This window comes from Rissa tridactyla, chromosome 10 (assembly GCF_028500815.1).
Source record: "Rissa tridactyla isolate bRisTri1 chromosome 10, bRisTri1.patW.cur.20221130, whole genome shotgun sequence".
NCBI lineage: Eukaryota > Metazoa > Chordata > Aves > Charadriiformes > Laridae > Rissa > Rissa tridactyla.
The window spans coordinates 17695131-17748044 of NC_071475.1; the positions used below are offsets into that span (position 1 = coordinate 17695131).

The 52914-nt window shown below is 42.3% G+C and overlaps 2 protein-coding genes across 6 annotated transcripts; one reads left to right on the forward strand and one right to left on the reverse strand.

Annotated features, from left to right (window-relative positions):
- Positions 1–3447: 3447 nt before the first annotated feature.
- On the reverse strand, positions 3448–9897 carry TNNC1 (troponin C1, slow skeletal and cardiac type). The gene is made up of 6 exons (XM_054216700.1): positions 9751–9897; positions 5857–5887; positions 5512–5658; positions 4492–4606; positions 4248–4384; positions 3448–3623 (listed from the first exon to the last, which is right to left on the reverse strand). Exons 1-6 carry the CDS (start codon positions 9772–9774, stop codon positions 3592–3594), a joined length of 486 nt encoding a protein of 161 aa, XP_054072675.1. The 5' UTR covers positions 9775–9897; the 3' UTR covers positions 3448–3591.
- A 4497-nt stretch (positions 9898–14394) lies between these two features.
- Positions 14395–47109, forward strand: NISCH (nischarin). 5 transcript variants are annotated; one of them, XM_054216169.1, is made up of 21 exons: positions 14395–14637; positions 20373–20456; positions 21200–21382; positions 25061–25109; positions 26732–26895; positions 28467–28562; positions 30037–30132; positions 30704–30856; positions 32125–32193; positions 32634–32819; positions 33024–33152; positions 33588–33701; positions 34530–34638; positions 38188–38309; positions 39198–39253; positions 39759–41072; positions 41487–41661; positions 42800–42953; positions 43537–43665; positions 44349–44510; positions 45704–47109. In XM_054216169.1, the coding sequence occupies exons 1-21, from the start codon at positions 14551–14553 to the stop codon at positions 46330–46332; spliced, it is 4260 nt and encodes a 1419-aa protein (XP_054072144.1). In that variant the 5' UTR covers positions 14395–14550; the 3' UTR covers positions 46333–47109. The 5 variants fall into 5 exon arrangements, with proteins under 5 accessions (XP_054072144.1, XP_054072145.1, XP_054072146.1 ...); XM_054216170.1 differs by lacking the exons at positions 42800–42953; positions 43537–43665; positions 44349–44510; positions 45704–47109 and adding an exon at positions 42247–42793; XM_054216171.1 differs by lacking the exons at positions 41487–41661; positions 43537–43665; positions 44349–44510; positions 45704–47109 and having other exon boundaries at positions 42800–42948.
- Positions 47110–52914: the final 5805 nt, after the last annotated feature.

Below are 52914 nucleotides of genomic sequence, written 5' to 3' on the forward strand. Positions count from 1 at the left end.
AAAAAAAAAAACCAACCAAACAAACAAAAACAACCAAAAAAAACCAACACAAACGATAGGGAGCAAAGGGCACGTAACCAAATACTGCATCAGCTCATTTGGCAAAGGTGAGCGACTGCACTGAAAGCCAAGAGCACAGAACTGGGAGGAGAAATCAAAGCAATGGGAAACGCTCAGGTGAGGCAGAGCTGAGGATGTTGATGTTCACAGTGAAAATGAAAAGCGGGGCTGGATGCTTGTTGCTCTGTCCCCCTTTACCGCCTTCCAGTAGTGTGGTAAAGCAAAAAGCAGTGAATAGAACATGAGTTCTGCTTTGCCCAAGTTTCAGGGCTGTTACAGGTGTTTCTATGCAACAGGGGCTTTGGCATGGTGAAATACTGTTTATCTGACATATCTTAGCTCACATTGTGCTGCTGCTGCTCTGGTGGCAGATGCATGACTGTCGGCGAGCTGCAGAAGCTTTCTTAGGGGGATGAGAACCAAACCTTCTCGGGTCTCCTGCAGCCAGTCAGTTCGCACAGCAGAGTTTTACCGAGGGCTAAAGAGAGGCCTCGAATACGCTGCAAAAGCTGCAAACCAGGGCAGGAGCTAAATCTACTGCCAGTGGAAGCAAGCAGAGCAAATGGCCAGAGAGCCGTGGCTGCGTCCAGTGGCACAGGCTGCTGTCACCTACCAGCACAGCTCCGTCTCAGCTGGGGGGTTAAGAGCACACAAACCTGGGGACTGGTTTAGAGAGTAGGAAGTGGCTTTTTGCCAGATTAAAAAAAATGGGTGGATGTTTCAATTACTCTATTTATTTATTTTTATTATTGTTATTTTTTCAAGTAGTGCTTGTGGACCTGTGTTACATTCCTTAAAGGCTTCTGGCACCAAAGCTTCACTACGCCTGCAGGGAAAACTAAATTTGTTTGGAGTTGCATAGATACATGGAGTCCTCTGGGTGATTTTCATTCATCGTTAGCACATCTCCAGGCACATCCCCTCTGTGGAGGCTTCAGCCAGGCTGCTCCTGTGCTGGTTACTGGTTTTTCAGCCATCTGACCCGCTCGCCAGCCTGTCATGTTGTGTTTCATTCCTAATGCAGTTGTTCCCCTGTTTGCCAACAGTGAAATCCACCTCACCCTGCGGCATTTGCTGTCTTACTCCTGGAGAACTGTCAGTGTGTTAAAACAAATTGGTCTTGCAGCAGTTTTTCTGACTTCACGCAGGGCGCACTGACCTGATGGCTCCTCTAAAAAAGCCCAAGTAGTCCCCAGTGTATCAGCTCTTCTAGGGACAAGTTTCAGCTGCTATGAGACCTCGGTCCTTCTTCTCCAGCCACCACCTTTCCTGTTTTGCTCTCAGAAAAGAGTGGGTAGACAGCGAGGCTGTGACTTGCTGCTGCCTGTGCCATTGAACCAAGGGGGGAGAGCTGAGACGCGTGGCTGGGTGGCTCTTTGCAGCCATCATTTTCCCTGGGTTCAGAGGGACTCTTCCAAGCCTGCCACCAAGTTGTCTGAAGGGAGGGGGTTAAGCTGGGAAAGTTATGTATTTTTTTCCTCTTGTTCACTCTTTAGGGAGCCAAAGCCTATCAGTAAGCAGTGGAGGTGTCCTTGTTCGGTGTTGGGATCTGCTTGGGACAGAGGGAGATAATGGGGCTGTTGGTGATGCCTGTGGAGATGTGATGTGAGAGTGCAGGCTGCCCGTGAGCTCGATGGCCATGGCTGTGGGGAGAGCTGGTGTCACCTTTGCTTGTGGCCGAAGCCCAGGTATTTGCACCTTGTGGAGGTGTCCAAGCCTGGGGTAAAACATTTCAGCTGTGTCCTCAGAAGCAGATCTCGCTGGGAAACAGCTTCTGCTGCTACACTGGGGAGGTAGAAAATTATTATCATTGGTCCCTAGGCTATGGATTCATTGGAAACAGAAGACAGTGACATTCAGGAGCGTTTTCTGTGATAGGGTTGTTGGACCAAACACATTTCTGTGTCTGTTGGCTTCAGGTGTACCTGCAGTTCTGCTGAATCAGCAGGAGCTATGGCATTAAGGGCGTAGGACCCTCGGGGACACCCCTTTGAGGGGGTCTTACAGATGTTTGCAGTACGGGTGTTCCCAAAATACCCTGGGTTTTAAGAAAAATCAGCTACTCTAGCTGACAGGGCTTCATGTCCTCGGTTTCTCTGATGTTACAAGCCCTGCTTGGACAAAACATTTGGTGCTCGTTGTCCAGAGGAAAGACACAGCCGTGTCCTTCCAAGCACCTGTCAGCCTCTCTCAGGCCTCTTTTCACCTCAAGCCTGTTCGGTCTGAATTACAATATTTCATTATTGCTACAAATGAGAGCATGTGTCACACCAAATACAGCTGCTCAGGGTGTTATTTCCATGGCGGGAGGGGCAAAAAAATAAGCTGGTTTGGGGAGGAAAGGCCGAAGGAGGGTGCAGTGGGCATGGGGACACTGGCATGGTGGCACCCTCCCCCAGGGTCGAGGGCAGCATCGCCCAGCTTTGCACTGACACAGTCTTGTGCCTTGCTCTGCCAATGTTTATTTTGCTTGGGTAAACGTTTGATTTTAGCAACACGACCACAATGTGTGAGCTGTGCTGGGGCTGTAATTCGATGGGAGGAGACAGCTATGTGCAGGGGAGCTGCTAATGCCGCAGGAATGCTGCGCTTCCTTGGGACAGGAGAAGATGGCACGCGGGGCCCTCAGGGACAGCACGGCTCATCCTCCTCGGCCCGGCTATCATCTCGCGCCTGGGGGCCAAGACCCAAAGCAAGGTTGTGCCTTGCTCAGGGCCCAAATGGACGTGATTTCTGAGGGAAAATTGGGTGTTTCAGTTCTTGCAGCAAGGCTCCCACCCGGGGCTGCTGGACAACCGTGAGGTGCTGCGGGGCCGCCATTGCCTGCCTCCTGCCAGGCTGGGCAAGATGGGAAGGAGGAACCCAGTCCATCTTAGCAATGGCTTTTATTCATATTTCCAAAGAAAATACAGGTCGTCTTTCTGCATGTGCCACAGGGTGGCCATCAGGATGGTGGGGAGGAGGAAGGGGTGTCCATTCAGGACAGCCATGGTGAGAGCGGGGAGGAGATGGACTGTCCCTCACCCAGGGATTTCAGCAGTGGCATAAGTGGTTGTTAATTCGCATTTCGTTGCTAAAATGCTGCTGATGCTCCAGTTAAACCAGCAGGCACCAGTGTTAGCTCCTGAGCCCGCTCACTGTGGCAGGGGTCAGGAGATGCAACATGGCGGCTCCCCACCGAGCACCCACGGCCGCATTGACTGGGCTTTGCCACTGAGCTGGCAGCAAAATATTTCCTTGGAGACTTATAGCTCCAACTGTGGTGTCACCTTCCCAGACGTGGCTTGCAGGCACTTGTTGTAGCCCTGAGGAGCAGACCCATTAGTCACAAATACGTGACCGGGGTGAAGCTCTTACTAAACCTCCAAGGAACAACCATCTGAGGCACCCAGTATTAACGCGTTTTATTTTCCCAGCGGCCACCCTTCTCAGTGCTCAGTCTTCATGCCGGTAGCCAGGGGACTTAGCCAAGGAGATGAGATGCGGAGCTGGAGGGGTTTAGGAGATTCGGGCTGTCATCTGGCCTCAGATTTATTCAACTCCCTTCATAAACTCCAGGAACTCTGCCAAAGGGAAGACATAGGAGATAAGGGGTGTGAGGTGGGACTGAAGTACCCGCGCAGCTGCCAAGTGCACTCTTGGCAGCTTTCCCCAGCCCTGTCTCCTTTTCCATCCCCGATGTGCAAGAGGCTGAGGGGGGATGGCTACCGCTCCTCTGGCTGTGGCGAGGCCTCCTCGTGACTCCCACTGGAAATGTCACCAGAGCCCAGCGTCACTCTCAGCTGCCACCAAAACACTGGTGGTGAGTGCCTGGGGAGGGACATGGCCATCAGCTCAGCTCGGAAATGGTCTGGGGGTCATTTCAGCAGCATTGCCTTCAAATATACAGCCCTTCAGAGGTGGTGCTTGTGTTAGGGGGCAGGAGGGACAGGCAGGTCTCTGATGAAAAGCAGGTTTGCTTCAGTGCAGGCTGGCTTTCTCGGGATGAGGAGAGTTAAGGCAGCCCCAGGCCCTTGCTACCATTTCACAAGCATAAGAAGCCCCTCATCCCTGTGTGAACACCAGCTGTGATCAGGCGTATTGCCCAGCACTGCCTGCGTGAGCTCACACCCATCCCTGAAGGCAACAGAGATCACAGGAGCTGCCCAGGGACTCACAACCAAACTGCACGCAAGAAAGGCTCCTACCGTCATAGTCAATCCTGCCATCATTGTTTTTATCTCCATCTTTCATCAGTTCTTCTATGTCATCCTCGGTGATGGTCTCTCCCGTTGCCTGCAGCATGATCTTCAGCTCCTCGAGGTCGATGTAGCCATCGGCATTTCTGTGCAAGGATGGAAGATCTCAGAAGCAGACCAACATGCTGGGGAGGGGGAACTGGGGTGGCTGCACCGCTCCCACCACCCCACCGTGCTGCATCGCTGCCCTTACTTATCAAACATCCTGAAAAGATCTGAGAGTTCCTCTTCAGTTTTTCCTTTGCTGTCGTCTTTCATACACCGGACCATCATAACAAGGAACTCATCAAAGTCTACAGTGCCGCTGCCTGCAGGCAGAGTAAACACCATCAGACAGCCCTGCGGTGGGTGGACAGGCAACACCGAGAGATCACACTTCCCTTCAGTAACCAAGGACCAAAACTCAGGAGGGCAGCCCTGCAGCAAGAGGCAGCTTTCAGGATGCTGGCATAAGTGACTGAGGCCATTGACCGACATCAACGCCAAAATTTTACATTTTTGCAGTCATTTTGCCAAGGCAAAATGAACCGAAAGTCCTATTGGAAGCACTGATGAATGGAAATTCCTGCTATGGAGCATGGATATGTGTCCATCTCATCTAGGTGTTAACAATAAGAGTTCCAGAAGGTGGGTATTTGTGCAGTGTAGTTTTGCATGAGCACTACAGTACAGTACTACAGCTATTTTTCCTTTTTTGCCTGATTATTTTCCAGTTACTTAGTATGGTATTTCTGCCCAACTTGCACACAGTGGATTTTGTTATGTGTGACCACTGGTACACTGATTTAATCAATATTGGCAGTTATTTGTGTGTGTGTATACTCGAGCAGTGAAAGACTTTCCTGATGACAGAATCCTGTAACTGTGGCATTTCTGAACCAGCGGTTGCTGCATTCAGCCTATATTTTGTTTTTTAAATGGATATGTACAATTTCAGAGTAGCCCCCAAAATCAGCTCAAGCAAGATCGTTATAGGAATAATAATTTTTATAGTTTCTCTTTGCCTGGAAATTTTCTAAAGGAGCCACGCTGAAGTTTGGTGGGTGTTTAGTGTCCTTAAAAATCACAGCACTGCAGGTCGCTCCTGGCAGGCTGTGGCTGTCCCCAGCATGGATCCTGCCAGTGGCTGCGCAGATGCTGAGCGCTCCCGACCTGCCCCGTTCCCCCCATGCCTGTGGTGCTTGGCAGAGTGGAAGAAACCCAAATCTCTCACCATCCTCATCCACCTCGTCTATCATCTCCTGCAGCTCCTCAGGGGTGGGGTTCTGCCCCAGCATCCGCATCACCTTCCCCAGCTCCTTGGTGCTGATGCAGCCATCCTCCGCCCCCAGCACAAAGATGTCGAAGGCAGCCTTGAACTCTGGGGAGAGAAGGGAGAGGAGATGTGGGGGTCTTGCCCCATACCTCAACCTTGCAGGCGGGCAGCCCTGGGAGAGGGGGCTCGTCCCGGACCAGTCTGGCCAAAGCATTTTCAGGGGTGTAATTGCTGAGGCAGGCTGGGCTGCCGGCTGGGGAGTTCCTCGTTAAGCTGCAGTGTCAAGTTAAAAGATGCACCTACCATTTTTTTGTTCTTCTGTCAGCTGCTCAACCTGTAAGGAAAAATACAGAGACCAAGTAATTTTTCTTCCTCAGCATCACTAATGGTTAAAAGGTAACGTTATTTGTTTAACAGCCTTTGTAAAGGTCAGCCAGGCCTTACAACAGTCACCCTCATGGACTACAGGATATATGACCAGTGGGGTTTTGACACCACAACTTTTTGTAGTCTAAGAGAGTCTCCCCCTTAGAGAAAAAAATATTCCCAACTCCTTTGAAGTGGGCAGTGTTTCTCTAGAGTGGCCACATCTATCAGAATTAGCCTCTGCACGAGCAGGGAAGACCCACTGGGAAAAGCATTTGTCTCTGTCAACCTTTTGGGGATAATTTGTTGCTGTCGGGAGGCTTCGCAGCAGGACGGCTGGGCTACTGAGGGCTGCTCGTGTGTGGGCTGAGGCCAGGTCAGAGGTGGGATGTGCTGGCGAGGTCCCTGGGGAGGGAGAGGCGGACAAGACCAACCCTGGTATTTGTTTTTCAGCCCTAGAGTCAGGAAACTCTCTGCGCTATCTGGATCATTAAGAGCTGGTCTGTTTCCACCCGAGTCAATGTTTATTACAAAGGTTCCTGCCTCAGAAGGGAGCTGCTATTCCCTTTAGCATGTTTTGGGTATCTCCCCGAAGAAATGTCCCATGGAGCCATTAGGTGTTAGGCAAAACGGGCTGGCAGATTGTTCCCAAACCCTACCCTAATTCATTCCCTGCAGACGATCAGTGGGAGCTTATTAGTTAGCATGAACTAATTAAAATAATCAATGAGGAGAGCAAGGAGGAATCCATCAGCTCTGTATCGTGCCTCTTTAAGTGCATTTCTCTCTTTGGCTTCATTCCTGCCTGCAGGTGCTGCTTATCTAAAATTGCTGACCCCGCCACCGTGTCCAACTGCCCCTTCAGTACCATCCATTAAAATGCTGACTTTTCCCTCCCAGGCTGGTTGACAGCCTCTCTGGAGTTGGCCAGACCCGACCCCTGCCAGGACTACCTCTGTCCCATGCAGAGGTTGCCTGACCCCACGAACATCTCCTTACCACCATCCCTGTGCCCCGTGTGAGCCATCCCCGATGCCCATCCCCACCGTGGTTTGGTCACTCTTCAATCCCGGGTTGTGGCACCCTGTGTTTGAGGGAAGCCTGATGCTTTTGCCCCGAAGAGGAGTGGTTTTGCAAAAGCCAGCTGGAAAGTGCTTTTTCTTAGCAGGGCAGAGCCTGCGGGAAGCGGGCAGAGAGCCTCATCCCGTTCCCCACACACCAGGAGGTAAAGACTTTTGAGTCAGAAAGCGGCAGGGACGGTGGCAGGATTGCCATTGCAGGAGGAAACCCGAGCCCACTGTGGCCCCGGCAGCTGCCAGCCCTTCGTGGCTATTGTCTGGGCAGAGGGAGGGCAGCCAGTGCTCCCTCGGCCGATGTCCACGGCCACTGGGTAACCTGACCCTCTTGGTGCATTCGCTATTTATAAGCCTGGGCAAGAGAAGTGCTGGAGATAAAGACGAGCTCCCCAATTGTTCCCAGGCTTTGGTATTTATGCTTGCAGCCCTTTATCTGGACACTTGTCCCTGGCACTGTTCTTAGTGCCGCTTAACAGAGCCTAAAAATGTTCCCGAAATAGCTTTGTGTTTGCACACCCTTATCTAGGCATGAGTGGGCAAGATGAAAATCCATTGGGTTCTCCGGCTGCACGTAGGTAATTTGGCATAAATATAATACTAATATATGCCATCAGCATGCAGCAAATAAAAAAATACTCACTTTTGAAGCTTCCTTGACTACTGAAATGATAGAGGTGGAACTATGCTGCATGTAAATTAAATGCATTATAACTATAGAGTGACACTTTTATTACAGAGATGTCTCTTGAGCTGTTTATGATGCCCTCTGGACATGGGGGCTGTTCGCGGCTTTATTCCCTTTTTCCCTCCGCATCATTTGAGGGACAGGTTTCCCCAGCTGCAGTGTGGGAAGACAAGCACGAAGCTCACAGCACTGCGGCGGCTGTGGTGACGCCGAATCTGCCTTATTTTGCTTTTATCAGCTCTCTTCTTCATCCCATGTTTCCATTTGAAGTCAGGCAGGGGAAGTTGAAGTTCTTGAATTTTTTTTCCGGGTAAATGTTTTCTTACAGTTAAAATCTTGGGGAATAGATCCACAAAAAAGCTGTTTGTCTCAGCTGTGCCTGGCTTAGGCTTATTGTGCCCCATAAAGGTGCTGGCAGCCAATGCCCGGATCTTGAGCCCCACATTTACCAGCGTGGCCACACCTTCAAACCAGCAGCAAAATCCTTATGGTGAACCCATCGGGTCTTTTGCGTGGCCCATTTCCCTGGTTGAGGGCTCTGTGTTTGGGGTAAGTTTTTGGTATCTGAGGTGGGAACTTCTGGGTTGTTCTCTATTGCTGCAGTTCCTTTTTTTCAGCTAAATTCCTCCATGGTCCAACTCTGCTGAAGTCCCCAGGCTTCAGCTAGGGATGACCTTTGCCTGTGGATTTTTGCCCATTTCTGGGGCAGAGATTTGGAGAGAGGCTGGAGCTTGTGGATGGGGAACCCTTTCTTTTGGGGCTCTCTGCCCATGCTGTGAGCGCGCTGCCCCAGCAGACGGACAGACCCTTTTGGCTGTGGGCATCACTGGCTTCCAAAGCACCTCAGCCTTTCTCCCTAATTACAGGCATGAGGTCCCTAAACAATAAGGAGAGAACCGTTGCCTGGAGTTGCAGAGAACATATTTAATTTAAAAGCTTAATTAGAGATGCCTGGGCTTTCTTTGATTTTATAGGTCATATTTTTCTCCCTTTCTGAGGTGTTGGTTGGGGCACTCGGTGCTTTCCTAAGCCGTTTCACTACTGTGATTGCTAGGGTGAGTCCATCTCATGAGGTTCGGGCTCACCAAAGGACAGGAGAGGTGTGAGCATTTGGAGTTTTTTCTTCAATTACATATCAAGCACTATCTTTCTTCCCTCTGAAAACCTTGGAATTAAAATAGGACTTGTATGATGTATTTTTTTGTGCCCTTGGTTAAAGTCAAACCTAATCAACTATATATTTAAAAAAAAAAAAAGCTCTTAATTTAAGCCCAGTTATGGAAGAGACACAGTAGCAATCCACACAATCCAGAATCTATTTTCATCCTTATTCCACCTGCATATCACTGTCTGTCTACGTTGTTACAAAATAATGCAGTGTTCTTATTACAGACCAAATAGTTTGGGTTTACGCGGTGAGCGCAGCGTGCAGCTGTGTAAGTTAAAATAGCCATTAGGGTGCTCTGCGTTCCCCGAGAGCATAGCTCACATTCTGCATTTCCGCAGGAGTGGCAAAGCAGAGGAGGATGTTTGGAAATAAATTACAAAAGACGAGGGTTTTTTTTTTTAAAATCTTCCAGAAAAAAATATTCAGCTGAGGAAGGGGGGGAAACGTAGCAATGGCAGAATTTCAAAGCACCAGAATGAGGAGGGTGAGGTTTAACCTGGAAAAATAATGTTCATTTCATGGGAAACGCTGCTCGGCTTTATCTGGTCTAAAACCAGCAGCCACCTCTTAGGCTTTCAAGATTTCGCTGAGATTTGTAACTTCACCTACGGGCCACCTCCCTGCCTTACAGTGGGGAACCAGGGGAGTAATTGTAAATAATTTAGCAGCACAGTTGAGAGTTTCACACTTACGAGGAGAGTGTGAAACCTTCAGAGCCATCAGTGGGAAAGGTCTGTGTCCTGGATGATGATGTTAACTAAAAGTTGCCACCCTAAAATTATTTCTTATTTGGCATTTCTCCATTGAATTAATTCTGTCACAGCTTTGGGGAATCCACTATAAAACCCAAAAAAACCCCTTTAACCCCCCCCAAAACCACAGGCCCAAAGGGAGACACTTACCGCTGCCTTATAAATGTCATCCATGGCTGGAGAGGGTGGGCGAGGGGCCGGGGGACGTTACGGTCACACTCTGCTGGCGCTGCCCCTGCAAGCCCGGCTGATATAGGGGGCTGCCCGCCCCCGGGGGATGTGACCAGCCCACCATCAGCCCCGCACGCCCATCCCCGTTCCCGCAGGAATGCCTCGCCTGCGTGCCTTGGGATGGGGACGCTGCTGAGCCCGAGGCTGGCACGTCTGGAGCCAGCCCCAGCCCTGCTTTGGGGCAGCTGGAGGTTTCCTCGTGACTTTTGATACGGGAAGGAGCAAGCCCTTTCAGCCAGGTTTTGGCAGGACCTTGTTGATATATTGCAGTATTTGGATGTCCTGGCTGGACACATGCCACTGTGTCACCTCCACCTCCCATGTTTCCCCCCCCGGAAGCCACATTAGAAAGATTATACAGTGCCTAATTAAATTGGGTAATACAGGAAAGGCATGCCTCCCAAAATATCCCCATCCAGCAGCAAATGTCCCCCGTGAGCCATGGGAACAGGAGGTTTTGGGACCTCCCTGTCCCCTCCGCTGGCTGTCCCCAAGCCCATGGCGGGGACAGGCTGCTGGGGGACACGCAGCCACGGCTGATGCCCTCGGAGGAGCCGATGCCATGTGCCTGCGGGTGCCGAGGCCTGAGAGAACGTGCGATCCTGATGCCGCGGTGTGGAGAAGCGTGGAGGCAGAGGGAGCTTTGCCTCCGTTTTCTGCATTTAGCTGGGGCTGCAAAATGGGGGGGGTAGCTGTCAGCTGTGCTTGATCTCAGGGATAATTCTCGGTCCTTCAGGAAACCGGGGCTCACTTCACCCAACTAGCGAGCTGACCTGGCAAATGGGGAAAATCCACGCTCCTGGATTTACCACGGATTTGGAGAGCAAAACATGCCGAAGGCCTTCAAGTGATGACCAGTGTTTTTTCAGTGCAGGGAAAAGCATTTTAATCCACAGCGATCAAAGCTAAAACCTCTTTTTTTCGTGATTCAGGACTCCCTCTTGCGTCCAAAGGAGATATGGATGGCTCCAGCGTCTCAGCGTGACAGCGCTGCCTCCAGCTAGCTCATATCAGTGTTAGAAAAACTGAAAATACCATGGATGCAGCTATTAGGTTTTACCTCCTCTAAAAATCCTTTCTCCCTTTAATATTAATCATGTTGCATGCAAGAAACCCGCTGTCCCTCGCCTTAGCGGCATTAACCAGTGATCCCGGAATGGTGTCAGGGTGAGCGCAGCGCCCTGTCCCACACCACATCCTCCCAGGTTCTGTGGTCCTGAAAGATTAACTTGCATTTAAGGAATTAAGTTTTGAAGCACGTTAATCTTCAGAATTGGAATATATTAATATTTTGGTTGCCTTGACCGTACAAATGGCAGAAAAAGCTGCAAAGGGCAGTAGTTATTTTGTTAAAGGGGATTGGCGCACAGGCTGGGATGGGGGACCTGCTCCCCATCACCGCCCAAAACTTCCCAGGCACCCCATGGAGAACCCCAATGAAGTGCTGGCCTAAGGTGACACCCACGCTGTTTCCGCCCACCTCGGGATTCCCTGTGGAGCCGGCGGGGCGGCTGGTGCTGGCCCCGGGCACTGCCAGGCACTGCAGCAGAGGGCGAGGAATCGCGCCTGGCCCTGTCCCTCCGTACCAGGAGGCGACAGCTCTGAGTCATCCCCCTGAAAACAGCCCCTGGGATGTGTCAGAATATATCTAGGGCCGATGCGCAGCGGGAGCTTTAACATTGCCTTCAAAGGGTCGCAGCCGCGCTCCCGGAGGAGCTGGGATGAAATCCAGGTTGGGATGTGGAAGAAGGGTCCCTGTCTGCTTAGAGAGGGGAAATATGGGCCACTGCACGCCATCACAGGAAAGCCACACTTCTGCAAACGCCTGATGTGAACAGAGACTTGCAAAACACAGTCATGCCTAGAAGGAAAGGATGAAATCCATCTGGCAGGAGAGGCAATGTTCCCTCCGGGGAGGGAGGCGAAGGCATCATGCCAGCCCCTGCCTCCCCGCCCGCTACTCGGAGCCAAAGCTGCCAGCATCCTCTGGCTCTCTGGAGCGGTTCACTTATGAAAGACTTGGGAATTGGGGGTTTTATAGAGAAACTCAGGGTGTCTGCTTTGCAAAGCGCGGGGGGAGGCTGCTGTGGCAGGTATGGGGGTGTCCCAGGAACACCCATCCTCTTCGGCTGCTTCTCCTGCCTCCCCACACGAGACCCACGGCAGAGACAAGTGCAGCTATCTATAGCCTGAGGAGGGCTGCCAACACAAGCGCCCTTAATCCGGGCAATGGCCGGCTCAGCAGCACCCCGGCTGTCGCTGCGGTTCGGTACGGCATGTTAGCTCGGGCTTCAGCTGCATCCCATGTGCGGTTGCACTTGTCAGTCAGTTCAAGGTACCAAGACAAGCAGAAAGGTTTACTGCATTTTTTTCCTCCAAAATCTCATTTCGGGTTTTCCTTTCCAGGCAGCCGCAACCTGCTGCAAAACAAGCAAAGGCATCCTTCAGGTCAAATACAAGGAAATAAAAAGCAGAAGCCCAACTAAGTTGCAACTTTATTTGAGGTCAGGGGTGTTTGGGCAGTCTGTCATGGCTCCAAACTGCAGCGAAACACTCCAGTTTCCCAATTTCCTGCACAGGGCAGCCAGCCCCAAGCGGGGCCAGACCCACCGACATCGAAGCTCTTTACTGCTACCCACATCCTCAGAGGGTTTTAGCTGAACGAGCCCCCATTTTCCCCCTTCCCCAGCTCCATCGCTCCTGATGATACACCTTCTCCGGGAGCCAGGACAGGGCTGTCACACCACATGCCACCTCGGCGCCCGCAGGCAGAGGCTGCTTCAGGGAGAGGAGAAGGGTGCCTTTCCAAACCCACGGACGTGCGAGCGCTGCAAATTGTTATTTAATTAAGGAGACGGGACATTCAGAGGAAGCTTAATTAAAGTTGCTCTCCAAAACCACTTATTATCTCATCAAGATGCTGAGCTCAGCAGCAGCTCCTGCCGGCGCTGGGTCAGCGCAAGAAAATCTCTCTTGGGCTCCTTTACTATATGTGTTCTCTCCTTGCACAGTGTGAAAGGTGCTCTGGCTAAATCCTGACCAAGGGAAAGCGTTTTGCAGTGAAAATAAAATCAAAATGGGTTTATCCAGCTGCATTTGCAGAGGTGTGTTTGTTTATTTGCCACCCTGGTCCTGGTTGCGTTTGCCCAACACCAGTGTTATCCCTGTAGCATTTCTGCCTTGGCCCCACAGCTCCCTTCTGCCAAGGAAATACTTTCCATCCAGATGACTTTGAAACCCGTACGTGTATCTAGTGCATTTGGCACTTCTGCTGTTATCAATGACTCTACACTGGAGCTAATTGCGTCCTCCCTTAGGTAGCATAAACAAGGACAGACAGAGGTCACCTTTGTTTTGCTGGAAGGTGTTTTTTTTCCCCAAACTTCCTGTGACTTCCCCTCAGTGTTCACAGGGAAAAGGCCGAGGAGGATTTGCTTGCCATCCTTTTAAGATTCTCTGCTTCTGTTACAAATTCCTGGCAAGATCCCATCAGCGTGCACTGATTTGAAACACTTCCCTGTGCTCAGTGGGACAGTGCATAGAGGTAAGGAAAGTTCGTAACGTCAGCAAAGTCACCTCAGGCTACACCATCCTCACCCCGGGCTTGTCCCTGAGGCCCGGGGCTGAGTCCATGCTGGTCTGACCCAGCAGCCCAGCTCCGGTTTTGAGGTGTGTCCCGGTTTGAGCGACACAGGGCTAATTTCTCTTCTAATGCTTAGGAAAGTGGCACTTTCAGAGGCCTCTAGTGTCTGAATTTTTGAAAGTATTTACTTTATAGCCAGCTATGGCGTGTGGGTTTCAATGTCTTGGTGTTTCCAAGCTCCCCAGGTGTGGGGACGAGGAGCGAGACACGGGTACTCGACCCAAGCTGGCCAACAGGATTACTTCATACCATGAATATTGCATTCAATACCAATTAGAAAGTTTGCTGAGGAGTTCTCTATTCTATGATGGCGACGGTCCAGAGAACTCCTTGCCCCTGTGCCGGAGCCCTGAGCCCTTCCCTTCCTCCCGAAGCCACAGCGGTGTCCCACATTTGCTGTCCCTGCTGGGAGCACACAGCTTCCTGCTGATGGAATGATGAGTATGAGCCTCATATAGTTTGTATTGGTATTGGGATCAATATTGATTCTTTAGCAGTATTAATGTTAATTATTTAGTCTTACTCTATTAAACCTGTTTACGTTTCAACCCTCGGGTTTCCTTGGTTTTTCCCCTTCCCGGGTGGGGAGGGGTGATTGGGAGGGAGAATAATTGCCTAAACGACAATAAAAGCGTAACAACTGCACCGCACAGCACGGTGTTGCATTGCAGACCACTGCAGAGCCCCACACAGCCCCGCACTCCGCCGTCACCCCGCACACCGCTGCGCCTCTCCCGGCGGGAGAGCCAGCGCGCATGCGCGCCCCCGCCCCAAACCCCGCCCCGACTGCCATTAGCCCCGCCCCTCCCTGTGTCAAGCCCCGCCCCTCCCAGCATAAACCCCGCCCACACCAGCAAGTCCCGCCCCTGCCGCCGCCGCCGGCTGCCAATAAAGAGGCGGCGGGCGGGGCGAGCCGCGCCCTGAGGGGGGTTAGAGCTAAGATGGCGGTGGTGGCAGAGCGGGCCGGGTCGGGGGCTGGTGCAGGCGGCGGTGGCGGCAGCAGCAGCAGCTACCAGCGGGGAGCGGTGACGGCGTGAGCGCGGCGGCGGCCGGTCCCCTGCACTTCCCGCGGCGTCATGGAAGCGGCGGCGGGGGGCGAAGACGGCGAGGAACCCCCGCGGGAGGCCCGCGTCGTGGGTTCCGAGCTGGTGGAGACCTACACGGTGCGGGGCCGGGGCTGAGAGAGCGCCGGGGCTGAGGAAGCGCCGGGGCCGGGACTCCCGCGGGGGCGAGCGGCGAGGCCGTGAGGGACGTGCCGGTGTCAGTGAGGCGGGGGGGAGCGGGCGCGCCTTAGGCAGCCTGAGGGGGAGCGGGCTGAAGCCGGGAGGGCGCAGCGCTGCTTTCTCTGAGGGAGCCCGGCAGCGGTTCTGGGCCCGGTTTTGCACCCACGGTAAAGCTAAGGCGAGAATAATTTGGCAGAGGTTTCCCAGCGGTTTCTGCCGCCGTGGGGGAATGTGTGTTGTGGGCAATCGGCCCCGGAGGAGCGGGGCTGCGGGTCTCTGGCCGGGGGGGCCCGGCCCCGGGGCTCCTTGTAGGGAGAGCCGGGGTTTTAGTGGAGGCTATTTTCAAATGTCACGTTCTCGCCCATATATACCTATACATATGCGTGTATATGTACATATGGTTATGAAAAAGTGTTATCGAGTCAACATAGCTTTTAAATTTGGGCTAAATATAGTAAGAAATATTTTCTTCAGGTGAACAATACCGTAAAAGTCCCTCTTGAAAAGCTAACCTTATTTTCAGAGTAAATCAGATGATTTAGGATAGACAGTTTTTTCTCTTACCCCACAAAAATAAAAAAAAAGGAAAGATTGTCAGCAGTGTTTTTATTTGGAGAAGGAATTAAATTTTTGATGTATAACTTGTTTTTTAACTGGTTGTATTCTACCAAGAGTTAATTGGTCTGTTTTTCAGGAAGAAGCTCATCATAAAACAAACGTCAGCATAATTACAGACAGAAAGCATCTTGAGCACACCACCCTTTGGTTATATAACTAAAAAATGTTTTCTGCTCTTACCTTCTTTTAGTGCAGTTTGAATGATCTTTTTTTTATATAGAATGTCTATAGTGACATCAGGTTTCTTCCTGTTGTAGGAACCTAAAAGAGAAAAGGGAGCAATGATCTAGAAAGGCAGTATTTGTAAAGTTGTGTAATAGTTACAAGTAATACTTCAGGTTACTGCCTCTGAAAAGGTACATGAAGAAAACAGAGCAACAGGAGAGTGATTTCTGAGTTTTTAATAGGACAGAGCATTTACACAGCTGTAGTACATGAAGGGCCTAACTCCTTTCTGATTGACAACCCTTGAAACATCATTGTGTGGGAATGACTGTCAGGTGGTGAGTAGCCATATTTACAGGCAAAAATGTCATGAGTGTTCAGTGAGGGAATTGGTTTGAAGCTTAAAATAAATTCTTGAAAATTGTTTCAGCTCTTTCTGTCTTGTTAGTTACGTAATGTGCAGTCACAGAAGTGATACTGCTGCTGTTGAGATGTTACTGCCTTGTGAGTTAGGATGTGGTTCATCCCCCAAGTAAGGTTGCTTTCGCAGTCCCCGATGAGCCCAAGAGGCATGGCGAGGCTTGCGGCATGGTGACTGGAAACTTCCATTTGAGGTGTGAACCAAGACTTAGCAGAGCTCATGTTGTTGTTGAGGATTTCCATTAGTATTTTGCAATACCAGTGAATCAGAAATTCAAGTGAATTTAGTTGAGATGATGTCAAAATGTTATCTGCCCCCTTATTCCAGTGGAGGTTATGGGCACAGGAGGTGAAATGTTAGCTACTTTGTGGCTTCAGCCTGCAAACTAGTATTGTGGTACAGCCAACCTTTGATAATGCCATTAATGTGCTAGATTGAGCTGTAGTTCAGGCATGTATCTTTGCAGGTAGTGTTCAGCAGATCAGCTGATAGTTAGGGATAACATTTTAAGCTGCTGCAGCTAAACCCAAGGAGGCTTATTTTTTCAGGGCCACATTTCTTTTTTAATTATTATGGCTCTGGAAATACAATGCCATTTTAATGCCATTTTTCTTGGGAGCTTTAAAAGTAGAGTGTTTTAAAGGCAAGATTTACTAGTATTTTGGTCCTACTTTGATTCTCTTGCTGCATTTTTGAAGGGGTTGTGGCATTAAGCTTACCTGTGTGTAAACCTCTTAAAACTGTTAGCAGGACTCCAAGCCTGCAGACAGTTTGTATGAGATAGACCCAAGCCTCTAGAAATACAGGAATTTATCTTTAAATGGAAACAGAAATTTTACAAAATTATTCACAAGGTTAAATGTTTCACAAAAATTATAATTTTTGTTTAGCGTTCAAAAACAGATAAGCAGCACTTAAGGACTTGATAAAGACCTGTACCAGAGCAGAAGAAAGTGAAGAAATTAGATGGTGTAGAAGTCAGTCAAATCTGGTAAAGGTGAGAAAGGAAATATACCAGTAGCAGGGTGCATCTTTATCTGTTAACATGTAGTAGTCAAGGTGGCAGTGGTCCTAATTACATCCTTTTTTTTGAAAGTTATTTTTCTTTTGGCATCTGTGCTTCCTATTGTACTCTGTATTTCAGAGCTCATAATCTCAATAGAAGGAGACTTATTTTAATGACATCCATTTGGCAGTTGTGAGATTAAATCCTGTAAAATGTGTTGGGGAGGCTCATGTTTCTGTGTAAATTTGAAGGTAGTTTTAAAAATGTGATTCTTGTTGGAGTTGCTAGGGTGGAAGGCAAGGTATGGATAAATCCAGCAGGAAAAAATACTGCACTTGTTGATGTTTTTTTTCTGTTGGGTTAGAAAAGTATGAGTGCTCTTACTAGGTATTTCTCCTGCATGTGCTGGTCCAGCTAGACGCTGACTGAAGACTGGCTGATTGCTAGAATGCCTCAAGGCTGCCAGTGCTTCATTTGTTTCCTGCTATGTATTTGTTTGGCCCAAAATTGCCTTCCTGCTTTTCCTGTCTTTTGCAGCTGTTTTTAATATAAATACTAGCTTTGTTATTTAAGGAAAATACTGTGGCTTCCTTGAATGGGTGTAAACTAACTACTTCAGGAGGCAGGGAGGAGGAGATGTGGTTGCATCACTGCACTGGAATTTGGGACCTACTGGCTGAAGTCACACCTGTGTCCCAGGCTTTTGTGGGCAGCTCTGCCCTTTTGCTTGACAGTACTGACATATGAAGTTGGATGAGGGAAACTGTAGAAATGCAAGTTTTCCATATAAAGTGAGATGGGCAAGTTTTTCTAATGTGTACAGGAAGTAAACAAAAGGCAGGCTGGAATCACTGCTGTTCATTTAACAGCTGGTTTAAAAATTATACATCTTAAAAAAGTTTTAGTAAATATTTCACCTTTAAATATTTAGGGAGACAAAGGCATGCTGGTTGGTGGTGTGAATACTTAACTACAAAGAGTTTGAAGTCCCTGGTTAGAAAAATCTTGAAAATATACAGCACTACAGATATGCTAGACACTTTATGAAGAACTTGGCCAAAACAACGGATTTATATAAAGGTGTACAAAATTTGTTATACATAAGAGTTCGTTAGAGATATGGGGTGGAGGAAAGTCTGTGAATGTTAACGCTTTTGCATTTTAGCTCAGTAGAAATGCATATGGCATAACTATGGGTGGAGATTTCACATGGTATATTTATGTCTGGGAGACAGTGTGGCATGATAGAATTTCATCATCTCTCCATGTATGCCTTCTAGCAGTTGGCTTGACGGGTAGGCAGTCCTTGAAGAATCTTAATTTAAACTGTCAGCCTTGTCATTAGTTGAAGATCAATTTATGTATCTGACTTCTTCAGAAACTTAACTTTTTTTTTTGCTTTAAAATGATTGATTTCTGTATTGAAACAAGTCTTTGAAGCACCAGAAGCATATTGCATTTGTATTTACTCTTCAAGATAACAGCAGCATGTGGACTGATGTGAAATCAGCTGCTGTCATTCTGCGTACTGATGCTGTTTGAAGGGTGAATGTGTACTGCCAGCTCTGGCTGTGCTTTATGTGGGGATTACTATGGCTTTTTAAAGACTTCATTTGAGGAATTGTATCAGTGCATGAAACACTTGCTTAAACGGGTATTTTCCTGACCAGACTATCTGTTTGGCTTACTGCTGTGTTTCTAGAAGTGGTCAGTGCTTGCCATTTCAGCAAAAAGATATGAAACCTTTATTATGTATTTACTCTGACTGTATTGTATACAGAGATGAGGGACATTTGTTCCTTGTCTCACGAGCTCTCAGTTGGGAACTGTGACGTTTACTGAGTTTTCAGATCTAATCTGAGCTTTTATGCATTGCGTACTCAATGTGCGTTGCATATAGCTATGCTGCTGGCTCTGCCATAATTTAGTGCAGTCAGCTTTTAAAAAGAACTAGTCTTTTTATTATGATTTCTAAATGTAGTACTTTAGTTCTGACTTTAATCTTCTGGTTTCTTTTGAGTCTCTCCTTGCATTCCTCAGGCTTATGAGGTACTTTTGAATGCTCAGGTTATTCCTGTTCTGATTTGTCACTGGCACAGTGAATAATCCTGATCTGCCATTTCCCAACACAACATGATGGGAAAGCAGATGCAGGCCTTAATTGAGAGTGTAATTCTGTGTAGGCATTCATCTGTTTTCAGTGCTTATCCGAACACTGACGTGTCACTTGCTGTATGCACTAGTCAGACATCTTGATTCAGTTCTCTGTAGGACTTGGGTTTTGTTCAGCAAGCCAGTGTCAGATGCTTACAGAAATATAATTGGTATGAGATATAGTCCATCTTTTAAAATGCAAGTGGTATTCTATTTAGGGTTTGTTATTGTGCTGGTCTGTACTAACAGTAAGCGAAAACTGGCCTTTTCCGTAACAAATTGAAACTTGATGCTTTTTCTTTCAAGTAGCAACTAGATGTGCATCAGTCTTATAGCAGCTGTGAGTCAGGTCTGTGATCTTTGGTAGTAAGCAAGTTCTCAACTCTATTAAATGCTTCCAAGATTTGATTACGAAGTGTTTTTTTCCCCAAGGAATATGGTTGTATTGGATAACACAGTTTATTTAATTTGTTATTTTCAAGTAGCTGTAGATCTGGTTTTGCTGAGTCTTGTTTGTTTCCTACTTTGTGTTTTATTTTGTACTTTTAAATTTTCTTTGGGATGGCTTGTTTCTGCCATATCCAAAGGTAGATTGTGAGTTTCCTGGAGAACCAGTACTGTTCAATCTAGAAAGTCGCCTACAATGAAAATCTTGGAATTGTTTGGTACATGGGTGGTTAAAAATACTTAGTTTTGTGTAAAAAAAAAAAAAAAAAAAAAAAGTTGCTTTAGATAATTTCAGTGATTCTTTGGTCACAGTTGTAACACTTGGGAAGTTATCTTGTGTGCTTTACCCTAAAAGGAATAAAACAGCTAACATCCAGTCAAGCAAAGGATTTGTCTAGATTTCTGAAGGGTTAAGCTCCAGATTTCTGCTTAACTGAGAAGTGACAGCAGGATGGTTGTCAAGTTCCTTTGCCTGTTGTGGAATTTGGTAGACTGAAGAAGGGGTGCTGCTGTCTCAGGCTTGTTGTGGATAGCTGTGAATGCCAACTTAGCTAGCAGAAGTCTTCAGAAAAAGAAGTAGCTTTAGAGATCTTGGTTATTAACCTTTGGGTTGCAAAATTAAAAGCCGTTGCTTTACGTTAAGAAGCATCTGCATGTTTTTGTGTGTAGAGCAGCCTTGTGAATGAGATTAGGCGTCCTACATCAGCAAAGCCACTTTAGAGTTTAGATTAGCTTTTAGTTAACTATGATTCTTTAAGAATGTAGAATCACCTTATAGTGCTACATTAACCAGCACATCTCACAGTCAGCTTCTCTTTGAGACGAATGCTTTGCAGTTCCCTTACTTTAATTTCTTTCTTTCAGGTATACGTTATTCAGGTCAGTGTTGGCAATTATCAGTGGACAGTCAAACATCGTTACAGTGATTTCCATGACTTGCATGAAAAGGTAAGGATGTTAAAACTGTGGCCTCTGTCTCTTGCAAAATATTGTACAGTTTGCGTAGTTCTGTTGTATGTGATGTGAATTCTACACTCAGTAAAGAGCAAGAATATCTGCCAGATGCCATCTGAGCTGCAGACTAAATCCTTTTTGTATGAACAATACTACTTGCCACTGTTACACTCCCCTCTTAAACTGAGGGACGTTGGCCTGGACAACTCTAGCCTTGGACAGAGTGGATTTCAGGCTGCAGTCATTAGACATTTTGCCAAGAGATGTTTATGATCAGCTGATGTGGTAACCAAAAGCTGGATTGGAGCAAAGACTCTCTTTTGGGAGGGGTGGATGATAAAACTGTCCTTAGACATTAGCATGGGGTAGTTAATAACCAGTGCTGATTAAAAATGACAAGTGAAAATGATGGAAAATCCACTATATTCAAGAGTGTGCTGTTTTCTTCCTCAGAAACGCACCAGTTATTCTGTGGTTTTATTACCTTAGTTACATTCTGCCATGTCATACTGTGAGCAGTTCTCTCAAAAAACACTATTATTGAACTTCTCATCATCTTATGATAAAATATTCTTTCTGAAAATACCTAAGACTTTGAAGTCAATAGCTAAATTTATGGAAGTAATTTTATTTTTGGACCTCACCAAGATCAGGCAATGTGCTCTTAATGTGTTCTGTTGCATCTTTTGTGGAAGTTCAGATGGTGAGTTGGATAGTAACTGGTTTTTGTCTTTCAGCTTGTTTCAGAAAAGAAAATAGATAAAAATCTGTTACCTCCCAAGAAGATTATTGGAAAAAATTCCAAAAGCCTGGTGGAGAAAAGACAGAAGGAATTAGAGGTCTACCTGCAAACCCTGCTAGTCAAGTTCCCCATTACAGCTCCAAAAGTTTTGTCACACTTCCTACACTTTCATTTATATGTAAGTTGTTTTTAGCATATAAAATGGAGGCCTAAGTGTCTTTCCCTAGTTGTCTGACTTGAAGAGAATTGTATGGAATCTTCACAAAATAGCTGAAACTGCTCTTTTTTCAGCGTTTTGCACAAAGTAATAAACAAAACATCTTTAAGATTTTTGACACCACTTTCTATTGTAGTAGATACTGTGCTGGCAAGGAGTGTGGGTAGGGAGGAGAGGAGAAAATAAATGCTGGCCGGATAGTTGGAAGCTGTGAATAAATCTGAAGCTGAATTGGTTGTTAGGCTGAAGTCAATAGTGCTGGCTCTCCGAAGGAACATTGCATAATTGATCCACACGCACCCCTACTTAGTGGTTAATGCGTAGAGCTGTGGTTCACACTGAAACAGTTTCCAGTAGCCCAAATGAAGAAAAATGGTGCTTCTCCAGGAGAAGCACACTGATGAAGTGGCCTCTGGAGAAATAGCTCCAGTCAGCAGACAAAACATTATGGTAAAGGATGCTTGAAGTAAGAAGCAATGACTTGCTTTCCTGTTCAGATTGCAATTTGTTCGTTCATCTCTTGTGTATAATTAGACTTTTTTTTTCAGTATGGCATCATGTAAGTGGGAGAATGAACTTCATAGAGAGGAAAATGCACTGGAGAACTCAATGGAAAGGAGGAGCAGTAATTGCTTTGGGGAGGGATGTGCTGAGATGGCCCTCCATGATTTCATATGAAGGCTTCAGAAATGAGTCACAAATGGTCCATTAGATGTGTTAATTAAGCTTTAGCAACACAGAAAAACCTGTTCTAGTTATGTTACATGAACATAATTATTCTGCTAAGACTTTAGAGTTTGACTTAGATAAACAGTAGGTTTACTTCATAGTGTTGCTGTTGCCCTGCAGATTTCAATGAGAAGCACCAGTCTGTTGTGATCAAGCCCTCTAAAATTAATTAGAGGTCTTAAATGTATTAAAAATATGTGTGGTGATGTAGGAACAGTTCTGTTCAGATGGAGCAAACTTCCTGATTACCAGGAAGTTGCAGAATTTTTCTGTTCTCTGCCTACTCAGTCTCTTAAATGATGTCTGTTTCATTAACGTTTCAATGCTGTAACTTCAACGAAGGTTTTATGCAGGCAGAAATTCTTCCTAGTCCTGCTCCTGTTTTTCAGTTAGACTGGGTTTTTTTCCTGTTGCTGTAATGTTCATCCTTTTTTACTTCTCCAAAGAACTGGCATTATTTAGATACAAATGCTTCCCTGTTTCTATACTGTGCTTGTGTATTAAGAGCAAAGTTGTTGCTTAATGTGCATTTCTTTGCTTTAGGATGAGTCTGGCTTGAGGTATAAACTCAAATGTTTTTGCTTGGAACTTTGGAGTACTTTTGAATATTTATGAAAAAAAGTTAGTTGTTCAGCAGAAAAGCTAAATATTTACTACAACGATTCTACTGGAAAATAACCTTCCTGCTGAACTTTGATCTTTTAGAATATCTTTGTTACCAGACAGCCTGTGTGCATGCTTGAGCCATTATAAGCCCCGATATTGCCTCATTAGTTTATATAGGAAGGCTGCAATTTTTGGCTATTCTTATTTGTAGCTTATTTCCAGTAGGGATTATTTAATTTTATTTGCCAGGCTAATGAAACTAAATGGAGTAGAAATATCTACAGTAAATACATTACAACCACTTTGGAGCCTTTACATGTCACAGGGAAAAGCCAGGTACGGTTTAGCAAAAAGAAGCAGTTGCATGTGACAGCAGTGTAGAACATTATTGTTACTTATTTTGTTGCACTGTCTTATACTTTGCCATCTAAGAAGATTTGGTTTGTTAACTTACAGATAGAAGCTTTTGCAAGAAAAGAATTGAGTACCCACAGACTGCTGTTCAGAGACACCTGCAGACAATGGACTTTTGTGGGTTTGATGCATATAAGTAGTTAGAGCTAAGACAGAGGTCTCTTGTAGACAGAGGAATAGAGTTGCTTTTTTTTGCCTGCTAGTCACTGAACAGTTCAAGTCATAATCTTGTTTCAATTATAAATGTAGAAAAAAATTCCTGCTCTGTGTCCCAGATGATGAAAGGGATACAGAGTATAGTTTTCATTATGTCTGTGCATGCCAAATGAGTGTAATTGGCTTATTCATATGAGTCGGAATTGTTGAATTTTGTTTGTAATGCAGCTTCTAGCATGTTGTTCTCAAAACTGTGGTGTGGAGGCTTTGTTCATCCTCAGTGAGTGGGGTTTCAGTTATACTAGGAATGTGCTTTTCTGAAATGCTTGCCTCATCAAATGAGCTGAACTGTCTGCTGCAGATGTCCTGTGGATTTATTCCCTTGTTATGAATCACGAGGGATTTGTCAGTGAAGTAGACTCATCAAATACTCATTTTGTGATGATCTATAGTACCTGTTTATCCTTTGCAGCTACCTTAAAATGAGATGTGTGTGTCTAGGGAAAGCTTCACTATCACAAATAGTTTTATTGTTTCTTTTTGTGGGCCTTTGAGAGAGAACTGATGGAAATGCTTAGAACTACTTCAGGACTTCCACAGAGCATTTACTTTTTGTGGAAAGAAGTATGCCCAGATGGGAAATACTTGTACTGATCTTTGTGCACCTTCAGATTTAGAAAGAACAAATCCCTGCATTGAGTTTTCAGCCTTTTCCGTTCCTCCTGGAGCTGTCAGTGCCTGGAATGGAGTTGAGCACCTGGATAGGCCCAGGAGGATAGAGAAGATGGAAGATGGAAAAAGGGGGCTTTTGAATTACTCTGCAGCAAGCAGAATAGAGTTGAAGTCCAGAAGAGTAATTACTTTTTATGTATCTCTCTTTCTGGACGTGTTTAGTTTGGAGAAGAGGAGGCTGAGGGGAGACCTCATTGCCCTCTACAGCTACCTGAAAGGAGGTTGTAGAGAGGTGGGTGTTGGCCTCTTCTCCCAGGTGAATAATGACAGGACCAGAGGAAATGGTCTGAAGTTGCGGCAGGAGAGGTTTAGGTTAGATATTAGGAAGAATTACTTTACTGAAAGAGTAGTCAGGCACTGGAACAGCCTGCCCAGGGAGGTGGTTGAGTCACCATCCCTGGAGGTATTTAAGAAACGTCTAGATGTGGCACTTCAGGGCATGCTCTAGTGGCAGAGATTGTAGGGGGGTTTTTGTGTGTGTATGGTTGGACTTGATTTCAAAGGTCCTTTCCAACCATGAAGATTCTATGATTCCCTGTAGACCTGTTAATCTAAAGTTTTCTGTGTATTAGTGATACTCTGAGGAAATGTTGAGTGCATGATGCATTAGGTTAGTCTTAATGTTAATATTTAAAGAACACTATCCTTGTAATAGTTTCTTCAGAACTGAGCTTTCTTTGAAGTTGGACTAATGATGGCTAGTCATAGTTGCTCTAGTTGCTGTTGCCCTTTTCTAATGTATGCAGGATGTGATTATTTAAATGTAGTTCAGTATCTGCTATCTTGGAAATGAAAACTGTATGAAATTAAATAATTTCAGGTCATTTTTATGAAGTATTTTTAAGTTACAAAGAAATCCATAAGACATGATCACAGTTGATTTCTGTTTAAAGAAGTCCTGTACCGTAGCAAAAAAGGGAGACTTCAGCAAAAGTACATGTTGAAAAATTGTATCTGTAAGTATGTAAATAACACTTGATTACAATGGCTTATTCTTTACAGGAGATCAATGGGATCACTGCTGCGTTGGCTGAAGAGCTCTTCCACAAAGGTAAAGAACTTACAAGATTTTAACTGGGAATGGTTTCCTCTATGTGCATGCATTAATGTACCTGTGATATTTAATCTTCAGGAAATGAGAAATCTGAATATTTCATATCAGACTGAGACTTTTTCTTCACGTTTTTCTTGCTGCTTGTACTTTCATTCAAGCTGCATTTTGGGAGGAGCTGTAACAGTAGTGCCACTACATTTAGAAACAAAACAGAGAAATTGATGAATTTAGGTTTTGAAGAGGACCTACAAGTCTGTGTTCTTAAAGGATAGGATGTGATAACTGGTGATCAGAAGCTTTTGTTAAGCTTTCTGTCTTGGTATGTTTTAGTGTAACCTGTAAGGAAGTTTGGTTTATATCAATGAGTCCTGATATAGTGTGTGTTAAATGTGAGAGGGCACTTTACGTATCTAAATAAATATTGTTCTTCCAGAATTCAGGAAACATGAGACCTGGTCAGTTAATTAAAGGATGGCCTTTGCTGAGGCTGGAAGATGACAGTGACATGCACTTACTGTAACTGCAACAGCTCTAACTGGTCCATTAACAGTAGGAGGCATGTGAAATGATTAACCCATGCTAATTTTGTTTTGAAGGACATGATAGATGCTACTGTGTAATTCCAGTTGGCTAAGGTGATAGGTGAAGCTTGTTTCAGCGTGCCATTTCAGATTGTTCTGGCACAAAATTAACTTTAGGTCAAGCCATTTCAGAGGGTCCATGCAGCAAATTTTGGAACACTTTAAGGAAGCTCCTGAAGAAATCTTTCCTGACTTTGTAGTACCTGCAGTCCCACTGATACCAAAATCATTGATGTCTGACTGCTGTATATAGTGTAGCCATCCAGTAACATGTAGCTGGACGCTTGGACTTGCTCCCACTGAAGCCAAAGGGAATTTTACTCCTCAGAGCGTGTCTGAGAACTCAGCTTATTGTGAAAGCTGATGCTCTCTTGTCCCTGAAGTCAAACTGATGTCCCTAAAAGGAGGAGAAGAAAGGTATTAGTTCCATGTGTGCACGTTCTGACTGCCGTAGTGCTTTCAGAGGGGCTTTTGGATGCTGTTTCCTACTCTTGCTAGAATGAAATAGGATTGTAAAAATATTATCAAATAATGCATTTCCTGTTCTGGGAGTTTGCATTGGTATTAGTGTGGTGAAAGTCCCTTATACTCTCCAAGAAAATATATTTCCTACAATTTTGCATTTAGACAGAGGAGCAAAAGATGTCTGGGTTTTTTGGGTGGCAGGCACTGCTTATTCTGAATAGAGTAAGTCCTAACTGCTATAGAACTCAAGGATTTATCTCGGAAAAAGTTTAGTATCTCTTACCTTATATAAATGAACTTTGATTCCAGTCCTGTTAAGATTGAGGGAAACTTGCTATTAGTTGCACTAGGAGCAATATTTGAATACCTAAATTATTTTGGTGTTAAAAAAAATCTTAATTCAGCCATTCTACTTTAAAGTGGCAAAAAAGGACATTGTTTTGGTACCTTAATCATGAGCTTAGAGTATAAATGACAAAGACTTAATATCTATCATTAGATCTCCCATGTACCATTTATTCTTTTGTAACCATTGCAGCATTGTGTTTGATAACATCATACTCTGTTTTCCAGGAGAGCAGTTATTAATGGCTGGGGAAGTCTTCACCATCAGACCCTTGCAGTTATATGCTGTCACTCAACAGTTGCTACAGGGGAAGCCTACATGTGCTAATGGAGATGCCAAAACAGATCTAGGTCATATTCTAGACTTCACTTGTAGACTCAAGTATTTAAAGGTGAGCTATGCTTGCACACATACTGGAGATGTTGCTTCTATGACATGATTCTTAGCATGCTCTTGGAGTCTAGTTTGAATACACAAGAACTTTATTCATAGTAAACACCTGCAAGCATTTAGAAGTCAATATTAAATATCTCTGTTTATTGTCAGCCTTCAATACACATTGTTGTCTAACGAAGATGTTGATTCTCCAATGTGGTCTCTTCAGTAGTGCTCTCTGTAGAGATGCAATCACAGAATCGTAGTGGGTGCTAGTAGGAGTGGCACTGACCTAAATATTATGAATATTTGATAAATAAATAATATTGTTCTCTTCAACCCTGCATTCTTTACAAACACTCTGGGTAAGCCAATGTATATGTATATATATATATATGCATACAAGCACATGTGTATATAAATACTGTCCCCTTTCTCACCTTTGACTGTATCTGAAAGCTTTAAAAAACAACCCAACAAAACCCTCAGTTTCATAGATGAGATGGCACTGAATTTCTAGCTAAAATACCATTTCAGAATAAATGTAAAATAGTCTCAGAACAGATAATTTGTTTTTTTCCTACCAAATAAGTGAATTGGACTTTTTCCTGAGTAATTTTTTTAACACTGCTTGCTACAGCTCAAAAACTTTTTAGCCCTGTTATTACATGAAGAGCAGCTTCCTTTGTGTGGTATGGTGAAACAAAGGGGAGTGGATCAGGGGAAGTGTCACTGGAGGACTTAGGTAGTTGCAAAAGCAAAACCACAGCTGTACTGGTATTCCTGTGGATCTTCAGTTGCCTTTGCCATCCTGTGTGTGTATAGAATCCTCTGAACAGAGGATTCTCTGTCTGGAGAAGAGCATGTTGTTTAGAAAAATGCCCATCTTCAGAATTTCTGGCCCTTTTGAATGCTTGTGAGTGGGCACCTTCAGAGCTTGGAAGATACATTTAGAATCATAGAACAATTTGAGTTGAAGGGTAGGACCAGACAAAAACCTTAAAGATTTCTCCCAAAACTATATTCACAGCAAACATAAATGAAAAAAACTCTTTTATGCTGCTGACATGCTCTGACTCCAGAATCCAATGACCACATGGAAACATTAGATGCAGTTTTATTAGATGTATACCAATGTCTAATGTTTCCTTCAAACCTGTATTGTCAATGCCTTGAACTTCATCCCCTGTTGTGGAATTGAAGACAGTTCTATCTTGGAGGATCCAGATGTTTCAAGGAAGTTGTTTTTAGTGAATGCAGCTCTGCTTGTTCAGCTGAGAATGAAGCCTTGGTCAGTCTTGCCTATGGTATCTGTTTTGCATGCCTCGTGTGCTACAAAACACAAGCACAAGGTGGCAGTTCAAGTTCAGTGCACTTAGCTGGACCAACTAACTTTTTTTGCTGAAGAGTTAATCTGCAAGTTTCATGAATCATTCCATACTTGAAAAATTGGTTGAAACTTTGGCTGTCTTTCCAAGACAGCCAAACGGCACTACTGTATTTGTGCTGTTGCCTGCATAAGACTATCAAAAATGCGGACAAGTTGGATTATGTGCACTAACTCTGTTCGTAAATGTTGATTGCTAGGTCACTGGAACAGGGGGACCTTTTGGAACCAGTAACATTCAGGAGCATCTCTTGCCCTTTGATCTGTCAATTTTCAAATCGCTTCATCAAATAGAGGTATGACTGAGTGCTCATAATTTTATAGAGGCTCTGCAAATGCCAGGTCTGCTCTCAGTATAGGTGATTGTATGCTTTGATTTGGTGCTCTGTGTGTCTTTACAATAAAGTGGTTTCCAGCATATACAAGCATGCCGTGAAGATCTAACAAATGAGTTAAAATGGTATCTCCTATTACAAAGTACTTTTCATTTGTAAAGCGCCAAATATTTGTGATAATGTCCTGACGTTAAATTTGCTTGCGAAAGTACACTTTTGGATATAGTGGTTGTTGCTTGATGTTTTGCAGAATTTTTTCGTTGATCTGCTTTCAGTATAAATGACAGGGTTTCTAGAAGACGTTGTTCAATGAGTATTTTGCAAAATACTTTTCAAACCACTTCAGATCTTTCCAGAGAGAGAATATCCAATTGCGTCTACTGTTGATGGGTGTAGTACCTTTTCTAGTACATGAATGCTGTTGTCTCATTGATATGAGAGACTGAGTTGGTTAAGAACTGAAGTGGATTCCTGAAGTCAGTGATTTATTGACATTTTATTGTCGGAAAGAAACTACAGCAGTCTGAATAGTAGAAGAGAGTCTAACATACTGCAGAGAGGATATTGCAGAACAGTATCAATTTTCCTCTTTCCTGTGAGCATGGATAGTTTCAGGTGTAGCTTTGCTTAATGTGGGGAGAAAATAAAAGGTTTTTGGTCTTGAAGACTTTAGTAATTGTTCATGAAAAGTTTTGGATTGACTGGCACCAGATTGACCTTTCCACCCAGTAGTGAACACTGTCCAAAAATTAACAGTGGTAATTTGGAAAGAATTTTTTCAAGGGTGGCAGGAGCTCGCTCTCTATTTAGTGTGGTTTCCCTAGTATGCCAGCAAATGATCCAGTTGTAGTGGTTGCACAATGTGTGCGACCCTCTACAGAGGAGGACCTGGTTGATGGACAGAGGCTGCAGCAGACCTTTGATGGCTTTGTTCCAAGTCGAGCTACAGAAAAAAGACTTTGTAATCTTAAACTTAATCTGTGTAATTAGCTCACTAGCATGTTAAATGATTAGATTAGTATCTTCACTTCCTAGGCATGTATTTTTTCTTATTATTATTCACACGTGATACCTAAATAAACATGTCTGCAGGTAGTCATAGTTTGAGATACCTCTCTTTTTGGTAGCAGTAAAATACTGTGCCCTATTAAACTACTTGAAGAATACATGAGGCAGAAAGTCAATGGAGAAGAAGCTTTGTTCAAATAAATGTTTGAATTTTACTTTTCTATAGTAATGTCTCTAATTTCTTGCTTTGGCTTTACCAAATGTTGGTATTTCTGACCTGATAATCTCAGGAGATTTTAAGGGAATGGTGTAACTGCTTTCCACATTGGTAGAGAATCTGCTATTGAAGCTTTTAGCTGCTGCTTCTGTGTCTCATATTTGTCTGTTCTAGCATTTCTAACTTTGTAACATTATGTTTTTTAAATAGATCAGTCATTGTGGGGGAAAGCTTATCAAAGGGCTGACTTCATCAAAACATACTCTGGCCACAATGAGTATTCGATTTTCGGCAACATCAATGAAGGTAAGAGTGAGTTCCTACTTCTGGTGAGTGTTTAAAGCATGTGCAAAAATAACATGCACATTGTGGAAATATCCATTTGGAGTCCATGTCCTTTTCTGTACTGCCTGTTGTAGGTTCTGCTTTTAGAACCATGGAACTGAAAGGGTTTGCTAAGCTTTCAGAATCTTAGCTTTAAGTGGAGAAGTGTTTACATGTGTCCCTTCACAGGGACATTTCTGATGCTTTTATTGGAATGTATGCTTCTGGTATTCATCCAGAACTGGATGTGTATGTCTTATTCTTTTCTCTGGGCTTTGATTTGGCAAGGGATGTCTAGTAGGGTAATTTTCACAGTCTCTCTGTTGTTCTACCACATTCTCCAATTTGGATTGGCTGCAAGTGTTGGAACTCCCTCCCTATAGATCTAAAATAATTCTGACCCACTCAGCTCACATTAAGACATACAACTTAAATCTGGGTGATCATAAAGCTTAAAGATCTCCCTTACATAACGTTGTTTGGATTGTTTTCAAAACTATTAGCTTTTACTGAAGACATGAGCATGATATTTTAGTGTGCTTGTCTTAAATAGGAAATCCTAGTGCCTGAGGCCTCTGAGTTTGACCAGTGGGAGCCAGAGGGTGCAACTTCGAGTTGTCCAGTGACAGCAGTTATCCCAACATGGAGAACTTTAACAACTTTGGATATGAGTCACAATAGCATCTCTCAAATTGATGATTCAGTGGTAAGAAATATTTTTTCATTTGTGAAAAAAGTATGATTGATCTTCTGTAGCACATTACACAGCAGGAATTTTGTATTTGCTTTATATATCTTTTTTTTCTGAAAGATTTTAGTCTGCACTTTTTTTATGTTGATTAGCTACCCAAGTTAATGTTTAGGAGAATTTTTTTTTCCTTTTACTACTTTGGTATTTTCCTTGCTAAAGGAGAAAAGTTTGTCATTCTGTGCTCTGTAAGCAACACTTCCATGAATACGGACTTTTTGAAATATGCTTTACTGTTTGCATAGTCCTTAGGCCACTTACAAAGGTTTTTTTAAAAAATAACAAAACATGTCTTGGGCTCAACTTTGGAGTGTTATCAAGGCTGAAACTTCCTGCATATTGAAAAACCTGTGGTTTGCTGGCAGCCTTCTTGACATCAAAACAGCATGAAGAGCATGGAAACAAAATTTGGAGTATTTTGCCAGTACCTTAGAATTAAATTTTGTAAATCAGTTATTAAAAAAAATAATTAACATTCATCACAAGGACATGTGTCAAATACTAATGTAATTTTTTGCTTTAACTACTCTTGTGAAGCAGGAAATAGTTATGTCTGTAGAGATCATGGACTTGGATCACAGTTTTCTTGTTAAGGATTTTCTTGTCGTGTAGATTTATGAGTTCTTCAGGTCTGAGTCCAGGCCTAAACTACAAAGCAAATCATTGGTGAGATTACAGTCAAAATATAGCAGATGAAAATACATTGGTGTCAAAATTCAGCATCAAATTCAAGGTTTGAGTCTTCCAAAAATAAAACGCTTTCTGTGTTAAAGTGCATTTTTGAGAGGTTTGTGTGACCTTGTAATGCTTGGCTAGTATAATCAAATAGTGTAATCAAAACACAGAAACAAATCATTGATCTTCTGGTTTTTGGTACCATTGTCTTTATCCAGGTTTCTGTGTAACATAGATATGCTTGTTGGATAAGATGGAAACATCTATTAATGATCTTAATCTACAGTTAATGGGGCTAAACTGGGAGCAGCTTCAGTGAGAAACCAGGTTTCAAATCAAAACTTAACCCTACTCCTCAGAGTAAGAGCAAGATTCAACTCTCTTGTTGCACTAGGTGATATGGAATGCTTTAATACCAAAAGCTGAGAGGAGAGACTGTGCATTGGATGATACCTTTGCTTTGCTCGTTGATTAGCTGTTAGTGAAGGAAGTATGGACTGATTTAAAAGCTAAAATGCATTCAATGCATACATTTTTTTCTCCTCTTCTAGAAATTAATTCCGAAGATTGAATTCCTGGATTTGAGTCACAATGGGGTGTCTCTGGTAGAAAATTTACAGGTAAATGATGCTTTCGAAGGTGACTTTTTTTTTTAGAACACAGATTTTATTGCGTCAGAAGTTTGTTGCTCATCTTCCTCATGGAAGCCCAAATAGCTTATCCTTCATAACAGCAAGTACTCTTTTAACAGTGCATTTCTTACTTGCTCTGGATATTTTAATTTCTTTGCCAATATCGACATATAACAGCTAGTTCTTAACTAAATTAATTCACTGCCAGCTGTTATCTGTGTGTTTGTAAAAATGCAGTTGAGGAAGTTCCCTTTCTACAAACTTGAACCCATGTAATGAATAATTTCATGTCATGTTTTTCATGCTAGGCAGTGTCCAGCATGAAAACACAGTTGCACAAAAAAATGAGCAAGCCATAATACAATGTCTTTGATATTGCTCAATTTTAATTAATTGGTGTATGATGTGGATTTTCTCTGCTTTTGTAGCATCTCTACAACCTTGTTCACCTGGACTTATCCTACAACAAGCTTACATCACTAGAAGGTGTTCACACAAAACTGGGAAACATCAAAACTCTGAATTTAGCAGGAAATCAGCTGGAAAGGCTGTGTGGTCTTAACAAACTGTACTCATTAGTCAACTTGGATCTGAGCAACAACAAAATAGAACAGGTAACTTGATTTTCAGGGTCAAATTCAATTGTGCTTCAGATCACAGGCAACTTCTTTTAGTGGGTGAAACCGCAAATAAATAAAAGTGGATGTATATAATTGTATTGTCATTGTATGTATGTAATTTATGCAAGAAATGCTCAGTCTGTATGCTTATTTTCATTTAGCCAATCTGTATTCATCCTTTTATTCAAAAACTTTCAGATTGATGAAGTGAAAAATATAGGAAACCTCCCATGCTTAGAAAAGGTGGTTTTATCCAGCAATCCATTGAGCATCATCCCTGATTACCGGACCAAAGTACTTGCTCAGTTTGGGGACAGGGCCTCAGAGGTAAGCCACAGTGCACTTCTTCCTTTGAAACTCGCATTTGAAAAAATCTTTTTCAAAGCCTGGGTGAGGAAAATAGTGTGAATGTTCTAAAAACCTGATGAGTTTTTAGTTTGCGTTGGAGAAGGTCTGTAGAGAATGAAACCATGTTAACATTATTCAACTATGCTTCTGGATCTAAATTAAAGTTTACCGTGTCTTCAGGGGGTAACAGTATGTTAATACTGAAACACAGTTGTGCTAGAAGGGTGTTAAGCTTCCCAAGCATTTGAGTTTGCATTAAATTTGTATCATGTTAGAGCAAGGTCTAATGTGATAATGGTTACAAAGATGCACATGGTTTGCATTAAGCTAATTTTTTATTATTACATTAATAAAAATAAGTTGCAGAGCTGCCTGTTTTCAATATTTTTAGATGTTTTAACTTTCTTTTTTTAGGTCTGTTTGGATAATATTGGTACCACAGAAAAGGAACTAGACACTGTGGAAGTGCTAAAAGCTATTCAAAAAGCAAAGGAGGTGAAATACAAGCTGAGCAACTCTGATAAAAAGGTGAGTCTGGTGCTGTGAGAGGAGTAGAATGTGCTGTGTGCAAAAAAAAAAAAAGCTTACAAATACTTCCACAAGTATTCTAAGCGGAATTCATTAAACTTTCCTTGGCATTAAAGTTTTTATGCTTTCTTTGTGCTTTAATGTGGTGCGAACTTTTAACGTTGCTTCTTTTTCCTAATTAGTTTTCAGTGTAATTTCAGTAATTGTCAGACTCCCTTTTTATGTTGGCTTGGGAGAGAGGAAACGGGAGGAAAAGATAAAATGACTTAATGGTGTACACAATGAATATGCAGTTGACCTTAACAACCATATTTTACATCTTATACAAGTACTGCAGAGGTGTGACTTCACCGCTTGTGTTGCGGAGTACTGAAATGACTTTCACAAACTTTCTTCTTGTGGGTGTTTAGCAGTGGAAAAGAATCAGAAATCTGAATGCTCCTTGCCTTCTCTTACGTGTATCTGTGTGCCGTGTAGTTGGTTAGTCTTGCTTTGGTAATAAACTTACTATCAGAACCTGTTCTGTCCCTACAGTGTAGAAATCCTGTTTTCATTTTTTTGTGGCTGTGAAACTTGCTGCTAGTTTTGTGCATACAGTGATTAGTCAGTGATCAGAATGACTTCTGTAAATGAATACTTAGTGGAATTTCACTTAGAGTGAAAGTAGAAACTTCGGAGGATCCCCACCCACCCCTGCAAAAAAAAAGCTGGCACTATCTTGCCTTTTACTAAAACTGAGAAAGCTTGTGTAGACTTATTTTAGTTCAGGATCTAATGTGTCCTATGTATTTAGTTTTTTCTTTAATCACTGCATACTTTCTTTATTAGATCAGTGAGGACTCCAGGCTCACTGCCGCCAGCTCCAAATCAAACTGTTCTTCTCTTACTGTTCGTCCTTCCTCTCCCTCTCTGCCTCGTCCTGTCAGCTCCAGCCAAGGTAATCATGTATGTATCGTGCTGCTGGGCTGAGCCTCTTGGTTCTGCTTTTCTAAGCTGCATTGATATACATGAATATTATGTGCATGGATAATAGGGCATATCAAGACAAAGCAGTAAGATCTGGTGGTATTGGCTTAGAAAGTGGAAGTTGTATGTGAATCAGCAAAACTGACCTGTTGTTCACCGTAGCGTTAATTAATTGTAGTGGAAGTTTGGGTACAGGACTACTTTTACTGCATCATCCTGCAGAAATCACCAGCAGAGGACTATGTATCTTTTCTTAGTTTAGACACATGCCTTATGGAAAACCATGGCATGTAGAGACACGTTTTGCAATTACTTTTCTGCCTGTTCTTCGTCTGCAAAATGTGAGGTCAAGCAGCATCTGTTCCATTTTTACTCTTTTGCAAGAGCTGCATTTCCATCAAACCAAAAGGAAGATAGAAAAAGGAGAGGAGTAAAAGGCAGTTGTGGGATTAGTGTTCTGTCTGAGTCTGTGATTTCTGCACACCTGTTGTGCTCTACAGCACCTGCTAACCTTACCTGAAAATTACTTTTACTGTGTGTCTGAAATAAGCATGCTTGTTGCATTAGGAATATATAAGAATGGCTTATCTTTCATCTTTTGTGGGAGAGCCCGTAAGACTGACTTACAGGAATACTCATTTGTGACTGAGAAGAGATGAAGATGCTCTTTTTTTCTGCTTTGAAAACTTAAAGTGCAGTAGGTCATGAATAGTGGGAGAAGGCTTTATAACCAATTAAAAGAGCAGGGATTATATTCTCAATAATTTCGGGTGGAATACATTACTCTTAATAAATTGGTGGACGGAGGAGAATAACATGCCTGAAAAGCTTGATCTTTGTAAAAAGTCCGTTGCTGTGATTTCTGCAAAATCAATAGAGGTGTCTTAGTTCACTCTATAAAAATGAAATTGTTCTGACAGTGTTTGATTAAAGGACAGGCAAGTTACAGACTTAGTTGCTGTTTATGTACTTCATTTGCCTTTGTAGCCCTTCTAGTTGGCTTTTCATCTGCAGATAAAATGCCAGTTTTTCCAAAATGAAGTCAATGCTTGCTTTAAAGTATTAAGCATTTAAGGTATGAGATTGAGACAGTTTGTCTATATAACAACCTGCATCTTTATACAGGACTAGGTGTAAAAATGCATGCCAGCAATCACTGTGACTGTTTAAAAGTTATTTGTCACTAGTCTTTTTCTATTACAGTAAATGTTTTGAAGCAAATGAGTCTTGGGAGGAAAAATATATCTAGATCTTTCTTTCTGAAGTACTTGGGAGTTTTATAGAATTATAGAATAGTTTGTGTTGGAAGGGGACCTTTAAAGGTCATCTAGTCCAACCCCCCTGCAATGAGCAGGGACATCTTCAACTAGACCAGGTTGCTCAGAGCCCCATCCAACCTGAATGTAAATGTTTCCAGGGATGGGACATCTACCACCTCTCTGGGCAACCTATACGTGTTTCACCACCCTCGTTGTAAAAAAAAAAAAAAAAAAAAAATCCTTCCTTTATATCTACTCCAAATCTACCCTCTTTCACTTTAAAACCATTACCCCTTGTTCTGTTGCAACAGGCCCTCTTAAAAAGTTTGTCCCTATCTTTCTTATAAGTTCCTTTTAAGTACTGGAAGGCCACAATGAGGTCTCCCTCAAGCCTTCTCTTCTCCAGGCTGAACAACCCCAACTCTCTCAGCCTGTCCTCATAGGAGAGGTGCTCCAGCCCTCTCATCATTTTCTGTGGCCTCCTCTGGACCCACTCCAACAGGTCCATGTCTTTCCTGTGCTGAGAGCTCCAGAGCTGAACACAGTACTCCAGGTGGGGTCTCACCAGAGCAGAGTAGAGGGGCAGAATCACCTCCCTCAGCTGCTGGCCATGCTTCTTTTGTTGCAGCCCAGGATATGGTTGGCTTTCTGGGCTGTGAGCGCATATTGTTGGCTCATGTCCAGCTTTTCATCCACCAGTACCCCCAAGTCCTTCTCAGGGCTGCTCTCAATCCCTTCATCCCCCAGCCTATATTGATATTGGGGGTTGCCCTGACCCAGGTGCAGGACCCTGCACTTGGCCTTGTTGAACCTCGTGAGGCTCACATGGGCCCACTTCTCAAGCTTGTCCAGGTCCATCTGGATGGCATCTTGTCCCTTATAGAAAGACTGGTATAAGAGTCAAGGTTTATTTACTTCAGTCCTTTTTCACAAGGTTCCTTTAGTAGAGTCTTGGGGAAGGCTTTTGTAAATAGCAGGAAAATTAGTACTAGGGCAGACTATTTTTCAGGTTTAACAATAGAAATTGATTATTTGCTACATATCTGTCTATCAGAGATTGATTTCAAAATACTGATTTTGAGAAATATATTTTTAAAAATGGAATTAGCTAGGTAGTTAGTTTCACTGTTAGACCTTAAATCATGAATAATGGAATTAATTTCCTGATATGCTATTTCTATGAATTGTTTTCTCTGCAGTTTTTCTGGACACCATCTGTTTCCGTAACATATTATTCATATTAAGTGTCACTGGCAAATGGCTTATGGAAAAAGATTAAATATTTATATAGGAAACAGAAAGATAAAAATAATGCTGTCATGGTCTGTTTTTCCTGTCAATTTGAGTTTCCTTCTTGCTAACACAGTATTTTGTTCAAGTAGTAAATACCTCTTGTGTTTCCTCTGACTATGAGATGGTTTGATGTAATCTACTAAACTTTATCATCAATCCAGAAAGATACATGCAGGAGTTTCTGTGCTGAAGCCAGAAGCGTATCCACACTGTAATTCTGTTGTTCATTTGTGCATTTATATACTTGAGCTCCCTGGCTGGCTCAGTGGTAATGCTGTGAAAATTGATTTGCTCTGCTGCATCAGTGCGATGCTGTGAAATATCAAAGAGGCAAAAAGTCAAATGTCCCTGAGAATGTTGGTTTATATCCACTCGTGATAAGTTTTTACTGCTGATTCAGCTTTGAACCCTTCAAAAAGATTCTGAATAAGGTGAGATAATTGTCTTGAATGGTATTTGAGGGACCAGACCTTCTGAGTCTGGTTAAAGGTTTTACACAGATATTATACTACTTCACTTGAAGACTACAGAAATTTGAGAGAATGCTACAAAGCTTACAAAGAGTGCTCTGCTGGATTTTTCCCAGACTGGCAATGTTTTGGTAAAAGTAAGGGTTAGTATTAACAAAACTGACTAGGTATGTTAAAATTAAACCATGTGATGTTAAAATTAAATCATGTGAAGAACTCTTACACCAGATGTTGAGATTTAAATGGTTAGCTTGAAAAACAAGCTTAAATGGCCTTTAGTGCAACTTTCAGTGCTGTTAAAGGTACTTCAGTAATCAGGCTAAAATTCTGCCTGCTTTTGTTTTGTCCTGGCTATTATGTGTAGATACCCTTTAGCTTTAATGATTTATGATCAGATCTTGGTTATACCATTTTAAATCCACTTGTTTGGCAGATACTATTAGACATTCATTTAGGTTTTGCTTCAGTGATTTTAAGAGCTGTTTATATTTGTTCTAGAAATAATTTGTGAAGAAACAGTCCTAGCCAGCAGTTTTTTGCAATCCAGTGGTTCGACTCCTACAGACCATACAGTTCCCCAGAGATGCTTTGAAATACCAGACTCCAGATGTAAAAATCAGGTAATTGCCATCCTTCTGGCTATTTTATGGTATTTTTAAGTGGTTTTGCAAGCTTATTTCTGATATTAGATGTCTGTTACGATAGTAATCCGTAGCAAAGTTTTTTTTGATTCTCAGAGCTGTTGTAAGGGAGAAGGAGGTAGCCCCAAGTTTGAGTGAAGGGGTTGGTCTGCCTTGTAAATTAAATGCAAAATTTAAGTTTACTAGAGTTACAGAGAATTGTTGTCACTATGTCATGACTTTGAGAAGTTTTCCCAGTATTAGTATCACATCATTTGATATCCACTTAGATACTGAGTGTAAGACTTCTGTCTTACCTTATTACAATATCAGTTTTTGAAAAGCGGTTCTCTTGCTAGTAGAGTGGAAGAACCTTCTCCCTGTCAATAAGTAACGGGCTTAATTTGTCTCCTTCAAACTCCTGCTGCTTGATAACTTCTGTACTGTGATTTCATTTGTTGTGTTGGAAACACTTCATATGTATGGCTTCAAGGAATGAGACGGCAAGACTTGGGGGAATCTCTTCCTTTGCTACCAGTGTAGTTGGTCTTTGTCAAGTTCCTCTACCTTTTTGGCTCACTTTACTTCAGTAAAAATTTGTAGTGTGCTGAAATGTCCATGGGTCACAGGTTGGATCTGTTCTCAAGTCAGCAGCAGTTTCTTCTTTTCCTGCATTAATAGACTGCTCAACCTAAAGTAAACAGGTAGTGTTTCTGGCTCCTTAAAGAATAGCTGTTCAGCTGCTCAGGAGTACAACAGTCAGGACTTCGCAGTCAGTTGACTAGTTTTAAAAAGCAGCTGCCAACATTAACTTTGCTTTTCATGTATGCTGAAGTCTGACAGCAGCTGTAAGTAGTTGACAGCTTCCTGATGTTTTCTTCTCCTTAGGCACCTGTGCCTCTACTGGATTCATGCAAAAAGTATGGAAGTGGTCATCATATGTGGTAAGCTAGATATACAAGTTCTGGTTTAAATCCTCATTATCTTTTGGGTAGTAACAGTGGATGCTGCATTTTTAAACCTGGCCTTTAAGCAGTACAGTCTCTTTGTATGCTGCCTCTGTTCAGTTGTTTTTTTGAACCAAAATCAATTTCATGGTGTGAAGTGTTTTTAACCTTTGAACCCTGGAATGCAGTTGGTAGTTTCAAAACCAGCAGTAGCTGTATTGTAAAGTCCTTTAATGCACAGTGACATGCTTATTGGGGTTGGGAAGTGGAAGATGAGTTAAACATTTTAGGTTTTACTTTCTATAGCATTACATGCTACCAGCCTTTAAAATCAATAGCTGTGTGTGCACTATGAAGATGTTTTACAAAATTACAATGACTTAAGTGTAGTAACAAGAGTAAACCTCAAACTTCTGAGAAGCAGCACCATGACTTGTAGGTAGCTACGTCTGATTTTTAAATTCAGTTTTGTACTTACTGTGGCTTGTTTTCTCTTTTGAAGTTTGAATCGTTCAGAAGAACACTGTGTGGTGCCTGACCCCTGTAACACCATCATCTTGCCTTTTAATTGTATGTCATACACTGCCACAAACCAAGATTTTATCCAGCACCTTTCTGCCTTGATAGTGCAGACTGTGCAGAGATCGCCCCCCTCCTTTACAGAGAATAAAGGAAGCCCTCCCGGTGATTCCAGAACCACAGACAAAGAAGATGGATATTTTGAAATGGGACTTAATGAAGGAGATCAGACTTTTGAGTTCAGCACTCCTTCAGATACTCAGTCATCTGACAACATAGCAGTCGAGAGTGTTGACATAGTCAAAATTCTCTGGAGTTTTTCTATTCACATTCATAACGGACTCAGGCAGTTTGCTTCCTGTTTGGTTTTGACTGATGACATGCTAGCTGTGTTTGAGATTCCTCATCAGGAATTGAGAGGAAATTGCCAGCACATCTCTTCTGCCTTGAAATTAACGCTGTGTTTTCCGTATACTGATCTAACAGAATTTGGCTTTCTTCTGCCAGAAATCTGTTTAACCCTGAAGCTGAAAAACAGTGAAAACTACTTGTTTATTGTTTCAGACTCCCAGAATCTTCAAGACTTTTATTCTTGTTTACACGCATGTTGCTCTCAACACTACACATCAGTGTTACCAAGCTCCACATTGTACTGTGGAAAAGCAAACCTCCAAGAGTTTCTCTGTGAGCTTATGGAATTGAATTGCATTTCAGCAGAAGATGTTGAAATAAAAGGTTGTTTCCCAACCTATCTTGTTTGTGGGAATAAAACCAGTGTTCAGAAAATCTTGCATCCACCAGAGTCAGCTGGCAATAACAAAGAACGGTCAAAAAATGTTTTGTGTTCTGCACTTTATTCTTCAGTGTATAAATCTTCTGACCAGGGTCCCTGTGTGGTTCATCCGTGTTGGATATTTCTGACACCCCAGTATTTGTACATAGTAAAGGTGGATTTCAGTTTACTGCCAGGTAAATGGGTAGGCACAGAAGACTTGGAAAGTGTATTTAAGCTGAATAGGATTCCGTTAGCATCACTTGTGTTGCATCCAACTCATGGTTCCACCCAGCAGAAGGGTTCATTTTCGGATGGGCACGTGTTGGAGTTGCTCGTTGGATACAGAATTGTTACAGCAGTGTTTGTTCTACCTCATGAGAAATTCCACTTCCTAAGAATCTACGGTCTTTTAAGGACACTCCTGCAGGATGTTAAGACTATTATTATTTTCAAAGCTGCAAACAAGCCAGATGCTGTAAGAAATCATGTTGTGGAGGCAGACAGACATGGTCAGTCAGCAAGGTAACAATTCCCATAAAGGTCTGTTGCATGGTGCTGAAGTGAATGTGGCCTAGCCCAGTGTGTTTACAGTTGTCATTGGTTTTGGCCTGTAGTATTGATGAACTACTTTTTCATTCTGGTATGATGTGCGAATGGTTATCCTGGGCTGTACCTGTCTAACTTGTTTTGTTTGTTTTATGGTTGCAGCATAAAATGTATTGTGGAAGGAGACTTTCTATTTCATGTGATTACAGGCTGAGGTCGTGGCAGATTGATGGCTATGCTCAAGAGAAATCATTTGAAGTAAACTATTAAGAATAGAAGTTGTCCACCCATTCCTAATTTCTGAATGAACTATACAGTATTAATTTTTGTAGGGGAAGAGCTGTGTATTTCCTTAAATTTGATTTAATGGGTTTTCTGGATCTCTTCTAGCTTTTGCAAGCCTCATCTGACACTGTCATCTTTATATCCATCTGAATTTCTTATGCAGAAGATAACAGAAGATAACCAGATTCCTGTTCACCTTCGTGTTTCTGTGTCTCTGCAGTATGTGGCTGGGCTGAAAGGAAATGCCCTAGTTGAGTTTTTCCATGGCAACATTGCAGAGGTATTATGTCTAGCCCAGGTGTATAAAAAGATGCCATGTGGCCTTTCAGTACTATACAATATTTTTAAAAGAACTTTCCTGATCAAACTTAAGAGTTAGGCTCTGTGAAACCTGGAAGCGTTTTGGATAAAAGCCTGTTTGCATTACTCCATTTTGGCTTCCCCGCTACCGTGATTGGTATCCTGCCAGGATATATTTTGGCTTCGGGAGCCTTGATGCAAAACAGCAGAGTACATTTGTGTATCGCTTGAAGATATGATTACTCCAAGAATGTGCTCTTTTTTCTTTAAAGTAGCAAAAAGAAAGAAAATTAGTGGAGTTGGAATTATATTGTGACGATATGAGCAGATAAACCTCATTTCTGAATAACATATTTATAGTCTGTGGGGAATGTGAAATTTAAAAGCACAAATCTTATCTTTAAATTCATGATGCGACTTTTTCAGTGATTAAATCATTGTGGTCTGAGTACAAATGTCAGTTGAAAAGCTTATTGAGTAATAGAGACATTTTTTATTCCCTTACCTCACTTCAGATCTTTTAAGTAAGCACAAGTTATAAGTTGTGCTTTTCTTTTTACACCAGGAGAAGCTGATAAAGAAAGGTCACTAATTTGAGGATTCACAGTGAGCTCATCAAGCTAGAAGCTGGGAAGATGCCTAGTTGGAAGAGTGGTTGTAGCAGCAAGCTGTGCTTCTGTCCTCTCTCTTAAGGATCTTTGAATCCAGCCCCTCAGTAGCATCTGAAGGCTCAATAGACTTTTTGAGGCTTGGGAGGCACTGCTCATCTGTTGATTAAAATTTTGCCTGCAGTGTTTGTTCTAGAAAGTCTTTGTTGTGCACTAGATGTTTTTTTCTAGAAACTAGAAAGTTTTGGTCAGAAAACAAGGAATAATTAGACCATGACAGAATTTCTTACATTAAACACAAGACATTTTCAGTAGACTGCTATTGTGTTTGCATCAAAGCTGCTGCGTTTAGCGGCTGTGAGGTGAACTTCTGCGCTTTGTCTATAGCTGTTCAGGTGCTTCAGATTTTGAAATTGTCTTTCTAGTAGTCTAAAGTTGCCACTAAGGCGATGAAACTGTCTGAAATATCAAAGTGTGCAAGTGATTTAGGAAATACAATTTACATCTTAGGTGGAAAACGAAGAGTTGAGACATCTTATGTGGTCTTCAGTTCTGTTTTACAAGACTCCCAATGTGGAAGTGATGGCTTGTGTGCTTCTGTCAACAAAAGCTATTTACTTTCTGTTGGATGATTCTTTCATTCATGCTGATGAGCACCAGTCAGGTAAGATAGTTATTTTGATCCTTAATAAGGCTACCAAGTTAATGCATGTCTGTGTGTTTGTCTTCAGTTTAAGTACCAGTTTTCGTTGATACTCTTACTTGGACTTCCTAGTTGAGGGAGACAATGGGACTGTTTGCTCTATGCAAAGTACTTGTATGAGGCTTTTATGTTCAAAAAACAGGGTCTTGAGTCATGGCTGCTTCACAAACAGACCCTTCCATGTGCCATTGTATCCATGCTTTTCTCAGGTGTCATTTCATATAGTCCCTAGCTGCTTCACCTGGGCAGCTGAAGGCCCTTTCATAACCAAAATGGTAAATAAAGGGTCATGAAAATCATAGTGTACATTCAATTCATGCAAGCAGTTTGTTAATGCATGTGCTGATTTAAATCTGTGATGTGACAGCTACTTCAAGAAATGCTGTTAACAAGGAGATTTGGTTGTATTTGTTGATCGAGAAATTATTAGCCAGTATTCCCACCTTCTTACTAATTTCTTCCTTCAAGTGTGATATAGGTATAATGGAAAGAAGAATCTGTTCTTTTTCTTTTGACTTTTTTCTCATATATCCTTTTCCAACAGATTTTTGGAACAAAGAAAACTCAGATTGTGAAAATAGTTCTTTCCACCTCTCTTGCTGCTTTGTGCTAAAACTTAACGACCTGCAGTCAGTAAATGTTGGCCTGTTTGACCAATACTTCCGAATTACTGGTGAGTACATCTTGTGCTTTAAGTTTTTTCCAGTTCTATTTTGTCTTTTTAGTTTTGTCTTAGATGGATTCCTGTCTTTATTTTATTAGTGAGATGGAAGAGTAAATTATTTTGTTACTACTTTTTCCTTAAAAGAAATTAAGTTACTGTAACCCTGGTGGTGCTGTACTAGTAGGCTGATAATATTGTCTTGCAGTATCTTGTAATTGAGGTAACTGGGAAGCTTATTATCAATGAATTAATTGGCCCCAAAAGTGCTCTTAAAAATTCTACTGTCTTAATGACACATAAAAAGGGAAATCTAAAGTCTTGCTGTTCTGAAGCTTTGGCTTGCAAAAAAAGAGTATGTAACAAGTTCACAAAGAAAACTGAGGGCAGTTTTTTCTGTAAGATAAATTGTGATGATAAGAAGATAATAAGGTTGAACTACAGCAATAGTAGAACAGTTAAATCTTAAGTATACATCACACTTTAAATCAAGAGAAATTATATTCTTTATTTTTGTGGGATTTTTAAGGATTCTGTTTTCCAAGGATTTAGAAGCTTTCTGAATAATGATGCATGTTTTCAGGAGAAATAATCCTTGTGAGAAATCTTTTTTTGGTGACAGCTGCATGTTGGTTGGAGAAATAATAATGCCACATACAGATTTGTGAGTGGTCTACATTCTGTCTTTTCTTCAGGACACTCTGCAGATCATATAGTCACCTGCCTGACAAGAGACAGTTACAACACTCACACCTTCATACAGCAGCTTATGGCAGTTCTGTCACTGCTTGCACGCACACCTTCACCTGAACCAGTAGATAAAGACTTCTACTCTGAATTTGGGAGTAAGAACACGGGTGAGTGGTCTTCTCTACATGTTGTGAGTTATTTAGGCATCAAACTTAGAACATCATCTAAAGTGTACTGATTAAAAACTCTTTTGAGGGAAATTTATGCATCAGTTGTTTCCTATTTGATACCTTAACCAAACTCCATGACTTTATTTTATATGTGCCTTATCTGAACAAAATTGTTAAATATAAAGCCTTGCACATACGAAGTTAGTGATGGCTTCTTGAGTCCAGCAGAAACAGCACTTCCTATACAGTATTTTCAGGTGCGTACTAGTGTAGCTCCCACTGCAAGTTTCAGCCTAACCTGTAAAGACTTGTAGGTTAAAAAACAGTGTAGGGAACAAAGTCCTCGCTTGCTCAAATAAAAGAATCCTGTCATTCTTGAGAATGTAGTGAAAACTAGACTTTTTAAGGTTTGTTAGGTTCGATTCCAATATCAGGTGAAACTTTTTTGATTAGAATTCTGAAGGAAGTTGAAGGCACAAAATGAAATCGCATTTTCCTGAAGAATAGTCCTTATTGTTACTGTTACAAGGAGAAGCTGCCTAAACCCAGAAAATGCAAGGTTTTGAAAATGCAACCAATTGATTTATGTGAAAAAAAGCAGGCATGCTTCCTTCAAGCTTTGGTATGTTGTATTTCAACACTTACAGGAAGTAGGGCACTGCAGTGTCACCTCCTGCCACTCCAGAACATAGCATGGAGTACTCATCCAGTTGGGATATAAAAGTAATTTGTGTAGAGTCATCTTTTTCTTTGTTTTAATTCCTGCTTTTTCTTTCTGCTTAGAAGCAGGGATTTTGTTTGTGTTCAGAGGTCTGATAATGCTCTCAGTGAGTTCGGGAGTGGGGAGTGGGAAGGAGGCAGAGGAGGTCAGCTGGTAGGGAGGTGGATAATCTCTGACATGAGAATCCAGCTGTATTTCCTTTAACCTCTTCTGCCATTGCCCTGAACTAGTTATGTGGTTAGAAATTTGCAGAAAACTATGTTGGTAATGCAAGAGAGACTCCAGTAGAGATCTGCAATCTAAATAAAATTATTCTAATATTGTCTACAGGTAAAGCCGTATATGAATAGATACAAAACCTGAATTCTTCCAGCTGCAGTCAAATGTCAAAGGTTGTTGCTTATCCTAATGCATTAAGAAAGTATTGCGTAGTACTAAATGGAAGTATAATTATGTATGTTTCTTGCAGGAAAAATGGAGAATTATGAACTGATTCACTCTAGCAGAGTAAAATTTATTTATCCAAATGAAGAGGAAATTGGGGACCTTGCTTTTCTAGTGGCAGAGAAGATGGATGGTTTGACTAATCTTCAGTCCCTCAACATCCTTCTGTATGTGTTGGCATTTCAAGTAAATCATGTTGAAGGATCTGCCCAAAACACTAGTTCGCTTCAACCTAAAACACTTATATTAACCAGCTCTGATTTGTTCCTCTTTGATGAAGATTATATCAGTTACCCACTACCTGAATTTGCGAAGGAACCACCAAAGAGAGATAAGTATCAGCTTGTAGATGGAAGACGAATCCGGGATTTAGATAGAGTACTGATGGGTTATCAAACATATCCGCAGGCCCTTACGTTTGTGTTTGATGATGTTCAGAATCAGGATCTGATGCAGAATTTAACACTGGATCACTTTGGAGAAACCGATAGTGCCCCAAAGGGAAATGCTAAACAAGAAGGCAGCAGGAGCAGAGAGATCCAGTGGTACATCTTTATCCCAAGTGCAGAAAGCAGGGAGAAATTAATTTCATTACTTGCAAGACAGTGGGAGATCTTGTGTGGTAGGGAACTGCCTTTGGAACTCACTGGGTAATTATTGCACAGCTAAGTGATTTCAGTGTCTGTTATAAGGTAAAGCGCAGTGTTTAAATAGGTAGCGCCTGTCAAGTTCTGTTTTTTTTTTTTTTTTTTCAATAAGGAGCTGACCTGGACTCCCTTGCTCCCTAGTGCACTGAACATTTAATAGTACATAGAAATATTCTGAAGTGTTAACTGGGGACTGAACTTCTTGTAAATTCTATTTTTTATGCAATAGTATATAGTAAAAAAAAATCATGAGACATCCTGGGAAACTGTATGGAAAAATTAAGGAGTCAACACTAGATATGCTGTCGTCTAGGGCTGTTAAGGTTTCCGCTATTTTTCTGTATATATCAGTCTTGCTGTTCTATACAAATTCTAATGTGTAAATAAGGGTAAATGCTCGTGTATGTTCAAGTGCAATGTTCTTTGTATGAGAAGTATTTTGGGTATGCTGCTAATGCTTATTATTTAATGATCGTAGTTTTACATATGTTTTCATTTGGAGCCAAATGTAATTATTTGCTGCCAATCATGAATTTAGCAGTAAAATTTGAGCCGCAAGCAGGTGACGTTTTCATATGAAATTTGTTTCCTGGGCATTCTTTTTCCTTACCCTAGGATAAAGAATAATTGCCTGTTAAAGATCCACTCAGTGTCATCTTGAAAGTGGAAGTACCAAACATGGGTATGTGAGCATTTTGTCAGCAGATAATGAATTTGTATCTCTGAACACAAAGTCTTTCTTTTGCCTATTTTGTCAATACAAATAAAGTGTAATTTGACAGTTTTCTTTTGGCCTTGTCTTTATTCATTTATCTTGTGTTTGCAGGATACAGTATCAGCAGCACATACGTTCCTAGAGTGTATTGTAAGGTATGAAATATGCAGCAAGATGAAAGAAGAAAATAGTTTATTCTACTATAGTGGGTTTGTACTGGTCCAGAAACAGAGCTGAGTCATGGAAACTGAGGATCTGCAGCTTCTAAACACAACTTAAGGAGGATCTATTTCAAGTGCTTTTGCTTCATCAGATATTAAAGAATTGCTTTCCAAGTTGTCATCTTTAACTTGAATAGTTTTAGTCTATCCCACGACAGTAAAATCCCTACTTGCTATTATGAAGACAAATACTGAGACTTTGAAAAATACTATTCTATGTCCACTGAGATTAAGAAGGGAAGGACTGTTTTGATACATATGTGCCAGCTGCTGTGGCTTAAAACTGATGCTCTTTAAAAACAAATAGAAAATTTTAAGTTGGAGGAGACATCTGGAGGTCTAACAGTCGAGCTCAGAACAGGACAAACTTTAAGCAGGAAGCTCAGGGCCTAGTCCAAACAAGTTCTGAGTTTTCTCCAAGAATGTCAAGTCCACAGTGGCACTGGGAATGTGGTGGTTCCGCGGAGTATTTTTCCATGATGATGAGGAGTTTGTGCTTTTTGGGCTCCACAAGCCAGGAATGTTGCAGTCAGTGCAAGGACGACAGACACAGGCAGCCAAAGTCAAATTGTCTTGCAGGATGCAGTGGAGTTCCCCAAGCGATGAAGGTGAGGAATATTACTTGAGCGCTGCTCTGTTTTACAGTTTAACAAGGAAACATAGCCCTTCTCAAGCTTAGACCAAACTGAATAATTAAGGTAGGTACCGTAGACTCTTGGTGAAAACTAAACTACTCCCTGAAATCTCAAGGATACTTATGTTGTCATTAGGTAGAAAAAAACCCTGTAACATCTAAAATAAACATCCTAGGGATAAACTAATTAAAAGCTTAGGTCTTCACTAGTTCTTTCCAAAGTAACTCTGGTAGTCACTTATTTGTAATTCTTGTAGGTAACACTTTCAAGTTGCTACAGGCTCCTCTTACAGTCTGATCTGCGAGCATTTAAGAAATTACCACATGAACAGATTATTTGATAATGGTTTAAGTGAATGCAAAGGGAATCTGTAATGAGTCCTATGGAACTGCCTAGCATTTGAGCCAACATGAATTGATGCCTCTGCTCTTATGCTAGGGATCATACTTGTTGTTTCTGGATCCTACTTCCATCTTATTTACAAGGCCTGTCCTGGGGGATGCTTTGTGCTTGAGATAGACCTGAGTTCTGTTTCTAAGCATCCTTTGCAAAGCCCAACTGTTCAAATATATTTTAATACACTAGTGCATATCATAGAACCATGTATTAGAATAAACAAGGATAATCCCCTGCTTGTTACATAGTCTGAGCAGTTAACATCTCTTTTCAGATTTTTATTGCAGCAAGAACACAGCTGTGATTGAACTTGAAATTCTTTTAAATCCACAGCTGGTTAAAACATTAAATCTATCCCTTTGGATCAGATTATTAATCCAGGAAACAGGTACAGTTGCCCCTTGAGACCTTGGTAAACCCTGATCGCGTTTTAAGATCAACAAAATGTTCAATAATTCATTGGATGCATACTGCAGTACTTCTTAATTCCTCCATTAGGTATCTCATCTATGGTGCTATCAGAATTATTTATTTTCAGGGCATTTTTTCGATAAATAATCTTTTATACTCTGCCAGGTAAAGCATGGGCTATGCAAAGTAAAGTGTCTTCCCTGACACTTCACTCTTGTTCATTTTTACTTGGAAAAAACCAAAACCAACCCAACCAAACCAAAACCAAGAAATCCCTCTCTCTTCTGCCACCAGATACCAGATTCGCTGCCCTTTTGCCAGTGTTAAAACCTGCTGGAGTTACAGTGCGTTGTAGGTGCAAATTTCTGTTCATTTAAGTACAACGTTAGGCTGAAAAATTTTATTTATTGTCTTTCCTCAGCACCTGCCTGTTGTCTCTATTGTCTATTTCTAATGTAATCTTTTGTTTCTAAACTTAGAGATTTATTTAAATGAGTTTTCTTTGAAAATGCACAATCCTTTGTCTTGAACTTTATGGATTGTCTCATTTTCATTTCAGAAAGATTTCTCAGAGCTTTCCACAGTTAGTTTCTGCAGAAAGTTCAGCGAAATGAAGTAGCTTTGTAAGAGGTTGGGGTCACATAAAACAGTCTTGATTTCTTCCTCTGTTTTTGCAAGAGTGCTACGAAGCCCTGCATGTGTATTTCTGTTTCTTTATAGTAATCCTTTATACTGAAGTCTTTTACTGCTTCCAACCCTTGTTCAACATTAAAACAATGATTAAGGAGCTAAAGTGATCAGCAGATGCTTGTGTTGGCAGGTGGGGAGACATTTTTCAGGAAAATATCTACTAAAGCATCCATGGTCTGGCTCTGCAGCTGTTGTAGATGTGTGCCACCCTAGGAACACCCATGCAATTATTTATGTTCAGTGTCATCAGCTGAGGATCTGGCCAAAGGTTTTAAAACTTTCCTTGTTTTACAATTGAAAAATTGTAAATGAATCTCATTAGGAAGGAAAGTAAATGAGGTGCTGACCTGAGCCAAACTGTGTTTTCTTTGCAAGAAGGAATAACAGTGTGACCTGCATCCTGTCTGTCCTGTGTCCATTCCTGTGCTGCTTTTACAGCACTCGGTGATCTGCCTGGCTGTAACGTACCGAACAGTGATGTATTTACATCAGCCCCTTTGACTTGTCTTCCTGTCCTTGTCAGCTTTGATAAGGAGTTTATTTAAAAAAAAAAAAAAAATAAAATCAAAGTACCACAAAATGCTGCTGCTTCTTGCTTGAATGTCTCTGATCATAAAGTTTACTTCTGCGGTATTAACCCTCAAACATACCAAATCTTAGGTGGAGAAGCAGCAACATGAGGAAAAGCATGAAGTTGTGGTTCAGAGCAGACAGACTGCAAACTTCTGTTTCCTGTGCTCTACTGGATAACGAAAGGCATTTGGTGACTCGGAAATCTAAAAATTGATGTGGAAAAAGGGGGACTATGAAACTTATTAGACCGAGAAAGTGCTGAAGAAAGACTGTGGCCAACACTGGAAAAAACCCATATAAATAGATGCATAAAGAGTAATAGCCGGAGGTGGTAGCTGGGCACTAAGCCCTTGTGCTTCAGACCTTAAGGTTTCTGAGAGGGAATGATGAGAACTCCCAATGTCTCTAAAGTTGTTGAAAAGGCTGAGATAGCAGGATCCCGGCTGTCATCTCTGTCATGCTGTTCTCAGGCAGGTGCTTCAGTGCAATCCTTGGCAAACTGTTGGCTATAGCTTTAGTTAAGCACATTGTAGGCCCTCTCTATCCCTTATAGGTAGCAGTACATGAAGGATAAGCAGTACCACCATGGGAAAACACACTGCGTCTGGTCATGCTCGTGTGAGCAGGTTATGAGTTTGAGTAGCTCAGCCTGTTTGTTGAGACATCTAATTCGTATTGAGTATGTATGGGGAATTTAGTGCCTGACTCTCCCAGTACAATCCCAGAGCATTGCTTAATAGATGGGAAAGGCACAAAAGTAAAACCAAGAGATGGGAATGTGTAGCTGGCTTTCACTGCAGGAGTATGTGTAAAGGAACTGGGAGTCAATAGCATTAAAGAGGCCAGGGCTTACAGCATTTACGTACTGATATTTGTAGTGCTGCTCTTCTAGGTTTTGAACTAACAGGATGTGAGCAGCCTCAATAATTTCTTCCTGAATCGCCCAACAACACTGTGCTCAGGCAGCTCTACCTGTCTGCTTGGAATTGGACTGTTGCGTGTGTGAGAGAGAGAGAGATAAACAGGTTCTTATTCGCTGTGCGACCCTTCTGGGTGTTTTACGTTTATCAGCAAACTTTAAAATTCCTGTTTCTTCCAACTTGCCAAGAGAAAGAAACCCAAAAAAAGTAGGATTGGGTCCTACCCTCTTCACCAAGAGCCTCAGGGGTGTGTTCAGTAAGTATGGTACAGCTGGCCCTCTTCCTACACACCAGCGCTTCTGGCTTGGTCTGTTTAATCCTTTCCTAGTGCCTCTTCAGACTTACAGTCTTTTAACACACTTGTAATTCAGAGCAAAGAGACTTTTATGTTCTTTCCCAGAAGAGTGGAACGAGAGTCTGTTTCTCACTGTGGATGTAACTGAACAGTCAGCTCCCACAGAATCTGTGTAGCAAGGCAGACTGGATGGTAAATCATTTGGCTTGGCTCTGTAATTTCTGTAAAGATTGCTCAAACAAAAGATTTCAATAGCAGGAAATTGCCCAAGCTAGCCAGGGCTGCACGCACTTCACAGAGAAGGGCTAGTGACCCAGCATTTTAAAATGCAGCGTGTGACACAGGCAGGGAGGCTGGAAGGGTTTCTAGCTGTATCCTTTTGCCTTTACCCAGGCAACTTTTTTTTTTCCCCGTGGAACAGGTTCAGTAGTTTTTGCCAGCAGTTTTTCAATTCTGAATGTTAATATGTTCACAGAAACAATTCCAGGTCTTAGATAAGTTACTTTAGAGGCCACAACCATTCATCAATGTATAAAGCGAAAAGACTGAGCGAGGAAAAAATCCAGAGCACTGTTGCTTGCCAACAATCTGCTGATGACTTGGGAGACTTGAGACCACAAGGTAAATTATTAGTATTCTGTAGAAGTTTTCTGTGTTGGGGCCAGAAGTTGAAGGTGATTCTTCTGAGACCCATGTCTGGAACTTCAGCTGCTAAACCAGCTTTCTTCTGCTGCGTGGGCAGAAGACACTTGACTGGTAAGTCAGCCTCCATGCTTTCTGAAACAAACAAAAGCCCACGTGCTAAACCTCCCAGATAAACACACTGGCAGACAATTGACCACTCCTACCCTTCATTTTAAAATTGTATTTGTACGTTTCTGTTTCAATCAAACATTGACTAGGATGTGAACAAAAAGCTTCTAGCCTGCCTGCACAGGGCCATTTGCATGCTTTGTCATGAGATCCTTACAAGTCTTGCCTATAAATTTTCCCTTTGACAAAGGGATTTTTTCTGCTAGTTTTCCTGTCTCACATATTCCTTTAATTGCTAGTGACATAGCAAGTCCTGTGGCTTCATTCTCATTGCACTACTGGGTATTTCCTCTGTAAATTCTGGACAGTTTAGAAGGAATAAGATGTTGAGCTCTCTGACGGATCTCAGGATCTTCTTTGTGGGACTTTGGGGGATTGAAATGCTTTGTGCAGATGCCTATGTATAAGAGGTGGTCTCATATAGAAATGAGCAAACAAACTGTTTTGTTTTGGTTTTTTTATTGACAGTTGTGAAGGGTGTTGGACAAAACAGTGGAATAAAAAAATTGATCCAATGCATTTTGCCTCTAAGGCATAAGCTTTTTATTGATGTGGTCCATGAGAAAATCCATCCATCTGCCTAGGATGAATCCACCTATCAGAAGAGAATAGGAGCAGCGTAAGCAGAGCAGTAATTTGTGTCTGTTTTGCCCAGTTTTACTCCCTGTCCTGATTCTATACCAGTATTGCCATCTTTGGATCTGTGTGATTCTGGGAATTAGAAAGAAGGTGAAGCACCAAGCGCCTCCAAATTAACAGGTGGCCAAGAGCCATTAATAATGCTCAGTGGAAAGATGCCAACATGCTCGCAGTAGCAGTATCACCAAAGTTGATGCAGGTTTTGGTGTTCCAGATCCAGCAGCAGTGATCAGCAAAGTAAGTTTCCATTCTCTCGGAGCAGTTCGTACACAGTGGTTGAA

Coding starts and splice junctions, on each gene's coding strand:
- TNNC1 (XM_054216700.1), bottom strand. CDS start 9,774: ATGGATGACATTTATAAGGCAGCG. Junction 4,607..5,511: donor AGACGAGGTGGATGAGGATG/GTGAGAGATTTG, acceptor CTCTGCCTGCAG/GCAGCGGCACTGTAGACTTT. Junction 3,624..4,247: donor TGGCAGGATTGACTATGACG/GTAGGAGCCTTT, acceptor TCCCTTTGGCAG/AGTTCCTGGAGTTTATGAAG.
- NISCH (XM_054216169.1), top strand. CDS start 14,551: ATGGAAGCGGCGGCGGGGGGCGAAGACGGCGAGGAACCCCCGCGGGAG. Junction 30,857..32,124: donor CTCAAATTGATGATTCAGTG/GTAAGAAATATT, acceptor CTCCTCTTCTAG/AAATTAATTCCGAAGATTGA. Junction 34,639..38,187: donor TCCTGTCAGCTCCAGCCAAG/GTAATCATGTAT, acceptor TATTTGTTCTAG/AAATAATTTGTGAAGAAACA.